General features: G+C 39.8%; 1 protein-coding gene across 1 annotated transcript; it reads left to right on the top strand.

The window, feature by feature from the left end:
• The first annotated feature begins 9,625 nt into the window (after positions 1 to 9,625).
• On the top strand, positions 9,626 to 33,880 carry LOC117716500 (serpin B13). Its single transcript, XM_034513545.2, has 8 exons — positions 9,626 to 9,891; positions 10,394 to 10,450; positions 18,915 to 18,917; positions 28,205 to 28,333; positions 28,701 to 28,818; positions 30,226 to 30,368; positions 30,548 to 30,703; positions 32,069 to 33,880. The coding sequence occupies exons 1-8, from the start codon at positions 9,715 to 9,717 to the stop codon at positions 32,468 to 32,470; spliced, it is 1,185 nt and encodes a 394-aa protein (XP_034369436.2). The 5' UTR covers positions 9,626 to 9,714; the 3' UTR covers positions 32,471 to 33,880.
• The last annotated feature ends 17,519 nt before the right edge of the window (positions 33,881 to 51,399 follow it).

Raw genomic sequence — 51,399 nt, 5'->3', positions numbered from 1 at the left:
ATCCAGTGGTTGGTACATTATCAGGGTACTCACAGACATCCAGTGGTCAGTACATCCCCAGGGTACACACAGACATCCAGTGGTCGGTACATCCCCAGGGCACTGGCTTGAGATGTGAGCTGAGCTGGGTTGGTCAGTTAAAGGACAAGCTGCATTATGAGGATAACTACAAACAGGACCAATAGGATGAAGACATAGACACAAAGATAGTTAATAGAAAAAGAACTCTGTGAGGACTTGCTCCTGGAGCGGTCTCATGAGCTATAGCTCATGTTAAAGGACTGGGTAAGTGCATTTGTCGTACAGACTTACAGTTATACACTTTACTTCCATCGCTGCTCTTTTGCTGAAGTTTCTGAAATCAGTTTTTGAAGTTCACCTGATAAATTCTACAAGAAAGTACTAAAAGTACTTTCTCTAAATCCCCGACTCTTCGAGTGTTCCTCTATGCCCTTCATTTCTTAAATAAGATATGAATGCTGAAGTATAGCGCCTCACAGATGATGGTTTCTGGCTGGGGTGGGTGTGGGGTGGGGTTGGGGGGTGTTGGCAGGTCTCAGTTTTCTTTAAGGGGCTGGCCACTGGGAGTATGACCATGCTGCAGACTTGGTGTATTTCTCTCTTCTCTTCTCTTCTCTTCTCTTCTCTTCTCTTCTCTTCTCTTCTCTTCTCTTCTCTTCTCTTCTCTTCTCTTCTCTTCTCTTCTCTCCTCTTCCTCTTCCTCTTCCTCTTCCTCTTCCCCTCCCCTCCCCTCCCCTCTCCCCTCCCTTCCCCTCCCCTCCTTTCCCCTCCCCTCCCCTCCCCTCCCCTCCCCTCTCCTCTCCTCCCCTCCCCTCCCTTCCTCCTCTTCTCCTCTTCTCTTCTTTCCTTTTCCTTTCTTTTCTTTTTCTTCATCTTTTTGGGAGATGGGTAGGGGAAGGAAGGTTTCAAGGATGGAGGGAATGGTCCAGGACTGGGAAGTAAGTGTGTTCAGGGTTCATCACCTGAAATTCCCAAATAATCAATAAAATATTATGTTGAAAAAAAGATACTTGTTGGGATGTAGAATCCATGGTTTAGAGCTTCTTTAAATATACTCTTCCACTGAGGGGCTGATGGTGTTGTGCAGTCGGTAAAGTGCTTGCCTAGAACACATGAGGCCTGGACGTAATTCCCAGCACGCATATCTGAAAGCCCAGTACACACACACACACACACACACACACACACATGCGCACATGTATATAGTCAATTATTTATGTATTCCATTAATTTGCATGTTGTTCTAAAAATGTAAAGGCTCTTTTCTATATTTTATAATGGATGACTTCATTCAACCCTCCCTCCGTCTTTCCCTCTCTCCCTTCCTGCCTCCCTCTCTCTCTCTCCTTCCCTCCTACCCTCCCTTCTCACCCCCTTCCCTCTCTCCTCTCTCTTTGGAAATGTTAAAGAACCAACTATCTGGAATTATCTTAGAACATCATTTGCTGTTAGCTTTCCCAAGTACATATTCCTAGGCAATTTCAATATCTAGAGTCAGGATTTATTTTATTTTTAAAATATTTTCTTGGATCATAGATTTAAACAAATTTCTACCCAACTATTTTATTCATTTATTTTTTTATCTTTCACAGACTCTAATTGCACACATTTTAGGCTTCTTCACTTGCTCTGTTTCTGTTGACCTTTCTCCCCTGCATTTTGCTTTTGTTTTCTGGCTGTTCTTATAGCTCTTCTCTCTGCCTGAATCGTACTTTACCCTGCAGGCAACTTGTTCACTCTCGTTTCATGGAAGAATTATTTCTTTCTATAAATTTATTTCCTGATTTATGACAATGATACTTACACACCTTTCTTTTTGTTGTTCACATCTATGCTAAATCATGACTGGGGACATCTTTCATGTCCCTATTCCTTGATGTCACTATATGGGCTGCAGGTGTCTCCTATGGTTGCCTTGCTGTTGGGGGGGGGGTTCTCAGCAGGTGAGAAGTGTTGATCTTACTGCTTCCCTCCTGCCATTTTTCAAGATATGTCTCAGACACTCTCAAATTTCCCCATATTCACATTCTCAGGCTATTTTAGTGTCTAGATTTAGAGTTTATTTTATTTTTGAAATTTTTAATAGATTTTAAAGGCACCCTTGTCTCTGTGTGCTTAACTACGTAAAATATTCAGACTAAAGTTGAATGACATGTTATGAAAATTATGGAGGGGAGGTGCCATATTTTGTTTTTCTTGGTTGAAGATTGCCCTCTTCTGTTTATGTAGATAAGTGCAGTTTTGGAGAGGTTGCACAGGTGATGGTGGTAAATAGTTCATATATATATATATATATATATATATATATATATATATATATATATATATTATAAAATGTTACAGGGTAAAGACCCAAAGACCATGAAGAATGACCAAAGTCCAAATTTAGAGGTTGTGTTAAGCCAGCCAGTGATTTCCTGGAGAACAACATTTCTCACAGAGTAGCCTTGAATGCATTTCACAGGAGCTTTTAAAGGCAAAGAACACAGGAAAAAAAATGACATCTTGGTTGGCAGGTGCAGGGGGAGCTAAAGCAAGCAAGCAAGCAGATTAACAGAAGCCAAAACCTACACTGGGCACTTCGACCCGTAGTTTCGAGAACAGGGTTGTGTAATTTCCCATGAGATTTCTCACAGGAGAAGTAGAAAAGAGAGGAGTCAGTTAAACCAAAGATGAGTCTAACTGGGACAAGATGGAGGAATCTTTCCCCCTCACTAATTTATTTAAATGTGTGTGTGTGAGTGTGTGTGTGTGTGTGTGTGTTTCTTATTACTACTGTTTTGGGTGAAGTATACTCACTGAAATTTGAAATTAAGTGGCTTCAGTTCTATCATAGGAATAAATATTGCTAAAGAGTCACTAAAATGTCATTTAGCAATTTTATAGTTGTTTTTAGAAGATTCCATATGAAATAAGTAGCCACTCCCTAGGTAAAAAGAACGTTCTCTTTAAAATGTTCACCTTCTGTCCTTTTCTAGTTCTGTCCTTCTTCCTCTTCTTCAAAATCTAATTACTGTGCTGACTTGTAGCACTCCAGTTGAGCTTTTCTGCCTGGGAATTTCACATAAATTCCTGGGATTCTTTTATATTTAGCTACTTAAAAAACAGTTTGTAAAATGAATCCACTTTCCTTCCTGCAATTTTCCATAGTTTGAATAAATCACACTTGTTAAAATGTTGTTGATATAGACTTGAATGAGTTTGCTTTAAACCCTTGTGCACATGACTTCTGGTGCCTTGCATACATTTAGCTAGATGCATACTTGAGGTGGAGTTACTAGTTCATGGGACATGTATGTTCATTTTCATTAGTATCTTCTGATCAGTGAAAGTGTTTAAATTTCATGCAGCACAATCTGGCAACCTTTAGAATAATTGCCCATGGGTTTGTGTCTCTTACTGTAACCTAGTAACCTATTCATAATGGAAATTTATCCATGGTGTTTGGAAGTAGTCAAGGTTTGCTTTCCCCATGTTTGTATCTGGTGGATTCAGTATCGTTTGTTGGAAAGTGCATTCTTTCCCCATTACCCTGCAGCAACAGCTTAAATCAAGTGTGCACATGTGACTCTGTGCTGGCCCCACCCTTCCTACATCAGACAGGCTTAGTATCAGGTCTTGCAGTCTGATAGGGTAATTGGCACTTCTTCCTTCCTACACTTGAAGAGCAGTGTGCCTATTCCTGGCCCTTTCCTGTTTCCTATAAATTTGACATCACTTTGCTAGTGTTTTGAAAAATAAAGCCTGTAATTGTGTCTGAGATTGCAATGATATGTTTGGACAAATTGGACATCTTTAAGTCATGGAGTTTTCCAAACCATAAATTAAACACAAGAATTATTTGTATGTTTTTCTTTAAAAGGTTTATGTAGCTTCTGAATTTCCTAGTACATGTTGATTTTTAAATTTTGTTTTGAAAGTTGACAGATAAAATTGCATATGTTATGTAGTCAGGCTAGTCTGGTCCCTTTCCTGTTTTAGTTTTCTGAGTGTTGGGATTGCAGGTATTATACTGTATCCAGCCTTCAAAGCTTTTTGATGTTTTAAAAATTATGTTAACATTTTCTAATATATGTTGTTAGTATATTTGATTTTTATATTGATCTTGCTTTAACTAATTAAATCATGTTAACATTTTTAAATTAATTAATTAATTAATTTTAAACTCCAAATTTTATTCTCCTCATGGCCCACCCTTCAACTGTTCCCCATCCAATACCTCCTCCCCACCCCCTGTCTGTATAAGGTTGACCCCACTGCCCACCCCCACCACCCCAGACCTCTAAACTCCCTGGGGCCTCTAATCTCTTGAAGTTTAAGTGCATCTTCTCTGACTAAACCCAGACCCAGCAGTCCTGTGCTGTATATGTGTTGGGGGCCTAATATCAGCTGGTGTATGCTGCCTGGTTAGTAGTCCAGTGTTTGAGAGATCTCAGGGGTCCAGGCTAATTGACACTGTTGGACCTCCTACAGGGTTGCCCCCCTCCTCACCTTCTTCCAGCTTTTCCCTAATTCAACCACAGGGGTCAGCAGCTTCTGTTCATTGGTTGGGTACAAATATCTGCATCTGACTCTTTCAGCTGCTTGTTGTGTCTTTTGGAGGGCAGTCATGATAGGTCCATTTTTGTGAGTGCTCCATAGCCTCAGTAATATTGTCAGGCCTTGGGACCTCGACTTGAGCTGGATTCCACCTTGGGCCTGTCGCTGAACCTTCTTTTTCTCAGGTTCCTCTCCATTTCCATCTCTGCAGTTCTTTCAGACAGGAACAATTATGGGTAAGAATTTTGACTGTGGGATAGCAACCCTCTTCCTCATTTGATGCTCTGTTTTCTTGTTGGTGGTGGGCTTCATAACTTCACTCTCCCTGCTGTCCGGCATTTCATCTAAAGTCCCTCCCTTTGAGTCTTGAGAGTCTCTAATATATGTTATTAGTATATTTGATTTTTATATTGATCTTGCTTTAACTAATCATTCTAAATTTGTCCTTTATATGTTTGTCTCACTTTTTGTGAGTATAATTATAATTTTTCTTTAAATTAATTAGCTAATTAAACAGTTAATTAACATCATATTGTTTTTGTGAGTATGTACCATTTTGAATGGAGATAGTGATGGTGTGGGCAGCCTTTGTGTTTTTTTATTGTATATATAAATAATATTTAGTGCCCATTAGGATCAGAGTTCTTTCTTTTAGATTCTGTGTACCAACCCTAAGTTATTTAAAGAAAAACATTTCAGTAAGCAAATTTTCATTGTGATCATATTTAGGTATAATTACAATGATAAACATAAAATCTTATATTTCAGAAATTTTTTAAATCATATTTCAGTTTGATTTCCTTGTTCAGATAGCAAAGAAATAACATTTTATTCTTTCGATATATTTCTGCCTCCCTACAAACACTCCCAAGGGACATGAAAGATGATAAACTCCTTGCACAGTGTGTAAAAAAAGAACACAAATCTATATCCAAAGAAAATTATTATAGGTCTTGATAAATCAAAAATTTATGTAAAGGAAAAAATATATATAAGAATCACTGAAACATTTTGCATTTTTTGCGAAAGCAATGTTGTGCTTGAAACACATGTTAAAACATGTCTGTTTTAGGTTAAGTACCTTAGAATCAAGGCCAAAGACACTCATTTTTGTTCTTCCAATTTTTTAGAGGGAAAAGATTCTTCTTTGAGAAATGGAGGTCAGAGCAAGGGAAACCATTAATTAGTCGTGTGTTTTCTCTAGAGATTTGATTCTCTGATACCACAGAGCAAATCTAGAACCAAGACTACGTGGTGGTTAGTGGGTGGATCGGTTTCGTTACTATGTAGAAATTGCTACAGATTCATACATGTCTGTTATGTATGTATGTATTCAGCCATTTCACCCCCATTTCCCTTGGTCACTCTTCAGTCCACCAAGCCCTTCTGTTCACAGCTCTGCCTCTGTGTTCATGTCTTTCTTTTGGGAATGTGTAACTAGATGGAGTCATTTTAGTGCCCACTAGCTTATGCTGGGAACAAACAAGAGAAACTTAATCTAAGTATTAGCATTTCATTTTCAGACTCCATTTAATCATAGGGAAAAACTAAATTCAAGGTCCCGGACCCAAGGGAAGCTGGGTACTTCCCAATAGCTGAACAGCTTCTGTTGTAAACAGTTACTTGAGTCCAGACATCTCAGGGACAACTTGTAAGGAGATAGTTGTCTGAGTCTATGCATCTCAGAAACAACTTCCCCATCTTATTGGCAGGTTCAAAGAAGTTCATGTTCCCAGGCAGGCCTAAGAATGAACTCCTACTTCTCCAAATATTTTCTTTATTGTCTGTTAACTGGTAAAGAATATAGAAAGTGCTCTTCTCTAAAACAAGGTGCATACATTGTAAAAATACATAACCAATGTCTGCCAAGCTCTCATTAACTATATGCAGCTGAACTGATCCTTTGTCTCTTTGTCACCCTGAACTCCAGACCTAATGTCTAGGGCAATGAATTAAGGACCTTGAAGCCAGGTGCCCTGGATACAACCCAGTCTTCAACAAGTACTCCCTTATTTAACGCACAATGTCAACATTCAGTAGGATAACACTGTAGCCCACCTCCAGTTTGTATTCCCATCTTTTAAAAATGTTGTACAATCTCCCTTAGGGGATCTGGTTCGGATTCTGAACTGGCTGCCTGCCTGAGTGCTCAGGAAATAAAGCTTTGTCTCTGAAGGGAGTTTTCTTCACCTCTACCTCAACCCAACATGTATAATAGGAGCAGGCCTGGTGAAGACAGTGGTCAATGTGTGACCACGTGAGTGGGCCACTAAAGAAGAGTGACTATAGTCATGGAATGGGAGATGCTGTCAAGATGCATATAGACTATGGAGTGGTGGGAGAAGTTAGACAGGCCAAAGGCTAGAGAGGCAAACGCAGAGGAAACATTCCTCTACAGAAATGGGATAAGGAAAATAGTTACACAGTGGGGCTGTGAGTGTAGGGGCCACAGAGAAAACAATAAAAATGGATAGGCATAATAAGGCACGAAATATTATTATAGATTCAAGGATTTTAAGCCATTAACCCCCATAACATTACCACATCTTTGACATTAGAGTTAAGTATAACTAACATTTCCGTTTGGCTGATGTTAGGGTTAACTGTAAGTGTTGATTCTTTTGAATCCTTACTCAATTTGGATATTTCCAGTGACAATTACAAAAGAGAAGCTACTTAAATACTGCTTTAAAATTGCTTTAAAGGTCTGTATATGAGCTATGTCTTAAGGGTGTGTCTCCTAGAAGGGCCATCTTCAGGCTTACTGGAACTACAACACCCTCCCAGGAGCAGCTGCTCAGCAAGGATGAGTAACCACACCCTTTTTAAATACTGAAGCTGGGTCCAGTTGTCAGTGTTTCTCTTGTTCTTTTGATGAACTGGTAGAGCCAGTTGGAATGTGCCAGGGTTGGCAAAAATGGAATTTGGAGGTGCAGTTTCCTATCAAGCTTTCCCTACTTTGCAAATTGCTTTAATTGCTTTCCAGAACCCCACGGGATTGTTGACTATTCATAAAGTATTTAACACAGTGTCTCGTACATGGTAGACTCAATAATTATTTATTGAATACATTCTGATTGAAGCCTTCTTAATTAATGAGTCCAATATTTGAGATCAGGTGTGGTTTTGTGTGTGTGTGTGTGTGTGTGCCTGCAAGTTTGAAGTTGCCTGTCCAAATGTCTTTCTTTTTTTCTAGTTTATGCCTAGCATAATAATGTTCATTCATCTTCTTACTTGCATTTGGCAGCACAAAAAAAAATACAATCACACAATAAAGTTTCTTATTGACTGGCTTGTCTACACCCAACACTGTTCATCTGTGGTAAATAAAGCATGATTTCACTGATGTCTTCATTAGGCTACATAAACAAGTGGTGCCCAGCCTTGTCTGTGCATCCATCCTAATCACCATAGGTTATTAAAAATTCTGATGCCGTTTCTCACCACAGAGTGGCTGACTCTGGGTTAGGGTTGGGACATAGATATTTTTCTAAAGTGTGTTGTATTTCTAAGGTGCAAAACCGTTGCTCTAAACACTTTTTATTTTCCTGGAGTATTCCTTTAATCATTTACGGATGAAGGGCCTCTTTTGTGTTGCTTCCCTGCCTCATGGGCTATAATTTCCTTGACTTGGTGATTACAATTTTACCCTTTAGTAGTTTAAACATCTGTTTTCAACCTTGTTTTGTTCTCTAGATGATTTGAGTATCTTTATGCTTGGTTTCCTGGCAGAATTTCTGAGGGATCTTAAAGTTCTCTTTCTGTGTACTTGAAGCTCATATTAAAGTTGAAAATGCAGTTGCTGATAACTTCAATTACATGACTCCATGACCACATCAACTACATGACCTCATGACCATGAGGTAAACATAAGGAATTAAGCTGTCAGTTTTCTCATAAACCTTGCCTGCTATTTTTATTAGGGAAATTGTTGTTGAGAAACCAGAGGCTGTTTCACTGGAAAGACAAACTGTAATGACTAGGGAGAGGCTATAAATTAAAGACCTCAGCTCCTCACTCTACATAGCTTCCTAGTCCCCGTCCAGCCACTGCTGTCTCTTCAGAGCCAGGTAAGTTCTTCCTCAGATCCATCTTGAGTCCTTTGCTTTGAGAATATGGCTGCTCATGGATTTGAAATAAACATATTTTGTTGTGCATAGACTCTTCTTGAGGTGATTTTATTTATTTCAGTGCCCAAATGGCCAAGGCAATTTATCTTGTTTTATCTTTTATTTCTGAGTAAGAACTCCCTATAAAGAACTGAGGTGGCACCTCTAACAGCAGATGCAGGATGGTGGACTTTATAGAAGGGATGAGACATAAAGTGTGAGGACTGTTGGGAGCTTTATGCATCTTACCTTATTTTGCTTTTTTAAAAAAACCTTTATGAAATAAATGCTGAAGAAAACATAAGGTATATCCATACTTGTTTACTTTGTTGATATTAAAAACTTTTTGAAAATTATTTTTTTGTGATTTAATAACAGTAAGATTAGCTCATTGAATAAATCCAAAACAAATTTTTAAATAGGGCAAGAAAGGAAAACCCTTAACATAATAACCCATGACTAGGGATACTCCATTGCCCTCTAGGAGAGAATTCAGACCATAGAAAACTTTTTGTGGGGTTAGGAATCAGGGATTAGGGACTTAACACGTTATCCTATTCTGGACTAGATTTGGACACTAAAAAGTGTCAGATAAGAGTACAACTGTTGTCATTATAATGAGTCTGGACTAGGAAGTATTGCTTGAATGTGGGGCCAGTGGGGAGTCCCATGCTTTCATGGCTTTTGTGGCTGCCTTCTCACAAGCTGGGCAGCCGGATAAGCTACACTTGCACAGGTCAAAGGGTGGGTCTGCTCAGTGGAGCTTAGATGATGTGGAGGCGGGGAAGCAGATTCTGACTACAAGTAAACCAGAGGAGAAAACCATTAAGGCATTGGCATCCCTCCCCAGGAAACAAGGACAGATAACTACTGGATGAGGCTAGTTTGTGCTTCTTATATCTTCTGTTATGGGAGCAGGGCAGGGAGCGGGCAGTAGTTCTGAGGGTCAGAAATCACAGTGTTCTGGATAAATGAAGGAAAGAATAACAGAAGCATAAAGCAGCCCAGTCCAGACGTGTTGATTGTTATTGCTGTTCCAGATTACATGGAAACCATCATGGACTCACAAGGCACAGCAACCACACAGTTCCTGTTTGATCTTTTCAAAGAACCGGATAAAACAAATGATGGCAACGTCCTTTTTTCCCCTTTGGGCATCTCAACAGCCCTTGCCATGATCCTCCTGGGGAGCCAAGGAGCCACTGCCTCTGAGTTACAGAAGGTGGGGAGCATCCTTTCCTTCTCAGTCAGAGACTTGGTTTTGAGATTTAACCTCCTAGCATTGCCTTGAAAAAATGTGTGCAACGTGACCTGCTGATGAAAATGTAGTTTCAGGTCTGTCAGGGAAGGCCTTTTCCCTGTCTAGGTCCCATTTGCTCTTTGATGCTTGGCATTCCTTTAAGTAGAATTATGATAAATAGTATTTTCAAAAGCCATTATTCTCATAGTTAAAGAGAATATGAAAGCCCAATGTAACTGTGATCACCTATGGAATTTCTATTTGGCCTAGATGACATGTCAAAGATGAAGTCCCAAATGAGCCCATCACTAGGCTCCTCTGAAGATGTCAATGGGCAACCTAGACATTCCCGGGCTTCAAAGAGATGTTGTTGCCTGTATACCATTGAAAACATGAGTATCAGCCTTCCCTTGAACATGTGAAATTTCTGTCTATTTTGACAATAATAATAATAATAATAATAATAATATTTTCTTTTTGCTAGATACTTTACTCTGAACAAGGCACAGACAACTCCAAAATTAAGTCTGAAGAAAAAGAGGTGGGACACATGTGTTAAACACCTTTCAGTGTGATTGATTACCTTTCAGATGTAGGATCCATGCAGAGAAGGATTAGGAATGGAAGAGGCTAGTGCCGTGTACATCACACTTACTCTCAAGTAGTGGTCACTGGAGCCAAATCATATTTTTAGGCATATCAGTTTATTTTCTGTTGCTATAACAAAGTCCTAGAGGCTAGAAGTTTTTTAAATAAGAGCTTGCTCAAAAGCTCCTGGTTTGGGGCTTGGAAGTCACAGATTGGGTGGCTTTATCTGTTTGGTTTTGCAGAGAGTCTTCTGGAATGCACTATAATGTAAGGAGGAGGAACGCTGGTGTCACACAGAAGAGCCTGAGCTTGTGGCTGGTCTTGCTATATGAAATCTACTCTCAGAGAGCTAACTTCCTCTGGGAGACTCTCATTAGCCTTTTCTGAGGGTGGTGTCTTGGGTGACCTAATCACCAGGTCCCATAAGTGTTTCCCCTCTTGACACCACTATACCTGGTGTAGGCTTTTAGAATGTGAACTCCAGGATGAAACACCATCTCCAATCACAGTATTTGGACTGCACACAAACTAAATTTCCAATAAGAAGAAACCACAACAGCCAGCAGTCACTATGAATACTGACACACTGAAAAGTTACAGTAGCTTTGGAGTTAAGGAGAATTGGGTCAAGTTCTGGCTTGGGCTTGTCAGGACCATGAGACTTCGGCAAGTAATTCACTTTCTTTAATCCTCTGTGACATTTCCAATAAAATCTTTTAGATCATGCATTTAACTCACCCAGTAGTGTTAATCTAAATTAATTGTTGCTAAATGGAATTAATTTTTGCCCCTCCTGCTAGTGTTTCCTTAAATAATATCAGCACAGGACTATTGATCCTCTTCCAGGTCTAGTGCTCTGGTATCTCTTGCTTGGTCATACCAAGTACAGGGTGGGCATAAGGCCCATTAGGTCAGGGTTAGCATCAGGAGGCGAGCAGAGCCCTCAGAAGGGCACACTGGCTCCAACACTAATCACAACCCAGTACCTTTCTTAAAGTCATTCTTTGAACCTCTTGACATTGTGATCTGTTAGTTTCACAATCTGGGTTGTCTGGGTGGCTCAGTTTTAATTGTGGACTTCTTTCTCTGGATTGTATAACTGAGTTATGTCAGGTGACTGCTCCCCTGCTAGATCAATTGCAATACTTACTTTTCTTAGCATAGTAATGTCTACAGAATCGTCCTGAGGATTAGACAAGGCATTTTACCTAGGACAGATGCCCTTCTCCTGGAAGAGCTTCAGAACTGGGTGGAAGTTGACTTTCAGCTTTAGGCAGGTCTAACCTGTACTATTCCACCATGAATCATCTTTGTCCCTTCCTCAGGAGATTTTGGGAGCTGAGGCTAGACCATTCAATCTCCTTTTTTAACAGATGAAGAAACTGATGAGTAAGGTCCAGTGTCAGCCCTTGGCAACTTACCACTTGATTATCACATGAATTCAGAATATTCTGAATCTTTCTGTTACAAAGTGATGTTAAGATCTCAAGACTACCTTGGAAGGTAGAAGGAATGATGTAATGAGTTCCTCTCCAAGTGTGAAAAATAAGAGGTTATCAATCCACGATGCACTGCCCTACGTCCCCGGACATAAACCTTCTCTCTTGAGCGTGCAGGCTCCATTCTCCTGAATTAGGGATTCATTATCGCAATGTACTTCTTATTTTGTTACATAGGACAGCTTTTGCCATCATTTTTTGCAGTGTGGTTATTTTTGGACCAACACTGTAGACCTAGCTTGCTCATTTTTACAGGTGATTTTTACTTGCTGTGCTGATACCCGGGATCAAATACAGGGTGGAGATAAGATCCCATGTTCTTTGGGATCTCCATAGCCACCAGCACTGATCCCATCTTCCCTTCCCTTTCCTCCACTTGTCACTTCTCCTTTATCCCCGGGCCCTAGAAAGTCACTTACTGACTCTCTGTTTGTCTGTACTAGACAGGATTTTTAAAATATCCCTTCTCTCTGAGGATAAGCATATATTCCCTGACCCAATATCACCCCCTGATTTCTTTCCTCCTGTCTACCCCACCTCTGGTAAACAGCGTTTACTCTCTACCGTGAGAACAATGTCAGATTCTCCATATGAGTGGGGCAATGTGGAATGTGTGTTTTTTTTTATGCTTGGCTTATTTCATGCAACATAGAATTCTCTAGGTTATTTCATGCTGTATCAAAGGGCAAGAGTTTTTAATGGCTAAATAGTGTTCAGCTGTGTATGTGTGATATTTTCTTTAGTTACTCATCTGCTTTTTGTAACCTTTAAAACATAGTTACTAAGGAGTTTGTATTATATGTGAGGTTCACATCTATGTGCAAATGTTAATAAGAATTAATTGCTACTAAGCTGTTTGCTAATGGGACTGCATCAACGATTATCACTCTCATTAGCGATTAGAGGTTCATTTCATAATTTCATTCAGCTGTCCAAAGCTTTAGTCAAGGCTTGAAATCCCATAGGCTTACAGCCTTTGGGAATGTGTGAATACATGTATTGTGTCTCTATTTTCTGTTGCTACTAGTGAGCATACGACTTTTCTATGTCCTTTGAATTGGTTTTCTTAAAGGAATTTCTCGTGACAAATCTTTTATTTGTGGGATAATATACTTAGTCATGATATCTAAAAATCAAATAGACTTAGTTTACTAATATTTTATTAGTTTTAAAAAAATGCTATGATGTCAGCAAAATTTTTTCTTGAACATTTTTGTGTGGCTTCAGTATCAAAATAACACTAGACTCATAAGATGGGTGTAGGCTTACTTTAAGTATATAATATTTTACTAAATTTTCCAAACTTTTCTCATGTTCGCAGTGTACTGATCATATTTACCCCTCCCCACTTCCTCACAGATCTCCCATCTCTGAGTTTTCCCTTTCACCTTCATTTCCTCTTTGTTTTTTTTTTTAATTTCAATGAGCCATGGAGTCTAGTTTATGCTGTCCATATGCTCATGGATGCAGTGCCATCCACTGGAGTATCATCCACTGACCATGGGCAACAGCTTAAGGAAGGCTGACTTTCTCTCCTGAGGAATCCACCAACTGTCCATAGCTTCTGAGTTAGGGGTTGGGGCTCCTAACCCCCCTCCCAATCTCTATGTTGGAACCCCAACCTTGTGTAGGTCCTGTGAAGGCAACCACAGCTATTATGAGTTCATGACTACAGAGATCTTGTCATGTCCTGAAGACATTTTTGTTGTGGTCTTTCACAACTTCTGGCTTTTAATCTTCTGTGATGGTTCTTGGGCCCTGGAAGGAGAGAATGTGATATAGAAGTCTCATTAATGGTAGAGCACTTCTCTGCATTTTGACCAGATTTATTTTTAAAATTGTGGATGAGTTTCTATAATTCATAAACACGCCTGATTTATTGGGTAGTATAACTGCGGGCTTTGCTACCAATGCCCAAGCTCCTTAATAATTACTCAGAGGCTTATTTATTTATTTATTTATGAATAAATGCCTAGTCTGTAAGCTTTGGATTGTTCCCTGACTAGCTTGCAACTTATATAGCCCATTTAAACTATTCTACGTCTGCCCCAAGTCCCCTTTCCTCAGTTTCATGAGATCAGTTTCCTCAGAGTCCCGGGCGAATCTCCTGCAACTGAGTTCCAGTTTTTCTAGCAGAATGCCCAGCTTTTATGTCCCACCTTTGCTAACAGACCATCAGCGTTTTATTGACAGGTGATGCTTCCATACAGTGCACAAGAAATTATCTTGACAGGGTTGAATTTGGATTAAAACTATCTTGGCCTTTGCTTTTTTTTTTTTTTTTCTTTCTTTCTTTCTTTTTTTTTTTTTTTTTTTTTAATGTGACTTAGGTTTGTATTTACTTAGTGGATTTTTAAATTAAAGAGTAGTTTTGCTTCCTTTCTCGTTTTTATAGACAGAACATTTAACCTCGTAGCAGCCTGTTATTTGAAACTGATAATCACCTAACATCTACCATATACAACATCCTTACATCCTTCACCTTATGGCACCAAAAATACAGCTTCCCTCTTCTTAGATCATGTATTCGTAATGTAGATTTTTGTGCTTAAATTTATCTACCAAATTTAAAAGTGTTCTATGAACTATAGGATTCTATATTTTTTGTATATTTACTGTATCAAGACAGTTTTAGCTTTTATATAGTTTACCACCTTTTCATTTTAAGTTGAGAAGCTCTGTTCAGTACTTTTCAATCAGGCCTCCTAGTTTTATTTAACTAATTTTCCCTTTGTTTTTTCCCCATTTTTATTGGTTATTTCATTTATTTACATTCAAATGGTATTCCCTTCCCAGTTTCTTCTCCACAGGCAACTCCACCTCCACCTCCCCTGCATCTATGAGGGTGTTCCCCCACTTGCCCACCCATTCCTAATTCAGGGCCCTAGTATTACCCTAAGCTGGTAATACCCTGAGCCTTCACAGGACCAAGGGGCTCCCCTCCCAGTTATGCCCAATAAGGCAATCCTGCATATGCAGCTAAAGCATGGGTCCCACCATGTGTACTTTTTGATTGGAGGTTTAGTCCCTGGGAGCTTTGCGGGGGGGGGGGGGGGTGGTTGGTTGATATTATTGTTCTTCCTATGGGGTTGCAAACCCCTTCAGCTCCTACAGTCCTTGCCCTAACTTCTACATTGGGTTACCCAAGCTCAGTCCGATGTTTGGCTGCATACATCTCCATCTGTATTGGTCAGGTTCTGGCAGAGCCTCTCAGGGGATACCTGAGCTCCTGTCAGTAAGCACTTCTTGGCATCAGCAATAGTGTCTGGGTTTGGTGTCTGCTGATGGGATGGATCCCTAGGTGGACCAGTCTCTGGATGGCCTTTCCTCCAGTCTCTGCTCCACTGTGTCCCTGTATTTCCTTTAGACAGGAGGAATTCTGTATTAATATTTTTTAGGTGGGTGGGTGGCCCCATCGCTCAACTGTGGGCCATGCCTATCCACTGGATACGGTCTCTATAGGATCTGTCTCCCATTTGTTGGGTATTTTGGCTAATGTCTTCTCTGTTGGGTCCTGGGAACCTCTTGGGTCCCTGGCATCTGGAACTTTCTAGAGGCTACCGCCAGTTCCCCCTCCTCCACTACTACACATTGTACTTTCAATTTCCTGGCCCTCTGTACTTCTCCTCCATCTTCTCCCATATCTGAACTGGCCCACCTCCCTCCTTTTCCTTTCTCTCTCCCTCCCAGATCACCCTCTTTCTCTCTACTTCCCAGAGATTATTTTCTTCCCTCTTCTCAGTAGGACTGTAGCATTCACACTTTGGAGAGTTATTCTTTCTTTTTGGGTTTCATATAGTTTGAGAGTTATATTGTGGGTATTCCGAGCTTCTTTTTTGGCTAATATCCATTTATCAGTGAGTACATACCACGTGTGTTCTTTTGCAATTGGGTTACCTCACTCAGGATGATATTTTCTAGTTTCATCCATTTGCCTAAGAATTTCATGAAGTCATTGTTTTTAACAGTTAAGTAATATTCCATTGAGTAAATGTACCACATTTTCTGTATTCATCCCCCTGTTGAGGGACATCTGGTTTTTTTCCAGCTTCTGGCTATTATAAATATGGCTACTATGAGCATAGTGGGGCATGTGTCCTTATTCCATGTTGGAGTATCTTCTGAGTATATGCCCAGGAGTGGTATAGCTGGGTCGTCAGGTAATGTCATGTCCTATTTTCCGAGGAACTGCCAGACTGATTTCCAGACTGGTTGTACCAGCTTGCAATTCCACCAACAATGAAGGAGTGTTCCTCTTTCTCCACATCCTCACCAGCATCTCCTGTCACCTGAGTTTTTGATCTTAGCCATTCTGACTGGTGTTTTGTTTTGATTTGCATTTCTCTGTTGACTAAGGATGTTGAAGATTTCTTTAGGTGCTTCTCAGCCATTCAAGTTTCCTCAGTTGAGAATTCTCTGTTTATCTCTGTACAACATTTTAAAATTGGGTTATTTGTTCTCTGGTGTTTAACTTCTTGAGTTTTTTGTATATTTTGGATGTTAGTCTTATATTGTATGCTCCCCTCTGCTTTTAAAGGACAGCTCAACACTGTCCTTCTGAAGATAGTATTCTGGGTATATTCTATAGTATTTTTCTTTTCCGTTGAGTACATTTTAAATAGTATACCAACCCTTTAATAATATTTTTATTCTGAGAAATCTGTCAGTTGAATAGATGCCCCTTGTATGTAACAAGCCGTTTACTCTAGCTCCTCTCTCATTTCTCTTCCCATGGCCTTTGACAGTGTGGTCATGAAGAGTGGCACCAGAGGTCTTCAGAGTTTTATCTTACATGGAGATTTTGGAGTTTCTGAATGTTCATACTTGTTGAGAGCCAGGTCAATCCAAGGCTTTCTCAGAGGCTCTGATGAAAAGGAACATAGTTCTGTGTCATTGTCTGGAGTAGACTTGGCAAGTTCTGGACTGGGGATGGGGCTACTGCCACAATGGTTTAGTTGACAACCTTGGTAGTGATTTAACACTTTTTTTTTATTTTTTAAAAAAATTTACTACTGCATCTCTAATCATGGACTTCTTTTATTTACTGTAACTTTGACTTGCTATCATTTCTGGATAAGAAATTCATACATTCCATGATACGCTTCAGTAGTCACGTATCTTCATCTGCCATGTGGGTCTCAGCCACTGAAATGAGGGCCATCAAGCTGTAAGAGGCAAACACTTCATCTGATGACCCACCCTGCAGTCCCTTTATGTTTTCTGACATAAAATAAGACGTAAAAATAGTTTTGTATCATGATTTCTAATATTCTTTTGACAAGCTCAACAAGAATTTTTATTTTCTTATTTAACTATTTTTCTCTACAAAACCCAGCATTCATAGCTAATTAAAATTTTTATATTAAAAAACCTTATACTTTTCATTAATAGTGAAAATTCTTTTAAATAACAAAGCTTCCCCATTTTTCTTCATTGCCTTTGAGAAAAATTTCAGACTGCTTCTATTACCCAGATTTCTTAATGTCATGCATATTTTTTGTCATTTTTTTGTCCTCTGTGGAATTCAGAGACAGCGGATTAGCACCATTCTCTGGTCTCTAATTCAGCATTCATAACACAGATAAACTTTCTAACCAAAACACTAGGCTTTTAAATTAAATGTAAATCAAATATTAATTTCTAGGTATTATAGTTGCTTGTTAATCCAAGCTAAAAACTATGGACAATCACTTGTTTCTTTTTTTTTTATTATTTTATTGAGTATTATATTTACATTTTAGATTTTATCCCCTTAACCCATTCCCCCCACCACCCAGGAACCCCCATCCCATCCCCCCTCCTCCTGCTTCTATGAAGATGTGCCCTCACCTACCCCCCCACTCTCACCTCCCCACCCATGAATCACCCCCCCACTTGGTGATCAGGCTTCATGGGACCAAGGATCTCCTCTCCCACCTATGACCAACAAGGCCATCCTTCCCTACATATACAGATAGAGTCATGGGTTCCTCCCTATGTGCTCTGAGGCTAGTGGTTTAGACCCTGGGAAGCTCTGGTTGGTTGGTATTGTTGCTTTCCTCATGGGGCCACAAACCCTTCCAGCTTCTTCAGTCTTCTCTCTAATTTCTCCATTGGGAACCCCTTGATCAGATCAATGGCTATCTGTGAGTATCTGCCTCTGAATATGTCAGACTCTGGCAGACATCTAAGGAGACAGCTCTTGTCAGCATTCACTTCTTGACATCCACATCAGAGTCTATCTTTGGTGACTGCACATGGGATAGATACCCAGGTGGAATGGTCTCCAGATGGCCGCTCCTTCAGTTTCTGTCCCACACTTTGTCTCCATATTTGCTCCCTTGAGTATTTTGTTATTCCTTCTAAGTAGGACCGAGGCATCCACACTTGGTCTTTTTTCTTCATGAGCTTCATGTGGTCTGTGAGTTGAATTTTGGTTATTTCAAGCTTTTGGGCTAATATCAACTTATCAGTGAGTGAATACCATGTGTGTTCTTTTGTGATTGGGTTACCTCACTCCGGATGATGTTTTCTAGTTCCATCCATTTACCTAAGAATTTCTCGAATTCATTATTTTTAATAGCTGAGTAATATTCCATTGTGTAAATGTACCACATTTTTTGTATCCATTCCTCTGTTGAAGGGCATCTGGGTTCTTTCCAGCTTCTGGCTATTATAAATAAGGCTGCTATGAACACAGTAGAGCATATGTCCTTGTTATGTTTTGGAACATCTTCTGAGTATATGCTCAGGAGTGGTATAGCTGGGTCCTCAGGTAATGCTATGTCCAATTTTCTGAGGAACCGCCAGACTGATTTCCAGAGTGGGTTCCAGCTTGCAATCCCACCAACAATGAAGAAGTTTTTCTCTTTCTCCACATCCTCACCAGCATCTACTATCACCTGAGTTTTTGATCTTAGCCATTCTGACTGGTGTCAGGTGGTATCTCAGTGTTGTTTTGATTTGCATTTCTATGATGACTAAGGATGTTGAACATTTCTTAAGGTGTTTCTCAGCCATTTGAGTTTCCTCAGTTGAGAATTCTTTGTTTAACTCTGTACTCCATTTTTTAAAATAAGGTTATTTGGTTGTCTGGAGTCTAATTTCTTGAGTTCTTTGTATATATTAGATATTAGCCCTCTATTGGATGTAGGATCGGTAAAGATCTTTTCTCAATCTGTTGGTTACCATTTTGTCCTATTGATAGTGTCCTTTGCCTTACAGAAGCTTTGCAATTTTATGAGGTCCCATTTGTCAATTCTTGATCTTAGAGCATAAGCTCTTGGTGTTTTGTTCAGGACCTTTCCCCCTGTACCTAGCTATTCAAGGGTCTTTCCCACCGTCTCTTCTATTAGTTTCAGTATATCTGGTTTTATGTGAAGGTTCTTTATCCACTTGGATTTGAGCTTTGTACAGGGGATAAGAATGGATTGATTTGCATTCTTCTACATGCTTACCTCCAGTTGAACCAGCACCATTTTTTGAAAATGCTGTTCTTTTTCGACAGAATGGTTTTAGCTCCTTTGTCAAAGATCAAGTGATTATTGGTATGTGGATTCATTTCTGGATCTTGAATTCTATTCTATTGATCTTCCTGCCTGTCTCTGTACCAATACTATGTATCACTATTGCTCTGTAGTACAGGTTGAGGTCAGGGATGGTGATTCCCCCAGAAGTTCTTTTATTGTTGAGAATAGTTTTCACTATCCTGTTTTTTTTTGTTATTCCAAATAAATATGCAAATTGCTCTTTTTATCTCTATGAAGAATTGATTTTGAATTTTGATGGGGATTGCATTGAATCTGTAGATTTTTTTAGGAAAGATTGCCATTTTTACTAAATTAATCCTGCCAATCCAGGAGCATAGGAGATCTTTCCATCTTCTGAGATCTTTTTTGATTTCTTTGAGAGACTTGAAGTTCTTGTCATACAGATCTTTCACTTGCTTGGTAAGATTCACTCCAAGATATTTTATATTATTTGTGACTATTGTGAAAGGTGTCATTTCCCTAATTTCTTTCTCAGCCTGTTCATCCTTTGAGTAGAGGAAGGCTACTGATTTGTTTGAGTTGATTTTATATCCAGCCAGTTTGCTGAAGTTGTTTATCAGGTTTAGGAGTTCTCTGGTGGAAGTTTTAGGGTAACTTAAGTATACTATCATATCATCTGCAAATAGTGACATTTTGACTTCTTCCTTTCCTATTTGTATCTCTTTGACTTCCTTTTGTTGTCTAATTGCTCTGGCTAGGACTTCCAGTACTATATTGAATAGGTAAGGTGAGAGTGGGCAGCCTTGTCTAGTCCCTGATCTTAGTGGGATTGCTTCAAGTTTCTCTCCATTTAGTTTGATGTTGGCTACTGGCTTGCTGTATATTGCTTTTACTATGTTTAGGTATGGGCCTTGAATTCCTGATCTTTCCAAGACTTTTAACGTGAAGGGATGTTGAATTTTGTCAAATGCTTTCTCAGCATCTAGTGAGATGACCATGTGGTTTTTTTCTTTGAGTTTGTTTATATAGTGGATTACATTGATGGATTTCTGAATATTGAACCATCCCTGCATTCCTGGGATGAAGCTGACTTGATCATGATGGATGATTGTTTTGATGCGTTCTTGGATTCGGTTTGCAAGAATTTTATTGAGTATTTTTGTATCAATATTCATAAGAGAGATTGGTCTGAGGTTCTCTTTCTTTGTTGGGTCTTTGTGAGGTTTAGGTATGAGCACAATTGTAGGTTCATAGAATTAATTGGGTATTGTTCCTTGTGTTTTTATTCTGTGGAATAGTTTGAAGAGAATTGGTAATAAGTCTTCCTTAAAGGTCTGATAGAATTCTGCACTAAAACCATCTCGTCTTAGACTTTTTTTGGTGGGGAGACTTTTAATGACTGCTTCTATTTCTTTAGGGGTTATGGGACTGTTTAGATGGTTTATCTGCTCCTGATTTAATTTTGGTAGCTGGTATCTGTCTAGAAAGTTGTCTATTTTATCCAGATTTTCCAATTTTGTTGAGTATAGGCCTTTGTAGTAGGATCTGATGATTTTTTTAAATTTCCTCTGTTCTTGTTGTTATGTCTGCCTTTTTGGTTCTGATTTTATTAATTTGGATACTATCTGTGTGCCCTTTGGTTAGTCTGGCTAAGGGTTTATCTATCTTGTTGATTTTCTCAAAGAACCAGCTCCTGGTTTTGTTGATATCTTGTATAGTTCTTTCTGTTTCTACTTGGTTGATTTCAGCCCTGAGTTTGATTATTTCCTGCCATGTACTCCTCTTGAGTGTATTTACTTCTTTTTGTTCTGAAGCTCTCAGGTGTGCTGTCAAGCTGCTAGTGTATGTTCTCTCCAGTTTCTTTTTGTAGATACTTAGAGCTATGAGTTTTCTTCTTTGCACTGCTTTCATGGAGTCTCACAAGTTTTGGTATGATGTGTCCTCATTTTCATTAAATTTTAAAAAGTCTTTAATTTCTTTTTTTATTTCTTCCTTGACCAAGTCATCATTGAGTAGAGCTTGTTCAGTTTCCACGTGTATGTGGGCTTTCTGTTGTTTTTGTCATTAAAGACCAGCCTTAGTCCATGGTGGTCTGATAGGGTGCAAGGAATTATTTCAATCTTTTTGTATCTGTTGAGGCCTGTTTTGTGACCAATTATATGTTCTATTTGAGAAGGTACCATGAAGTGCTGAGAAAAAGGTATATTCTTTTGTTTTAGGATGAAATGTTCTATAGATATCAGTTAAATCCATTTGGTTCATAACTTCTGTTAGTTTCATTGTATCTCTGTTTAGTTTCTATTTCCATGATCTGTCCATTGCTGAGAGTGGGGTGTTGAAATCCCCCACTATTATTGTGTGGTGTGCAATGTATGTTTTGAGCATTGATAAAGTTTCTTTTATGTATGTGGGTGCCCTTGCATTTGGTACATAGATGTTCAGAACTGAGAGTTCATCTTGCTAGATTTTTCCTTTGATGAATGTGAAGTGTCCTTCTTTATCTTTTTTATTACTTTTGGTTGAAAATCAATTTTATTTTATATTATAATTGCTACTCCAGCTTGTTTCTTGGGACCAATTGCTTGGAAGATTGTTTTCTATCATTTTACTCTGAGGTAGTGTCTGTCTTTTTCACAGAGGTGTGTTTTCTGTATGCAGCAAAATTCTGGGTCCTCTTTATGTATTTAGTCTGACAGTCTACATCTTTTTATTGGAGAATTGAGTCCATTGATATTTTTTTTTAATATTTATTTATTTATTTATTTATTTATTTATTTATTTATTATGAGTACGCTGTAGCTGTCTTCAGACACACCAGAAGAGGGCATCAGATCTCATTACAGATGGTTGTGAGCCACCATGTGGTTGCTGGGATTTGAACTCAGGACCTCTGGAAGTGCAGTCAGTGCTCTTAACCACTGAGCCATCTCTCCAGCCCCCGAGTCCATTGATATTAAGAGATATTAAGGAAAAATGATTGTTGCTTCCTGTTATTTTTGTTATTAGAGGTGGAATTATGTTTTTGTAACTATCTTCTTTTGGGATTGTTGGAAGATTACTTCCTTGCTTTTTCTAGGTTGTAGTTTCCCTCCTTGTGTTGAAGTTTTCCATCAATTATCCTTTGAAGTGCTGGATTTGTGGGAAGATATTGTGTAAATTTGGTTTTGTCTTGGAATATCATGGTTTCTCCATCAATATTGATTGAGAGTTTTGCTGAGTATAGTAGTCTGGGCTGGCATTGGTTTTCTCTTAGGGTCTGTATGATATCAGTCCAGGATCTTCTGGCTTTTATAGTCTCTGGTGAGAAGTCTGGTGTAATTCTTATAGGTCTGCCTTTATATGTTACTTTACCTTTTTCCCTTACTGCTTTTAGTATTTTTTCTTTGTTTTGTACATTTGATGTTTTGATTATTATGTGATGAGAAGTACTTCTTTTCTGGTATAGTCTATTTGGAGTTCTGTAGCCTTCTTGTATATTCATGGACATCTCTTTTTTTTTTAGGTTAGGGAAGTTTTCCTCTATAATTTGTTGAAGATATTTACTGGCCCTTTAAGTTGGAAATCTTCACTCTCATCTATACCTATTATCCTTAGGTTTGGCCTTCTTATTGTGTCCTGGATTTCCTGGATGTTTTGGGTTAGGAGTTTTTTGCATTTTGCATTTTCTTTGACAGTTGTGTCAATGTATTCCATGGTATCTTCTGCACATGAGATTCTCTCTTTTGTCTCTTGTATTCTGTTGATGATGCTTCCATCTACGACTCCTGATCTCTTTCTAGGTTTTCTATCTCCAGCATTGTCTCCCTTTGAGATTTTTTTAATTGTTTCTACTTCCATTTTTAGATCCTGGATGTTTTTGTTTAATTTCTTCATCTGTTTGGTTGCATTTTCTTGCACTTCTTTAAGGGATTTTTGTGTTTCCTCTTTAAGGGCTTCTACCTGTTTACAGAAGTTCTTCTGTACTTCTTTAAGGGAGTTATTTATGTCCTTCTTAAAGTCCTCTATCATCACCATGAGAAGTGATTTTCATTCTGAATCCTGGTTTTCCGGTGCGTTGGGGTATCCAAAGCTTGCTATGGTGGGAGAACTGGGTTCTGATGATGCCAGGTAACTTTGGTTTCTGTTGCTTATGTTCTTGTGCTTGCCTTTCCCCATCTGGTTAACTTTAGTGCTACCTGTACTCACTGTCTCTGAGTGGAGCCTGTCTTTCCAGTTACCTTTCTTGTATCAGAACTTCTCAGGGTCCAGATGTCCCTGTGATCCTGTGATCCTGAGCTCCAGCTGCTCTGGGTGCAGTGTCTCCTCTAGAATGTCTCAGGATATGGTGTCTTCATGGGAGCAGACCAGCCAGGTGTCTGCCCCAGCCACATGAACCAGGCTGGGGTGGAAGGGGAGTGGTATTCTGCAGGGGTGGGGTTTGGGTGCTTGGTGGGTCCTGAGGGCCTCCTGCTCCCAGTTGTAGCTCTGGGGCATAGAGTAATCACTTGTTTCTTAAACATTTCCCCTCTTCTATTCAAAATAGATCTCTTTCTCATATAATTCATCCTGATTACAGTTTCACCTCCTTCTACTCTTTTTATTTTTTCCACTCACCCTCTTCTATCTGTATCCACTCCTTTTCTGACTCTTATTAAAAAAAGAACAGTTATCTTATTCTAAAAGACAGCAACAAAATACAACAGAATTCCATATAGTAAGATAAAACAAAACCCATCACACTGAAGTTGGACAATGCAACCTACCAGAAGGAAAAAAAGCTCTAGGAGAAGGCACAAGAATCAATGACCCTATTGTTCATACACTCAGGAGTCCCATAAAAATACTAAGCTGAAAGGCATGATATGTATGCAGAGGAGCTTGTGCAATCCAATGCAGGTCCTGTGCTTTCTGCTTCAGTATCTGTGAGTACGTACGAGCTTTGCTCAGTTGATTTAGAAGGCCTTGTTTGTCTGTGTCTTCTGTCTTCTCTGGCTCTTATACTTTTCCACCTCCTCTTCCGAGAGGTTTTTGAGCTCTGATGGGAGGGATTTAATGGAGATATTCCATCTAGAACTATGTGTTCCAAGGACGCTTTCTCTGTATAATTTCTGGCTGTGGGTCTCTGTATCTGCTCCCATCTGCTGCAGCAGAAAGCCTTTCTGATATTGACTGAATAAGACATTTATCTATGAATGAGGCAGACTAATATTAGGAGTCACTTTATTGTTCCTTTTTATTTATTTATTTTTGACCAGTAATGTTTGGTTGTACCCTAGGACTCTGGTTCTTGGTCACATGAGAAGTGTCAGGTATGAGTCCCATCTTGTGGAGCTGCCTTTAAGTCAAATCAGGTATTGGTTGGCTACTTTTTATAAGTTCTGTGTCACCATTGCCCTAGCATATTTTGCAGTCAGGACAGATTGTAGGTCCAAGGTTTTGTGGCTGGGTTGTTGTTTATGTTTCCCCTTTTCTTACCTGCAGGGTACCTTCCCAAACCAAGGACATTCGAGTGTAGGGGTGAAGGTTCCACTTAGGGGTCAGCTTGGCTTCTCCATGTTCATAAGTTGTTTGCATGTTGTTCTCAGCAATGAGGTCCTGATGTCAATTTTCAAAGAGCAACCCATTAGCTTGACAACAGCTTGGAATGTTTGGGGATTTTCATAGGAAACCCTTAGTCAAAAACTAGATTGAAAGCCACCCAGTTCCATTACTGGAAGCCTCATTTGATGACAAGAGGTGGTCAGTTGAAACTGTCTTCCCCATTATTAGCAGACTTCAGTAGGATAAAATTATTTTTATCATTTATTTTAGGATGTTTCCATTGCACTAGCTTTCTATGTTATCCCTCAAATGCCCCTCAGTTTCATCGGTCTCTCCCTGCATTCCCTTCCTCAACCCCATCTCCCCATTCCTCACTCGATCCCCGTTTCTGTCCCCACAAGCCCCTAGTCCACTTGTAGAATCTATTCTACTTTCCCCTCCCAGATAGATCCATGTGTTCTCCCTAGTTTTTTTCTATCCCTAACCTTTCTCAATCTACAGATTGCAGGATTATAGGTTGATTATCATTTATTTAATGACTAATATTCCCATGTAAGTGCATACATGGCATATTTATCTTTCTGAGTCTGGGTTGACACACTCAGGGTGACTGTTTTCTAGTTCTGTCCTTTGCCTTTGCTGGGGTCATTTTGAATTGCATTTCCCTGATGGCTAAGGATGTTGAGCATTTCACCATGACATTTTTTTTAACAGCTGAGTAATATGCCGCTGTGTAAATGTAGCACATTTTCTTTATCCATTTTTTAGTTATATAACATCTAGGTTGTTTCTAGTTTCTGTCTATTAAGAATAAAGCTGTAATATGCATAACTGAGCAAGTGTGCTTGTGGTAAGATGGAATGTCCTTTGAGTATAAGCCTAGAAGGAGTAATCTGGACCTAGAGGTAGGCTCTCAAGGAATTGCTGAGGAACCCAAAATGGTTTACAAAGTGGATGTATAAGTTTGTACTCCCACCACCAATGGAGGAATATTTTCCTTGCTCTACTTCCTTGCCAGCATGGGCTGGCACTTGAGTTTTGATCTTAGCCATTTTGACACGTAGGTGTAAGATGGAATGTTGGAGTCATTTTGATTTGCATTTCCCTGATGGCTAAGGATGTTGAACATTTCTCTAAGTGCTTCTCTGTTAGCAGAGATTCCTCTGTTGAGAATTCTGTTTGGATCTGTACTCCATTTTGTAATTAGATTATTTAGTTTTTATGATATTTAGTGTTCTTGAGTTCTTTATATAATTTGAATATCAGCCCTCTTTCAGATATGGGGTTGGTGAAGAACTTTTCACTGTAGGCTGCTGTTCTGTCCTTTTCGCATGGTGTCTTTTCCCCTACAGAAGCTTTTCAGTTTGATGTGGTCCCATTTTTTGACTGTTGAGTTTAGTGTTTGAGCTGTTGGTGTTCTGTTCAGGAAGTTGTCTCCTGTGCCAATGCGTTAAAGGTTATCCCTCATGTTCTCTTCTATCAGGTTCAGTGTATCTGGCTTTATGTTGAGGTCTTTGATCCATTTGGACTTGAGTTTTGTTCAGGGTGGTAAGTACTGATCTATTTGTATTTCTCTACATCCAGACATCTGGTTTTACCAGGACCATTTGTTGAAGATGTTTTCTCTAAACGTGTTATCAAGGACTGAGATCCTCCATGCATGATGATGTTTTTTTCTATCCAAAGAGTAATGTGAATATTTGGAGATGATCATGTGAACAACTAAATGTCTGAGTCTCTGTTGTAGTTGTTACAATCTTCCCATGAGTTTTGATTTGGGACTTCTTGGTTAATAGTTTATAATTTTGGAACATGATGGTTGGTGATCTTTGGGATACAGTGAAGACTGATGTGGTCAGATTTTGGAACATGATCCTATACGTGGTTAATCATCTTGGGGATGCAATGAAGCCTGTGATGTAGTTCTTTTTGTGATGAGGGTATCTTTCTTACTTCTGGAATAAGATCTTGGGATTTTACCAACTTCAGACCAGTTTAATGTTTTTGGTTGTGGCCTCCTAGGATACCAATATAGTGTAAGCTAAACCCCCAAACCTGTTTGAAAACAGGCTTTTCTTCTTTTCCATTATTTGTAGGTCAGCTTAGTCACAAATGCCTCACTGAGAAAATTAACGAGCATTAAACTTTTAAATTCTAAAGGGTGTGATACACTGACTGGTTCATTACATGTCCCAATCAACTGAAGCTATCAACAACTGATTGCTAGCCTCTTAAAGTTTCCTAACAGCAAGGAGGCAGCAAATGTCAAATTCAGCTCTGCACACACTGTCAGAACAGTGTGGACACACATTCAATTTAAGTGTCTTCAAATAGTGATTAATTATTTGCAAAATTCAGATGTTTATTACTTTTTCTAGAAAGGTGGTAGTCAATAGGAGAATGAGAAATGAAAAGAAGAGAAACAATAGTAAATTAAAAAAAAACCATTTAGGCATTGTATCGTACAAGAAAATGGCTTTTCAGTTCTTACGTGGAATCAGAAATAGATTACTCACTCTAAAACTAAACTGTAACTCCTTGTGTCCTCTGTGAACTAAAAGAAGCCGAAGCCCACTCAACAGGTCATGAGAGGATGCTCTGCTGTGTTCGGATGGAGTGTTTTGGCTCAGTCAGTGTTGCCATGCAATACCCACACTTGACTACAATCAGAAACATGCTACATCCTATAGAAGATATCCAGAAGACTTTGATTTTTTTTTTCAAAAAAAAAAAAAAAAAAAAAAAAAAAAACAGGGAAAATTTTCATTTTAGTCCAGTTTGTAGCTCTGATAAATGATGACTTACTCCATTAAGAATCACCTTTATTATCCACCATTTAAAACAGGAATATCCAAGTGTTAGTGGAGCGGAATTACCTGGGGAATCATTTACCCTTTTCAAATATTTAGTGTCTATAAATAGATAGAAACAAATGCAGGAAGCACTTAGCGAGCAGTTACATTTCAGACCCAAAGTGCAAACTGGATCAGAAAAGACAGATCTATGGTATTGGGGCTAGTGGAAAAAGCTGCTTTGTGCAACAGAGATTGGTTATGGCTTGCATCTGACTCTGCAGAAAGACATGTGACATCCAGAGACCAACAGACATCTCTATTCTTCATTCACCAGAGGAAGGACTGTAGCCAGATTCTTTTGGAAGAGAATCTAGACTTGCTTCTTCCAAGATAACCCACTGACTTTTTTGTCTTGATTTTGAAGATCGAGAGAAGAGAAGAAACACATCATCAATTCCAAAAGCTCTTGACTGAAATAAGCAAATTTCCTAATGATTATGACCTGACCATAAGCAACAAGCTGTTCGGAGAAAAAACATACCTCTTCCGTCAAGTAAGTTCTGCTGTGTTTGCCGCATCTGTATGTGGTAGCAACAAATGGCCAGTATTCCTGCTAGGACTGAGTCCTGGGGCCATGCTGCCATGTTGGCTGCTTGCCATGGGACTCTTTCACCCGTCTTTCTAGCCTGCTTTCCTGACAAGCAGTTCCCTTTTTAGTCTTCTGAGTCTATACCTGGCTTTTTCTTTAATCATATTGCACCTGCATGACCACGCATGGAGGAGAAAATGAGAAACATTTTTCTCAGGACCTAAAGGTCCAGGTTTTGATGTTAGTTATCCTAATGAACAGACACATTTAGTAAGAGGCATTTGTGCTTAATAAGTAAATTCTTCAATCTCTTTCTATTTCTTTAACAAAGAAATACATAGATTATGTTGAAAAACATTACCATGCATCTCTGGAGCCTGTTGATTTTGTAAATGCTGCAGACGAAAGTCGAAAGAAGATAAATTCCTGGGTTGAAAGCCACACAAATGGTAAAGTATAAATTGGGTTTTCACCAAGAAACACTTCTTGATCACCGGCTCTGACCAAAGCCTAGGGCTTGATGCCACACAGATGCCAGATGGATAAGCTTTGGGAGAAGCTAGAGATGGGTTTGGCAGAATTGTACATACAGGCAAAGATCGGCATAGGGTGCTGCAGAGGACAGAATGACTTCAGTATGTGTAGAGAGATGCAACGGTGGGGAATTGTTTGCACAGGCTGTGACTCATACTGCCTTCTCAGTCTCAGGGCTGGTGCCATGCTTGCCTTTAGCTTACTCACTGTACCACGGACTTCTTTCTGAGTCTTGGACTTTCAGTGCAGATGGCATAGAAGATTTCCACTTTCTCTGTAAAGTGAGGTGCATACAGCTCTTCCAACAGGACCCATCTGCTGTCTACAGCTAGGGTCACTTGGGTCTCTTTTACATGTGGGCACCTTGTAGGAATGATTAAACCTTCAGAACTTTCCACAATAGAAGATTTGAGGAATCAAATCTCCCTCATTCTTCTCTTTTTATCCTATTATAAATCAAACATATAAGAAACATTAAGATGGAAATACTCTTTGGGGAGCAATACCATTTTCTATTACCTCTTAATGAAATATGTATGTCCTATCAGTGAATAGTTTTCTTAGTATTTTATCTAAAGCAAGAAAATTAAAGCAATCAGAAAATAGGAGTCTACTGAAAAGTCAGCTGAACAGTTTTTCAGTATTTAGTGTGGTGAGAACTGAACAAGAATCCAAAATGTAAATTTCTGGGGCTGAGGAGACACCCATATATAGCAGAAATACCAGGGTTCAGATCTGCAGATAAGTGTCAAAGCTGAGGATAGTGGGGCGCATCTGTAACTAGCACTGTGGGTTGCAGGGTGGGGAGAGGTAGACACTTGTTAACCAGCTAGCTTACTTGAAGTACTGAGCTCCAGTCAGGAAACATCTCTGTCAAGGTGGAGTGTGTTAGTGGAAGATAATCTGATGTTGGACTTTGAGGTGCACAGGCAAGCACCCCATCTCAAATATATAATACAAAATTCTGTTTCTAATAAAATAAGTAACTTCTAAATCACAGCTGTGAGGACTCTATTCATATATCTGAATATTTCTGTTTTATAAATCTGGAAACCGAGGCACAGAGAGTGTAAATAAGTTTCCTCAGTTGTCAGTAAGTACAGCTGCATGGAAACAGACAATATGAGAAACTCCCCACTGACCCTGCCAGCAAAGCCTGGGTGAGCAAGGCCCCTTAGGTGTTCAAGGCCCCTCAGGTGTTCACTTGCCTGCAGTGCTAATGATTAGCCAAGTCCACCCACATCCACACCGACCACACACAGTTCATGGTTTGCAGGACAAACCAGTCTTTTCTGTTCCTTTTATTTATTTTTTTTTCCCAGAAAAAGTCAAGGACCTGTTTCCAGAAGGCTCTTTGAACAGCTCCACCAAGCTGGTGCTAATAAATACAGTTTATTTTAAAGGCCTGTGGGACAGAGAATTTAAGAAAGAAAATACCAAGGAAGAGGACTTCTGGCTGAGTAAGGTATGGTTCTTTATGTATGTCTGCCTAGATCTGGCATGCACAGTCTAATGACATTTGGCCAAATGCTTATTCAGTTACCCAGACGGTTGGCACTGCTTGAGGGTGTATTATTTCCACGGGCTACTTGGATGCCGAATGACTTTGACTTTAACAACTTTGTTTCTGTTTATCTGTTGAAGAACACGAGGAAACCTGTGCACATGATGGCTCAGTGCGGCTCCTTCAGCTTCACCCACTTAGAGGACCTGCAGGCTAAACTCGTGGGGATTCCATACAAAAACAACGATCTCAGCATGTTTGTGCTTCTGCCCAATGACATAGATGGTCTGGAGAAGGTAAACCGTAAACCTTGGCATCTCCTGGTCTACACCATTTTCTATCACTCTGTGTTGCATCCCCTGTAGCCAGCGAACCTGGAAACAAGGCTTCTGCACATTTGATGCCTGGCTGTGTCACTTAGGAAGTATTTCTCACTTTGTGAAGTGGCTACCCACTGATCTCTGTCAAAGAATAGACTTACTGAGCAGAACTACCATGCACTTGCATTGAGATAAACTAAATGAATATTTTAAGTTGTATTGGGGCTGGGGTTCTGAAGACTCTCTAGCCTTTTGAGGAGTAATTAATGCCTATGGACATTTCACCTGGAAAGCTATATATCCATGAATATAGAGATTTTGCATGCAATTCAGCAAACCCTTGGGTTTTGAATTTAAGATTTCTGTTAATCCTTATTCTTGACTTAGGTCCAACCCCCTTCTTTTTCAAAACAGTGTCTAGGCTAGTGTTTTGTGTTTTGAACACCAGGAAGTTGTAGCTCCAAATACTTATTCTATAAGTTATTTTTCCAAACATAAATCTCCCAAACTTCTTTGTTACTCAGTATTCTCATGTATTAAATTAGCCTCTGGGGCTTAATACGTGGCATTTTTCTATGAGTAGGGAAGTGCAGCCTAGCATGTGTGGAGGGCACAGAAGGCACTCACTGAATTTAATATGTGCTATGGAGTGTTGCCAGCTTTGTAAGTTGAATAATATTGTGGAACAACATGGGACATGCATTGGAGCTTCACACACACACACACACACACACACACACACACACACACACACCTCTCTTTCTGGGTATCACTCTAAAGAAGTGGTTCAGAAGATGAACACTGGCTTTGTTAATCATATCAGCAATTTCACTTTCAACGTTGAATACAGTAGGGTGCCTGATTTGCAATTTATAGTGATTGTTAACTTTCTCTCTGCAGAATTTATCAGCAGATATTATGATGCTTCATACATATTAGATGTCTGTAAGGGGCATAAATAATGTTGACTAACACTTAGGACTTGGCAGAAGGATTATGTAACTTTATCAGTTTATGGGAGACTTACAGTGTAAAAAGTTAAATAGATAAAGAGGAGACAGTCCACTGTTACTACATGTATTCACACATATAGAGAAACTGAAGGAGAGCAGAAATGAAAATGCAGAATTTGAAATGTTTTGCTTTTGGTTTGAAAAATTCACTTCATGCTACATGCAGATAATATAATACAGGAAAATAGAGAATATAAGACAATAGTCTTTTCTGTAGACAACAGAGTGAAATGGATAGTCTGCATTTATTTCTAATAGTAACGCTTTCTGGCTGGCTCAAGCCAGTGTGTGGAGTTTAAAAGGCTCTTGGATCCCTTTCCAACTGTAGATAATCGATAAAATATCTCCTGAGAAGCTGGTGGAATGGACCAGCCCCGGACACCTGGAGCAAAGGAGAGTGGACCTGCACCTGCCCCGCTTGCGAGTGGAGGAGACCTATGATCTGAAACCCATGCTGGAAGCTGTAGGCGTTTTCAGAGCCTTCAGTGAGCATGCAGACTACTCAGAAATGTCTGTGCACTCCGGGTTGCATGCCCAGAATTTCCTGCACAGATCCTTCTTGGTGGTGACAGAGGAAGGTGTTGAGGCCACTGCAGGCACTGGAGTGGGCTTCAAGGTCTTGTTAGCTTCAAGCTGCGAACCTGTGCACTGTAACCATCCATTCTTGTTCTTTATCAGGCACAGAGAGTCTGACAACATTCTCTTTTTCGGCAAGTTTTCTTCTCCCTAAGATAGTCAAGCTGGAACATTAGAGCAGCAAACCGCACTCAGGGTTGACAGGCCGTGGGGTTCATGTAAGCGCTTCAAAGTCCTTTGTTTGTGCTCGGACCTCAGTGCTAAATCAGGCACAATGGCAGCAACAGCATGTTTTCATAATTTGTTTGAAAGTGAATCAATCATGTGAGCATCACTCAGAGGGTCAGTCAGCTTAAGCTAAATTCTTACCTTATTTTCCTTCAAAAGTCCATCAGTACCAGGAGCGTCCCTGAGGGAGGGATCTTGTTTATTTGTTTGTTTGTTTTGTTTTGTTTTTTAAATGAAGAGTATGGACTCTATGGAGGACTTTAGGGTTTATCCACGTGTATTGTCTTGGCATATTGTAAGGCAGAAGTAAAATAAAAAAATTTAGTAGCTAATGTGTTTTTTTTTTCCCCCGTTAGGTACTGGGGACCTGTATTCAGGAAAGAGAATTTAGAAACATTCCAGTCGAGTATAGAAGTTAAATACCAGAACAAATTAAATAAGAGTATGCCAGTCAGAGAGATTTCCTCGGTTTTGCCCTCCATTCTGAGAGTCTATTCCCCACTGTCAGTTTCAGAAACGTTTTGGTATTAGAAATAATTGTGAATGTAAGCATACCTGATCAGTATTCTAACCCTGTAAGTCTTTTGGGCTTTGGAGAGGAAAAATTTGGACTACCCTTTAGAAGAGCAGCCTTTTTCTTTCTTTAAGTTTTGTATTGGATTTTTGAGTGAGGGATGGCTACAGTCAGACGACATTTAAAAAATTTTTTTTTCTTTGTTTTTCAGATTATAAAATAGCTCCAAAATTTCTTCCTCCCTTCAAGCCCTCTCATATAGTCTCCGTTTCTCTGTTTCAAATCCGTGGCACTCTTATTCATTAACTGTTGGTACGCATATATACACGCATATGCATTCCTAAACATAATCCGCTCAGTTTGTACCAAGTCAGTCATGCGTGTGGTTTCAGGGCTGAGCGGTTGGTATTGGATCACCCGCTGGTGTGCTTTTCCTGCAAGGCCGGTTCTCCCGCTCTCAGCCTTTCTTTGTAGTTCTTTTGGTTTGAGACGTCATGGGCTTCCCTGTTCCCTTTGGCATGTTTATTGGTAATCAGCTAACTCTTTCTTGGAGTGGCGTTTGGACACGCCTATGTGTTTTGCTGACACTGCATTTTAGACAATATTTCAGTTTTATCAAGTTTTAGTAAGATCACATTGCTGATATCTTAAACATTTTTTTCTTGAGCTATCAACAAACAAGTTATGAATTCGTTGATTTTTAATGTTTCAGAAATAACCTCCAAGCCCAATAACATCCACTTCTCATTCCTTTGTCCGTTAACTAATGGAAAACATTACTCTTTGTTGAGTTTATGGATTTTTTCTGTTCTGGATACGTAACATAAGTAACATTGTATAACAGATGATCCTTTGTTATCTGATCCCCTTTCACCTACCACAATGATTTAAAATGTATCCAAGTCTTTGCACGTATCAGTGCTCAGTTCTTTATTATGTTTAACATTTCATGTACAGATGTATCAGGTTTTGTTTAGTCAATTATCAGTTGATAAACATTTATTAGCCATTATGAATAATTGTGTGTGTATGTTTTTTGTTTTTCATGAATATATGTTCCCATGTCTCTTTGATTATACTGGACCATATGTCATCTTTATGGTTACCATTTTGAAAAAAATGTCGAATTGCCCTATTTTACAATCCTGCAGCAAAGTATAATGGATTTATCCAGGGCATAGTGGTGTGCAGCTTTAGTCTCAGTACTGAGGGAGGCAGAGATTCTCTGAGAGAGGAGGTCTGCCTGATCTAAGGCTGAGTTCCATGCCTGTAGGATGCTATCTAAAAAACATAAACCAAAACGAATTAGTTTCTTTACATCTTTGTCAGTATTTATAATCTTTAAAATTTAACAAGTATATTCTAGAGAATGTGGCATTGTATCTTACTGTAGTTTCTTTTTCTCCCTTCCTTTCATCCTCCCTCCCTCCCTCCCTTTCTTCTTTCCTTTCTTTCTGTTTTGAGACAAGGTCTTTATACTCATGACTCACTGTGTACTTGGATTAAAGGCACACGTCACCATGCCTGGCCTGTGACCATCCCTTAAAGTATGATCAGAGACCAGCTCATCAGTATTATTGCCTGAGATGACACTTTTGGTATCACATTTAAGTTCTCTCTTCCTACCCAAAGAAAATTTCATTTTGTTTTATTTTTTACAAGCTGTGTAGTCTCGTTTCTTCCATATAGATCAACAGTCTGTTTTCAGTTTCTGTATGTGTGTTGTGTGTGGGGAGGTTAGAGCCTCAGTTTAGTTCACTTGTTTATTGCAAGTTGATATAAAACTGTTAATTTAAAAAAAAAGTAATCACAGTGATGTAAAATTTTCTTGGCATCTTTATTTAAAAAAAAAACTCAACTGATTAAAAGCATGCGTTTTTGCATCTGTGCTCTCGGGTCTCTTCTAGTGAATTTGCTGCTGTTTGTCAGGACTGAGTCTTCTCATCCACTGGTGTGATGATAACTGGTGGCCCCTCAGTTATTTGGTCATTCCATTTCTTTGAAAATATGTATATGTGAGAAATATATGCATTCAGCACATATGCCTTCTTTTGTTGAACTTGCCTTGACTTTCCGATGCTATCAGAGGTGACATTGTCTTAATTTCACCTCTGACTGTTTACTGTTAACTTGTATAATCATGACATTCTCACACAGTTTTGATTCTTTGATGTTGATATTCTCTGCATCCGGAGTTGTTCTAATTGGTTTCATGAGGTGTCACAAGACTACAGCTTACTTTTCTAGATGTTTCTTATTACATCTTTTTCCATACCCAATTCATGGGGATTTTCAGGACATTTTTTTTGTAAAGCACATTTTTTTCTTTTGATTTATTAACATGTACATTGGGTATTAAATAAAGCACACATTCCTGGGAAAAATACACTTGATCATTGTTTGTAATCTTATTATCTTATTGGATGCAGTTAAGTACTACCTGTTGGTGGATTTGCATATATGTCAGTAAGGGATGAATGTTCCACTTACATAAGGTCCTGAATAATTGGTACTAGGCGTCTTTTCAAGCAGAGGATGAGAAGGTGAAACCAGCTCTGCTGCTTCTCTCATTCATATGGCCACTTCTTCTCAGCCTATTAAAATGGCAGAGAAGAAAGAGAGGGGATGATTCATTGTCGCTATTAATCAGACTTTAAGAAGTATAGTGACTCAAAATTCAATAGGGACAGGCCAACAAGTAAACAGATGGAATAGGAGTGTTGCTAGCTACAGTCACCATCCTGGGTGCTGATCAATGCTCCCCAAGAACTACGCGTTAGGGGTTTCTCCACTCCACACTCACTTTTACATTTGAGCTCTCCTTATTTGGGTTGCCAAGTGTGTTCAATGGATGTTCAACATCTCTGTAAGTTGAAAAAAAGAGATGGAAAACCCAGATCACATTGTTTGGCAGCATACTATTTGACAAAAGCAGAGAGCTTTTTGCTACACACTATATGGCTGCCAGCTGGTGCTAATCTGGTAAAGGCTTTCAAATGGTCTAGTTGATCATTGTGATCACTCTGCGCAGAAGTCTACTCCAGAGATGGGGATGGGGACTGGGACTTCGTGTGAAGATCATGGAGAGAAGCTTTCTTTCGTTGGGCTCTTTTAGGTAGAACACAGAAATGTTGACTAAAACTAGATGTGTTTCTTGCATCATTCTATATATTGATATAGAAGGAACTTTGAGGACTATATGGTCTCCCCTAGGTTGATCTTGACAACATGTGAGTGTTCTGGGGGGTAGCTGAAGTCTAGCTCTTCTGAGTGATGAATAGAAAGCAGAATCATTTGTAGGAATCAGCAGCACTGATGACAGAGCTAAATAATTTAGATAACAAACATCTATATTGCTAAGCTCATACTCTTCACTTGGCAGGAACTTGTTGTCGAATTAAATCCCAAACATTTGCTACTTAAGTGGTGTTTTCAAATGAAAATTCTTGCCTCTCACTTTCATTGAAGAAAATTTATGTATTGCATATTTCACATCTCCTTCAAAATAGTCTTGTTTGAATTGGACAGAGCTCAGGTGAAGGACTACAGTGACAGTGTAGGATGCATTGGAAACACCAACCCAGGGAACCCACTATCTAGATTATACTTAGTGAAATTTCCCAGGAGTTCACCTGCCTGACCCCGCATGTACACAGCTAGAAGTGCCCCTGCCTGATCCCTCATGTACACAAATAGAATTATTCCTTCTTCATTGGTGCATAGTTGTTTGCTTTTCTTAATCTCCTAGAACACAGGCTAGTTAATTGCATGTTTATCCCTTGATGAAATATTATGCTCTTGAGGCTAACAATTATATCTTATTCTTTATTTTCTAATCATTTCTAATGGCAAATATTAAAGTCGTTTTTTTTCCTGACACCTTTTGCTAAAAACCAAATAGCTTTGTTTAGAAAGATTTCATATAATTGATCTAACTTCATAAATAACAATATTAGAAAGATTTTTAGTTTAATCGATCCAACTTTATGGATAACAATATGTTTGTAAAGAAACATAAACTCGTTAAAATGATCACAGAGTAAAATAAGACCAAAGGTAGCTGAGAATCAAGTATTCCTTCTGCCAGTTGATTTAAGACAATGTGTCTTGGTTTGGGTGGTGATGAGTCACATTTAGAGAAGTATTTGGGTCAAATGTTAATGACTGGCCATGTCACATTCTTTCATATCCTTTGAGAAATGGGCAGAGTAGCTGGAGGAATGGGGTGCTGTGGAACGTGAGGATGATGACTGGAGGAAGATAGGCTTCCAAAGGAAGACTTCAGGAGCTCATTACCCACTTCTGACTTCAAATTCTACCACTTACTACATGCTATATCACCTAGTATGTCACAATTTAGACATCCATAAAATGCAAGTCACTCTAAAAATAATAGTATATGGAATTGTCTCGGAGATTAAATAATATAGACTGTAATTTAAGTCTAAAATGTTTTCCATAAGGTCCTGTGTTTGAACACTTGATCTCCAAGTCCTGGTGCTGTTTTGGAAGGGGTGGAACCTTTAGGAAGTGGGGCCTTGTGAGAGGAAGTAATTTGTTGGTGGTGGGCTTTGAGGCTTGAGAGGTGGAGCCTGTTCTTTTCTACAGTCGACACCCTGATTGTGGACCCTGAAATTCCTGATGCTATGCCTGCCCTACCACAATGGACTCTGCCTTCCAACTGTAAGGCAAAACAAACCCTTCTTTCTTTAAATGGTTTGTAACAGGTATTTTGTTTCAGTAACAAGAAAGGTAACTAATACAGAAGGGCTTCAGAAAATGCTTAGAAACTAGTAAACATTCAATAAGCAACAATTGTTACCTTTCTCTTTCTTGTGCCCGCTTGAAATCCCCACCATCTTCTTTGCTCTTTTATTGGCTCTGATAATTTTTAGTAATTCTGTTATTCTGAATTGCAGAAAGGAAACATAATTAAGTGGAGTTGTTGGGTTTTGAAACAAAATTTAGAATATAAACATTTTATTTATTTTTGATTATTTTAGAGTTGAGAATACAGTAGATCACATTGTGTAATATCCCCCACTACTGCCCCTTAATCATCATGTTACATTTATAGTGACATGGAAAACCACCATTGCTCAATCCCTGTGGGAGGCAGCATTTTAAGATGGACTTTCAAATTTAAGGCCCCTTGGATATACCCACTTCTTTCAGTTACTCAGGCGGGTGATTATCTAGCTGTTGCTAATACTAGGTATTGCTGAGGACTTTGCAAAAGTAATTAAGATCTCGAATTAATGTTTTTTAAGATAAAGAAATTATCAGAGTGGGATAAAGTCTTCAATTACACAGGCTTTTAAAATACGGGTTAGACATCAGAGATTTGACCTGAGTGAAATTCCCTTACTAGCTTTGAAGAGAACACTATGCCATACCATTGAGCTGTTGGTACCCTCATGTATTTTTCTGCTTAATTCACTGTAGTGAAGAATTGGTATCAATCTAGCTGTCCATCAACAGATGAATGGATAATGAAAATTTGATAGTGTATGTATAAAAGTATATATATTACATCTTGATGGTGTTTTTAAAAACTGGTTTTAAATTTTGTGAAATCCAACTTATTAATTTTTTGTTTTACAATATCTACTTTTCTAGGCCTTAACTAAGATTTTCGTTTTGTCCATTTCAATTTTACGACGACCTGTGTTTTGTTTCTAAAAGTTACATAGTTTCACTTTTGCATTCAGTCCTATGGTTCATTTTGTGGATTTTGTGAAGGAAGAGTTAAAATAGGACTGACTTCTATATAAGTATCTGGTTGCCTCAGCCTCTGGGACTAGAAGGGGCTTACTTAAGTGAGCAGCTGCAGCACGACATCTGAAATGTGGGGTTGTCTGTTATCTGTGGCACGTCTAGTCTTTTATTGATCTCGTTATTCCAAGTCTACCTTATATCTCGTCATGTTAGGGGTTATTTTAAAGCTCAATTTGTCCTTGATTTACAGCTAATCAGGCCTTTGTTTATGAATGTTAGCATGGTATGTATATTTTCATGCTTTATTCATGATTCACAATTTTAATCACATTTATAATGAAAATCTGAAGGGTATCATTTACTTGGATGCAGAGATCACCCTAGCAACACAAAGGGGTGTGATGCGATAGCAGATGCCTCGCATGCACCGTGAGGGTTTGGAGAGACTGTTACACACTGAGGCCTTGTGGGGCAAACAGAGACAGCCACAAGAAAGGTTAAAAAGCTCTAATACGGTCAACATTTTTGACTTTTATTAAGCTTAACGGTTGGAACAAAGATGAAAAAGGTTAAAGCTGTGGTCTAGGCTTGCTTTCTTTGAATTTCCCTTGCCTGCCACCAGAGGGAGCTCCAGTTCTTTCTTACCATGCCCACAGTGGTGGCGCCATCAAAAACTGGAGTCAGCCGTAGATCTCTGCACTTGCTCCATCAGTTGCTGGAGGAAGCCTCACTGAGGACACTTGGGCTAGGCACCAGTCTATGACCTATTGGTATAGTTGACCATTATTAGTAATCATTTCATTGATATTTTTAGTCATATTTGGTTCTATCTTGGGACTCTGGGTTGTCTACCTTCTGGTTCCTAAGGTAGATCTGAGTGAGCTTCCTGTAGCTTGTAAGTTTACAAAAGAGATACATTTGTTAACAACATGAACAGTCTTCAAGATGAGCTCAGAGAAGAAAAAAGAAACCTTTTGTGGAGCAGAAGAAGCAAGAGGGGCTTCTTCCTTCTTTTTAGGAGACTGAATATATTACATTTAAAAGGCAATTAAAAGAAACTCAAAAATTTGACTACTTTTTAAATATGATAGTTGATCAAATAGTTTAGCATGAGAAACACCTTAACTCTATAGTTAAAAGATAACCATAGGAAACTTATATTTGTAACTATGATAGCTGTGGTATAAATTCAGCATGAGAAACACTTTAAGTTCATAATTAAAAGGAATCAAAGGAAACTTAAAGTTTGAACTTGTTCTCAACCCAATTCTTCATAGAGTTAGAAAGAGAAATTCTCAAATTTGTTTGGAATAACAAAAACCCCAGGATAGTGAAAATTATTCTCAACAATAAAAGAACTTCTGGGGGAATCACCATCCCTGACCTCAAGCTGTACTACAGAGTAATAGTGATTAATAACTGCATGGTATTGGTACAGAGACAGGCAGGTAGATCAATGGAGTAGAACTGAAGACCCAGAAGTGAACCCACACACCTATGGTCTTTGACAAAGGGGCTAAAACCATCCAGTGGAAAAAACACAGCACTTTCAACAAATGGTGCTGGTTCAACTGGCAGTCAGCATGCAGAAGAATGCAAATCGATCTATTCTTATCTCCCTATACAAATCTCAAGTCCAAGTAGATCAAGAAACTACGAGGATCAACCAGATATGTTTACTCTAATAGAAGAGAAAGAGGGGAAAAGCCTGGAATACATGGACACAGGGGAAAATTTTCTGAACAGAACACCAATGGCTTATGCTTTAAGATCAACAATGGGCAAATGGGGCCTCATAAAATTGCAAAGCTTCTGTAAGGCAAAGGACACTGTCAATAGGACAAAATGGCAACCAACAGATTGGAAAAAGATCTTTACCAATTCTACATCTGATAGAGGGCTAATATCCACTATATACAAAGAATGCAAGAAGTTAGACAGTAGAGAACCAAATAACCCTATTAAAAATGGGGTACAGAGCTAAACAAAGAATTCTCAACTGAGTAAACTCGAATGGCCAAGAAGCACCTAAAGAAATGTTCAGCATCCTTAGTCATCAGGGAAATATAAATCAAAATGACCCTGAGATACCACTTCACACCAGTCAGAATGGCTAAGATCAAAAACTCAGGTGACAGCCAATGCTGGTGAGGATGTGGAGAAAGAGGAACAGTCCTTCATTGTTGGTGGTATTGCAAACTGGTACAACCACTCTGAAAATCAGCCTGGCATTTCCTCAGAAAATTGGAAATAGTTCTACCTGAAGATCCAGCTATATCACTCCTGGGCATATGCCTAAAGGATGCCTCACCATCCTCCAAGGATGTGTTCCACCATGTTTGTAGCAGCTTTATTTGTAATAGCCAGAAACTTGAAACAACCCAGCTGTCTCTCAACCAAAGAATGGATACAGAAAATGTGGTTCATATATACAATGTAGTACTACTCAGCTATAAAAAACAATGACTTCATGAAATCTGCAGGCAAATGGATGAACTAGAAAATATCATTCTGAGGTAACCCGATCACAAAAGAACACACATGGTATACACTCACTGGTAAGTGGATATTAACCCAAGATACAATTCACAGATCACATGAAGCTCAAGAAGAAGGAAGACCAATGTGTAGATGCTTTGGTCCTTCTTAGAAGAAGGAATAAAATACCCATGGGAGGAGATACAGAGACGAAGTATGGACCAGAGATTGAAGGAAAGGCCGTCCAGAGACTGCCCCACCTGGAGATCTATCCCATATACAGTTACTAAACCCAGACACTATTGTGGATGCCAAGAAGTACATGCTGACAGGAGCCTGATATAGCTGTCTCTTAAGAGGCTCTGCCAGAGCCTGACAAATACAGAGGCAGATGCTTGCATGGGGTCTCTAATGGAGGAGTTAGAGAAAAGACTGAAGGAGCTAAATGGGTTTGCAATCCCATAGAAAGAACAACAGTATCAACCAACTGGACCTTGCCCCAGAGCTCTCAGGAACTAAACCACCAACCAAAGAGTACACACGGAGGCACCCATGGCTCCAACTGCATTGTAGCAGAGGATGGCCTTGTCAGACATCAATGAGAGGAGAGGCCCTTGGTCCTGTGAAGGCTTGATTCCTTAGTGTAGGAGAATGCCAGGGTGGGGAGGTGGTAGTGGGTGGGTTAGTGGGGGAACACCCTCATAAAACAGGAGGAGAGGGTATGGGAGAGGGGGGTTCTGGGAGGAATCCAGGAAAGGGGATAACATTTGAAATGTAAATAAACATCTAATAAAAAAAAGAAAAAAAGAACTTGTGATTATAAAAGTTGGATCATATATTGGAATGTTTTATTAGGGTTAGGCTAATTTATAAGAACTATATTGGTTACTGTTAGGACAATGGCATAGGAAGGAGAGGAAGTATGAAGCATTTAGTCACTGGAGACTGAGGTTAGATAACAGAAAGTTACATCTGTGAAGGGTCACATCTGGACTTGTGTATCCTATTTCATGAAGCCTGTGAGCAAGGAAAACCTGTCTGTCTTTTTGATAGGAGAGCTGGTAGTACTAACTAGTTACTTAGTTAACAAATCAATTAATGAGCTAATATAGTGGTGAATTACCCTGAGGTAACGACCTAGGTCTGTGTTCTAGCTCTTAAGCTACAGTTAGCTTAGCTGTCAATGCAATCAGAAATCTGGGAAGGATAAATTATAATCTCGGAGTTATGTATTAATTAAAATGATGAAGGTTAGTCTATAGTCCCATACCTAAACAGTTCCCAGGTCCCCGTGGTCTCTATTGTACCTTGGACAGGGTCAGTCTGGCCATCACGACCAGAAGACACACATCTTATTCCTTTGGAATAGGCACTTGAGAGAGAAATGACCCACCTTGATTTAGGCAATACGAGACATTTAACTCTCTAGGAATCCTGTTTTGTCCACAGTGTAGGCCAAGCCCCGGCAGTGGGCAAGGCAATGGGGGTGCTCTCAGTATTTATCATAGTACAATCCAGGTAGAATCTTGTCGCTGTGCCCATATCTTTCTCGGAGACCTTGGGGGGTAAACTGCCAGGATTTGGAAGTCCGTCTGTCACAACAAACCCAAATATTTAACATTACATTTATCAGATTATGACAAGATTGAGTCAGTGTCCATGAAGTATGTCTGAGTTAGACAACCTGTATTTGATTAATTACTTGTTCTGGAATGTACCTAGCAAATACAGAGAGCACACTGTGACTCAGTGACAGTAGCAAAAACAAGGCTAAACATATACTTAAGGCAGTTATTTTTAACTTTTGACTGTTTAGATATCGTTATTTACCAAGGCAGGAAAGAACAAAAACTGTATCTTAATTGATAAGTGACATTGACAGGCTGTACTCCTAAAGGCAGCAAACTAGGGACTGCCCATAACAAAGATGGCACTGAAGCTACAGCATAGCCAGGTGACTGCCCTTATTTAAGATGTCGCTGAAGCACTAGCATAGCAAAACCCTATTTGCCCACAACGAAGATCGCAGACAGTCACAGGCCTGCCCCTTTGGCCTTAGACTGGAGCTGTAGAAATGTGGTTTTGTGTCTTAAAAGGAAACAATGGAATTATGGCAAAGACAAACATACAGATAAACCTAAATGCCTCAGTGTGACGGGCATGAGGCTCGGCTTGGCAGTGGCCAGCGGCTGCAGGAGCTCACCTGCGGCTCAGCAGAACAGAATATCAGTAAGGGAGGTGGGACAGAGAGCAGTGCCTGCAGCAGCGCCTTCTATCTCTCCTAGAAACTCTGCTCAACAGAATATCAGTAAGGGAGGTGGGACAGAGAGCAGTGCCTGCAGCAGCGCCTTCTATCTCTCCTAGAAACTCTGCTCAGGCAGGAGAGCCGGTGTGCTCTGGTTGCTCAAGGTGGTGCAGGGGAGGGAGGGAGGGAGGAAATGGGAGAGAGAGAGAGAGAGAGAGAGAGAGAGAGAGAGAGAGAGAGAGAGAGAGAGAGAGAGAGAGAGAGAGAGAGACCTTGTCAATGAGCACTAGGTGGCGGAGTTGAGTAGGCAGGGGCAGGGCGAATGGTCTTGGGAACCTGGCAGCAGAATCAAGGGGGCAAGGAACAAAGAGAACTAGGGAGGAGGAAAAAGGCTAGGGATAGCTGGATTGCTGGCGAGTTGTAAAAGCACCTTTAAGCGGCCATGTAGAGTTATTGGTTTGTGGATAATGGGGCCAAATTTAGCCCGTGAATTAGACTGGGAGGTGTGGCTGCGCAGACATTCCGTCTGGGTGAGAGTAGGAGAGAGATATGTTGGCTCAGGTGTCCAGAGGACAAATGTGGTAGCAAAGGCAGCAAGAAGGCCAGACGGTCAGGTCATCATGTGGTGGACTGGGGGCCGAGCTCTCGGCCAGCTGTGGGGCTCAGAGCCCGAGGGAGGGGGTCACCAAGGGTTAGAGGTCCTAAAATGAAGGTTCAGGAAAAAGGCTAGTCATGACTGTGAATGCCTCTGTTCTCAAAGACACCACAGGGTGACTGGGAGCACAACACCCCTCCCTTGGGACCAGACACTTTTACATTGACCAGTGAGGGGAGGGAGTTTAGCAATGCCGGGTGTTTGGGTGGATAGGTCTAGTGAGCGAATTGATGGCTGCAAAGTTCATGTGGGCAGCAGGAGATGTGAACCTGTGAGTTTCTAAACCTGAGTCACATGGCACCAGTGTTGTCTTTTATAAAAGAGAAAAACAGAACCAGGATGTGTTTGGTAGAGTGAGGTATGGTGAGGTGGAAGGAGTGCCTCTGTGGGCCCATGCTGAGGCATCCCTTCCCTGGAGGTACCAGCCAGACAATGGATATAGTATGGAATAGAGTTTATTTAGGGCATGGGGAGGGGGAAGATCCTCAGCAGAGGGTAAGGCTTTGTCTTATGAGATATTTAGGGTTGTTATATAATAACAAAAAGTTTACTTATCTAAGTCTAAGTTACTTTGCTACTGTAGCTGACCTGCCTTCTGTGTCCCTCTGAGGCCAGAAACAGTAGTCTCTGACACTTAGCACCTCATCCTAAAACAGCAGGTGATTAAGTAGAAGATTAATTGCTAGAACCTATTCCCTTTCTTCCAGATGCCTCTTATGTGTTAGGCTAGGGCTAGTTTAAAGCAATAAACTTCTATTGAACCAGGAGAAGAGAATAACACTTGCAGAAGAAAAAGCTTTTACATAAGCAAAAATGCATATACACATAAATTCATGTAGAGATTCATGCATGCTCAATTATACATTTCCATTTAAACCAGTTGGGCCCAGCTTGCATGCATTCTCACAATTACATACTTACACACACACATGCATACATTCTCACTATTACACACACACACACACACACACACACACACACACACACGCACACCCATACTTACATATGTGTATGAAGCAGAAGTCCAAGCACCAGTGCAGAAAGAACTCACTCACTCTGGATGAAAAATGAGCTCCAATCTTTATTGCATAGCAAAAGAAAAAGTGTCTACCCTTTTAATGCTAAATGAATTGAACCCAAATTTGTAAGAAGAAAGCTTTGTTCCTTTAACAAGACTAAAGGACCTGTTCTGTCCCGTGGTAAGGAGAAGCCTGCTCCTTCTGCTCTCTCTGCAGCTTCTTCTTTTGTCCTCTTTCCTTCTGCATTCTGCACATTGCTCTCTTAGTTTTATGTTACCTTGTAGTTTCTAAGTTATTTCACTCTTCATTTTCCTTCTAATCTTGCTCTCTCCTCCTGCTCTGATGTCACAATAATGCTCTTACTCTCAATGCCTTTTCTCCCAATACCATGCCTGGACTTCTAAGTTCTTTAATTCACTTCTGTCTAAAACGAGTTCTGCACAAAAAGGTTCTCCTCCGCTCAGTTCTCTTGAGTGCTCTCTTTGTTTTTCACTCTTATACATCTTTTGAGAATACATGATCACGTGGTAAAAAGTTCATCACAAGTTCACACATACAATTCAAATCATAAATTGAAATAGACGTTTACAACACAGAATGTTTACATGCATATCCATTAGGAGTAATTATCTGGCTAAACATTCATCACCTGTCACAGCTCTACAGGTTCATCAAGAGTTAAGAACCATAACTAAGTTATGAGTGAAGTTTTGTATAGATAAATCCAGTCAATATTTTTTTCTTTTTTTATTAGATATTTTATTTACACTTCAGATGCCATCTGCTTTCCCCATTCCCCCCTTAGAAAACCCCTATCCCATGCCCCCTTTTCCTTTTTGCATTTATACATTTTTAAAAAAATGTTAATCATAGGCTTTATAAGTTTGGTATTGCTCAATCAGAGGTGTAACCCACTACCCAACCTAGATATATCAACTATCTTGGACTGGTGGAGATACATGAACATCTGCTTCCCTGTCTCCCCTTTCTTTCTCTCTTTCATCACCTAGTTTCTCCTCTCCTTCTTCTCCTCCTCTTCTTACTCCTTCTCTTCCTCTCGGTACTCCTCCCATCTTAGCTCCTCCTACATATCACCCTTCCTGTTAAAATGAAACTTTTCTCTCAAAATACAATTAGAGCATAATTATGCCAATTTGTACCTGTGAGGTACAAGATAGTCCTAATACCCAGTCCATCATTTTGTTGACTAACCAGAACCTCTGTCATCTATCCTAACTAAAACATTTAGTTCTGAACCTGGCTTTAGGATGAATGTCAGCTGACGACCATCCACTCAACCCAGTCAATATTTTATCTTCTGTCCTAACACCTATAATAAATTTTTAGTTTCCTCCTTATGACCTTTGGTTAATTGTTTTACAACCTCTTGGACTGTTCTCTGAATAGTAGAAAGTCTGGTTACTAGTTAGAAGCAATTAACTGGCAACACATGGGAAACTGACAGAATTCTCATTGCAGTTTTGACTATCAGAAAAGGACCTAATAGCAGTCCCACTATAAAAGAGCTTAATAAATATTGATATAATTTTAAGAATTCTTATAGTATCACCATTAAGTATTAAGAAGTCATCCATTTGTCTATATAGCATCACTATAAGACGGTACATCTTTGTAGCTCTGCAGAGATCTGCTCAAAAGGGGTAGCCTAATACCTAGTGATTGTTATATATGTTTAATAATAACAACAGGAAAAGCATATTAATAGCAGGAATTTTTCATAAAATAAAATTTCTTCTGGGCCTTGCCTATGGGAGCTTCCTTGTAGATATAATCTAAAGTGAAGTCACCTCAGGAAGATTACCTGGTAGTTATTAGTCTGTCCTGTGATAGCTCCTGACAGGAGAAGGAGTGGGTACGGGGGGGAAAGGCCAGCCAGGAACACATGGAAAGAGAAGAGGTGGGGAATGGTGAGAGAAGGGACAGAGAGGATAAGAGAGTAACAGAGAGAGAAGGGGGAAAACAGCCCTTTGTAAAAGTGAGTCAGTCATACCTGGTTGTTGCCAGGTAACTGTGAGGTAGAGCTTAGAAGAAATTCTAACAACTACTATCCCAGCACATCTTGCAAACAGGACAGACTGTAGGTTGAAAGTTTTGTGGCTAGGTTGTGTACCAGTCTTACTGCTGTGAGCCTTCTCTGGTTACACAAGATGGCTGGTTCAGACTCCACAGCCCTCATTACTAGAATTCGTTGTTAAGGCTCACAGATCCCAGGGATTTCCTACCACACTAGCTCTCCACAAATCCCTTAAATGCTCTCAAATCCAGTCATCTCTCCTAGTACTCTCTCCGTCCAACATTTCCACTCGATCCCTCTTGCCCCAGTCCATCCACAAAATTTATTCTATTTTTCTCCTAGGGAGATCCATGAATTGTCCCCCTGTGCCGTACTTTTTACTAAGCATCTCTGGGTTTGTGGATTGTAGCATGATTCTACTTTACTTAGCAGCTAATGACCACTTATGAGTGACTACATGTCATGTTTGTCTTTCTGGGTCTGCTTTACCCACACTCAGGATGATATTTTTTCTAGTTCCATTTGCCTGCAAATTATCTAACTTTTTATTGATTCTTTGTGAATTTCACATCAAACACCACAATCTCATGTCCCTCCGTACCCACCCTCTGCCTTTGCAATCTCCCTCACCACCAGAGGACAAAATAATCTCTGGAAAATGTAGCGTGTCACAATGTGTCCTACAGTATACCTCTTTGTTCATACATTTTACTTGCAAATGTTCATTACAATGAGTCATTGGTTTTATTCAAGACTTATGGCTTCCACTACACAATCAATACTGGATTTTTACTGGAACTCACAGATATCCTGTTGTTGCCTTGTGTCATGGATATTCTGAACTTTGGATCTATAGGACTGGCCTCTTCACATGCTCCAGAAGTTGACCAATGGGGCAGAAGTTGGGGTGGGCCAACTCAAAGTCCTGGATCTGGACCAGGGTGGTATCCAAGTTGGTCAGCCGGCCAGCTTTCCCACACCCACACCACTAGTGAAAGCTCTCCAGCACTGCTTCAACTAGCTTACTACGGCCCACAAGAAGGAGACCACTCTCCTATACTCATGCCCTCAGGCTGGCTCACCTGTCCCCATGCCAGCAGGACCAGGACCAGTTGCAGGGCCAGAGGCTGAAGATGGAAAGGGGTGGGACACAGCCCTCAGACCTCAACATGGCCCCAGGTAGCAGCCCAGGCAACGGCCATTCACCTGGTCTTCATGGTAACAGACACCCTCTGCTGCAGGACCACAGACCCAGACATGGTGGCAGCATGGTCCAGGACCTCACCATTTCCTTAGGTGGCATCACTGGCTACACACACCAAGCTGTTACACATTCAAGTGTCCAGTTCTTTCTTCATTGTGCATGCATCTCTCTGCTTCTCTCTATTTTCCATCTCTCCACCAATTACTTGATTATCTTAGTTGACCCTGGGGCCTCTGGATGTCTGGGGTCTTTTCACAAGTGCTATGCCCTGCCTATGCTATGGGGTAATGGGCAGGTCTCGTCTTAAATATGGTCTGCCCAGACCTGTGGCACCAGGCTGGGGGCCATCTTGAGAGTGGTCTGCCTGCCCAAGCACACTGGTGCTGGCCTAGGGGTTGTCTCAGTATTGGTCTGCCTGTCTGTGCTGTTTGGCACTAGGCTGGGAGTCCCGTTAACCTAATTTCTAAGAATTATTCATTTATAATATTAAATTCCCATTGAACAATGAATTAGAGAACTGGTGTACAAGGCACAAACATGTAAGACTTGTGATTACACTGTTCAAGCCCACAGAATTAGACCTCAGATATTTTATTTCATATTACCCAGGTGTGTTTTATAATTCAATATTATAAAACACCTACATGAATATGGAGATTATACACAGGCAAATGGTTATAGAAGCTTCACCTTGCCAAATATTAATATAGAATATCAAATTGCAAACTAAATGAAGAAATCTTAAGTCTTCAGAATTCTGAATGGGTATTGACTGAGAGAATGTTCTCACACAGTCTCACCCACAGCTTTGGTAGAGCCACTGTTTTACAGCATAAAACAAATTGTTTGAATCAATGAACCTGAAAGTTTTGAAATTTGAGGGAGGCTTGCTTCTGTTGTGAAATGTGGGGTTTGGCTTTATAATCCAATCATACCATACTCCAGGGTAGAGACCTTTTTGCTATAAACCTTCTTTCCACAAACAGCAAATCCATTACTCTTAGTCAGACTGGCATAGAGAGGCATCCCAGCTTGGTGGATTGGTTTATCAGAGGTGCATCTTGACATGGTCCAAGACACTGTAACTCTCAAGCCAGTACCAGATTTCCAGAATGATTATGAGTTTCCTGTTAAAGAAAGAGCATGTCTTCTTGAGGAGGTAGGTGTAGTATCTGGTAAAGGATTTGAATTGTGATGACTCCTACCAGGACTCTTCCACTAAGAGTGAAGACATTGATGGTTGGAGTCCTACTTTGGGACTTCTGGTGAAATCCTGGTCTTCTGTTAATTTCTGTCTCTGTTCTAGTTTCTGGCAGGGGGGTGAATTCTGATGGAGACTTCTCCCTGGAAACTTTCTAAAAGAGTTAGCACATTGACCAGGAAAAGCGGTTGATGTAATTCTCAAACATCACATTCTTGTACAAGTTCCACTGAGTAGGCTCTAGGAATTCTCACTTTTCTAGAGAGAAATCAAGGGCCACATCCAAAAAGACTGAATTTTCTCTTTGTCAGATACACAACAGGAATGTACAGCAGGATAGGACCCTTGCCCAACTTTGAGGAAGATGCACCTATATAAAATGAAAGGTGAATTGGGATTTCCTAAGTCCATTCTTCTGTTGATGGACATCTAGTGTTCTCCAGTTTCTGGCTCAATAAAACTGCAATGAACATGTTCAATCATGCGTCTTTGTAGTAGAATTGCAAATCCTTTAGGAATATGCCCAAGAGTGCTTTGGCTGGGTCTTGAGGTAGACTAATTCCTAATTTTCTGAGGAGCGATCATACTAATTTCCATAGTGGCTGTACAAGTGTACACTCCCACCACTAGTGGAACACTGTGCCACATCCTTGGCAACAGGAACTGTAACTTGCATTTTTGATCCTAGCCATTCTGACAGGTGTAAGATGGAATTTCAAAGTACTTTTAATTTGCATTTCAAAGGCTAAGGATGTTGAACATTTTTTAAAATTTATTTTTTATTGCATATTTTATTTATATTTCAGATGCCATCCACTTTCCCCACTTACCCTCCCTAGAAAACACCTATTCCATGCCCCCTTTTCCTTTTTGCTTTTATACAATTTTTTTAAATGTTAACCAAAGGCTTTATAAGTTTGGTAATGCTCAATATCAATCAGAAGTGTAACCTAATAACATAGATATATCAAATATCTTTGAGTGGTGAAGACATGTGAACATCTGCCTCCATGTCTGGCCCCCCTCTCTCTTTCTCTCTCATCACCTAGCTCCTCCTTTCATTCTCTTCCTCAACTCCTTACTCCTCCTCTTCTTCTCCATACTCCTCCCACCTTAGCTCCTCCTACATATCACCCTTCCTGTTAAAATAAAAATTTTCTCTCAAAATACAGTTAGAGCATAACTATACCAATTAATGTCAGTAAGGTGCAAGATAGACCTAATACCCAGTCCATCATTTTGTTGACTAAGCAGAACCTCTGTCATTTCTCCTAAATAAAAGACTTAGTTCTGAACCTGGCTTTTTTTCTTGGCTTTAGAATGAATGTCAGCTGAAAACTATCCTCTCAAATCTTTTCTCTCAAAGTAAATAGCCAGGATTGGCTATGAGACTATAAGTTTTCAACCCCATCAGAAATCCAGAATGACTGAGTTAACTGAAATTATGAGAAACACAAAGCATAGCTTCTAAAACTTAGCCAATTTATAGAGACCGCTGAACACCTTGACAGTCCCTATACTACAGAATGTTGGAGCATCCGATCTTCAGCCTTCTGGCCCAGGATCATCTGACGGACCTAGTGATGCAGAATTATTAAGGGCTGATTACTCTGTCTTGGCAGATATAATCAGTCGACTATTCTGCTAGTGTGTCCTTTTCTGGACAGTAATTAGTCTGTAAATGAAAAGAGGCAATTCTTGCCTAGTGGCTGTCTCACCACAATTGGAATAACTCCAAAGATGCTCAATTTCTTCTTAGAATCCAAGACAGGAAGCTGTCAGGAGC

This window comes from Arvicanthis niloticus, chromosome 10, assembly GCF_011762505.2.
Source record: "Arvicanthis niloticus isolate mArvNil1 chromosome 10, mArvNil1.pat.X, whole genome shotgun sequence".
Classification (NCBI taxonomy): domain Eukaryota; kingdom Metazoa; phylum Chordata; class Mammalia; order Rodentia; family Muridae; genus Arvicanthis; species Arvicanthis niloticus.
This window is presented reverse-complemented; position numbering and strand designations above follow the sequence as displayed.

Bases quoted from the DNA above. Each gene is read 5' to 3' on its own strand.
- LOC117716500 (XM_034513545.2), top strand. From the start codon at position 9,715: ATGGAAACCATCATGGACTCACAAGGCACAGCAACCACACAGTTCCTG. The intron at 28,334-28,700 runs GTAAGTTCTGCT...TCTTTAACAAAG, and splicing joins AAACATACCTCTTCCGTCAA to AAATACATAGATTATGTTGA. The intron at 30,369-30,547 runs GTATGGTTCTTT...TATCTGTTGAAG, and splicing joins AGGACTTCTGGCTGAGTAAG to AACACGAGGAAACCTGTGCA.